Below are 72,089 nucleotides of genomic sequence, written 5' to 3'. Positions count from 1 at the left end.
GAATCATAGGAGTTCTTCATTAATCATTTTAAATGATTATGCATTGAGAACCCACTATGCCTAATTTACAAGTTTTGCTGTGTGATTGGTCACCTGAGTAGCATGGTGGTGTCACATAAAAATAAAGCACAGAGATCATGAGCAAAGTGTTACTTATTGTCAGGGAAAAGATAAAAGGAAGCCCCTACCTCGGTAGAATTATTATGTTGCACCATTTCTTTGTCTCTGAGGCCAAGAAAAAATAATACTTGCCTGATTTGTTAGTTGTTGTGTATTTTTCTTCTTCATCTCCTTTAAAATTGTATTAAGGACAAATTCATAAGTATTTACAAGTGGGATCATAATAAGTACCAGAAGAGTTAAAAGAAGTGTTTTGGTACCAATACAGCTTATTTCACGTACCCTGATTGTATCATTCAATTTTAGATTTGAGGGAAGATATATAAATGGTGAAATGTGATCCAGTTTTACAAAGTCCAAATACAGCCCTTCACTTCACTATACTATATTTTGGTTCAGTTAAATTTCATAAATACACTAGCACCTAAAGATGCTTAGTAATTTCCTCATTACAGTGTTCAAAGTTTCATAAATAAAAAAAAATTTTCAGGACAAAATTTTACTTTTAGCCCTTTAGGGCTTTTACTACTGAGCATCACTGTTTGACTGTTTGTAACGCATACCTACCCACACACAAACACATGTAAAACGTGTATTAACTATTTAGAAAAAAATACTCCTTTTGTTGTTTCTTAATGGTTTATCAGTACTGTGATAATAATGAAAAACCATAAGAAAAAGTTGCACCGCATTTGAAGATAATTAGACTGTGGTTTATTTCTAGATAAATCACATTTCTAATTTTTTGAAAAATAATGTGGATTATAAACAAAAATTACTCACATTACATGACATTGTGAAAATATTGTCTATAGTAACACCAGAACACAGGCATAAAGACCAGTATTGGAAGAGTGTTTGCTCGTTAAAAAAGTATTAAAGTTGAAATTATATCTGAATTAAATAGAAGTTGAAAGACCATTAGGAAAAAGGGAACGTTTATCCTCCATAACACACTTAATGCAATATCAATATTGGATACAGTTAAAATGCAATGTTCCTTAATTAATAAGCAGAGAAGATGTTTACAAATTATAAACTGTTTTTCAGAGGACAATAAAAGTACACAGGATGCTAATGAAATCTTAATGGGTAGAGCGCCCAGCTCAGCATGGCAAGTAAAAATAGCTATAGTCTTCTCTTTCTATGGAGAAAGGGGAATTTACACAGAAAACTCTGAGGATATAGGCTCTGTTGCATCGTCCTACTGTTGCAGGGTAGAGGGAAGCAAAGAAAAGGCAGGAGCCAAAGCATGTTAAACATGGAAGTCTCACAACTAGATCTTCAAGCTTAATTTTATAGTAAAAATTAATTAATTTAAATACTTTAATCTAGTTACTTCATTGCCTTTTCTCAAGGATAAACAATCCCACTTGCATCAAAATCTCTTCCATTCTAGACATTTGATTTTTCAGTCCATCAATATGCTACTAGCTGAGCTATTCAAGCCAAGTGAAACCATGTGTGGAACCAGAAACAGACCCAGGTTTATCTGAAGGATTATTACTGAGGAAGCATGGCTAACGGCATTTCTGGAATGGTGTCATGATGATGTTAAACTATGGATCCAGATGGAATGGGATTCTTGACCATATATTAATCAGACTGTGGACCTGATCCAACACCCATTAAAATCAATAGGAGCCAACAGAATTACTGTAACATTTATTTATTAAATTAAATCAAATTTGAAAGGAAATACTAAAGGCCAAAGCAATCCTGACAAAAATGTATACTCATTAGTAGGCAAAATATTCACAACAAAAAAAATTCTAATTTTTCATCATGGATATAAATATTACTAATCAGCAATATTGTCTACTGGATGGAACACAGTGTTACTATTTTGGGACTTCCTGATTTCTATCTCTACCATTGACTTTTTTATGGCTGTGGGAAAATAGTTTAGGTTAAAATTTGTTGTATAAAGTTAGGCTCCCAAATAAAAATTTAGGCACCTTAAATAGATAATCTGATTTTCAAGAGTGCTAATCACTCGTACCTTTCTATTGACTTTGAGAGAAATCACGCAGGTCGCTGACCTCTCAGAGTTGAGGGCACTCATCATCTTGTGGGAACACATCAAAAGAAAAACAATGTTCTCACAGAAGTACTCAGCACTTTACAAGATTAGCTTCAGTATCATTTTCCCCATTTGCAAAAGGGGAAGAATAATAATAAAAACCACACTATGTATCTACCAAACTTCATAGGAATGTTGTGCAGTTTGTACAATACTTTAAAAGTGTAAGCTGGGATTTTCAAAAGAGCTCAGCTTTGGACTAGCTCTATTCCCCTTGAAATTAATAGAACATCTTCCATTGCTATATATTTTATTTTATTATGAAGATAACTTTTAGCAATTCTTCTCACACAGCTGCACGAAAGGTTTCCATGAGAAAAGAGCCCATTAGTAGCTTCAGAAATGTCTTACTAAGTTGCCAATTATTTGTCTTGGACAACTTCTTCAACTTGGAGATGTAGGAGTTGCATTAAACTTGCCCATTAACCTTGGCTCTTCAACATGTGACTCAAAGGAGATACTCTGTCTTTGATTAGCTAGGAGTACATCTGCAAACTGAGTTTACAATACACCACATAATCTCAGCTGCAGATCTCATTCTGTCATCTGGACCCTACAGTGTTAGTGTCAACAACAGCAGTAAACAATACAAGATACAGCTAACATAAACATTTCAGAAATCATAAGCTTAATTATTGTTCAGAAGTTGGACCAAGCTATGACTAAACTCTTCAGCACTCTAGACCCCTGGCTTACCGACTTTGAAATACTTCCAGCAAAAAGTGTGTCCAAAACCTGAACACTGAGATGAAAGAGAATTCATGAGGGATAACAATGATGTACAGTACATAGCAATAAATGGCTTTAGAGCTTGGTTAAACATGGAAGTGAAGTTGAGGTGCGTGTTGAACTGCAAACCTTGTTTATGGCAGGTGTCCTTTAGTGCTAAGAGTGTTATTGCTGTTACAGGGCAAGATTAGCTTTGTTTTTTATTCATCAATTCCAGTTCATTTTTGTCCTTTGTGAGGAGTTGGAATGGCTGTGCAGCTGTCTCCATTATACTTAGATTTTCTAGGGAAGCTGGCAAAGGGTGTGTGATTCCAGTGGGAAAAAAATAGAGTGGGGGTTGTGTTGAAAAAAATGAATCATTGGAGGAGTGGTCAGTGTAAAACAATTTTCAAAAAGTGGAGGCTAAAATGTGCCCGTAAAGCACAAGTGCTTGCTCATTTACATATGCAGAACATATAATTGAATGTTTAAGTGTGCATTTATATGAGTAAGTACCATTTGCATTTGCAAATGAGGGTTTTCGCATACCAGTACAAATGTGGCTCAGTGTCAATAAATGTTATTCAGTTTTGAGCACTAGAACTATGATTGCCTGTAAAACTTGTTTCTTTTCTTTTGGAATATATGATGAGTAAGCCAAAGACTTCTGAACCCCAGTGACACTTCAGGTCCAAGTTCTGTGACAAGGTTGTGATTGAGCACAGTGTTTTCTTGTAAGACACAAAATCAACTCCAGCCAAATATTTCAGTAGCCTTCTTCATCAGCCTGAGCAAGCACTGTTAGCAAAGATACCTTATCAGAGGTCATACATGAATTTCACAGCCCTGGTCAAGCTCCTCCTTTTGGACACTCACCGGGCTGCTGTGTTTGGATCCATGTGCTCCTAAGCTCCCCTTGGTCACTGGATAGTTCCAGCCATGATCTTTGGCTTCAGCCTCTTTAACACACTTCCTGGGCACAGACTCTCTATCTGATGCCCCCTCCTTGGAAGTGCAGCTTCCCGGCCCAACTGCCCTGGGCCCTCAGGACCAGTGCTGACCCCTCCCCCAGCCCAAGACATCCCCATAGCTGAAGCACACCTTTTTTCAGAGCGCCAGCCCTTGTGGGCACTCTGCTTTACGGTTTAAGCCTTCAGGGACATGTGATAGTGGCACGCACCAGACTTCTGTGAGGAGATCTAGCCACTGGACCCATGTGCTTTAAGCCTCAGGAGCCTGAACAGAGTCCAGGCATTACTCCTGGTTTGGGTTCCCCAGGCACACTCTCAAGGTGCAGCTCCCTTGTCACATACCCCCTCTTGAGAGCCTAGACTTTGTGGTCCAATTGCCTAGCCTTTATTACCAGTGCTGACCGCTCAGATTACCATAGCCTACACACACCCTCTCCCAGGACTCCAACCTTGGGGTTGTTCTTCATCTAAAGATGAACTCTTCAGGGGCACATGGTAGATGTTACACATAACACACAGACAGACAGACTTTGCACAAGATTCTAACACCATTGTCCTTTACTTAATTACATGAGAAATACATATATATATCTCATAACCCCCTACACATGCATTTTCTTGCCTCAGATTTCTCACCACTCCAGAGCACTCTTTGGGTTGAAGTCAGAGTTCTTTGGAGCCATCCAGGGTCCATCTGCTGCAGCACATGTCTTAACTTCTCAGTCATGGAGCCTTCATCTCTCCCTCTAAGTCAGCTTGCTTTCTCTGATGGTCACAAAACTAAATTGAACCCTACTTGCTACAAAAGCATACCCAACTCTTCTCTCCTCCTGCCCAAAGCTTCCTGCCTCTCTTTTCTGGTCCTGCAAGTTTATTTGTTCCACCACTAATACATGGTTCCTTCGTCCTGCTGCTGGTAGTTTTCCACTTTCCAAATGCCAACCATGTACAAGGAAGTAGGAGGGAACCAGCTCTCCTGGGCATCAATTAACCCATTGTCCCAAAATGCTTCTGCATGAATATAAGACCACTGAGTTCTAATGCCCCTCCACTGTACATAGCCTGGGAGCAATATGACACAGCCCTTCCTAGCCAACATTTGCATGGAGTCACTCAAATATGCAGCAGTTTCATAAGAACAATTTAATAGCATAACTACCCATCATAAGTTGTAAAAGGTAAATTCCCTATATCATCATATAGTGTTCCAGTGTTCCAGGTCTCTTCAGCTTGGCCACACTTCTCCGGCTGTAGGCTTCTCCTCCATATCATGGACTCCCTCTCTTACCTCTGCAATCAGCTTCCTTCAGCTTTGGCTGGTCCTGCAGTCAACAGGCTCCCTCTCACTCAGGAAACCTGTCCTTTTTCATTCTTCTCTGAGTCCCCCTGCATTTTCAAAAAGCTGTACCAATAACTCAGACTTGTTTGTTCCTCTCTTTGGGGATTTTTCACTCTTTCTCCCATCCCTGCAGACAAGCGGGGTCAAAAGGGATTATCTTAGGCTTCATTCATCCCACTATCCTAAGGTGCTCCAATCTGAATGGGAGCTATTCAGGTTAATGACTCTCCATTGTCCCTGGTCTGGGAGAGATGTGACACCAGCCGCCTGATAGCTGATTGCACATAGGCTGAGACATTCTGATACAGAAACTTCATAAAATCAACCAAATTCATAAGTTGTACTTAAATATTTGCCCCAAGTCATCACAATGAAATCATAGGCACTTGAGACAATATGGTCTAATATTCTTGATACTGGAACTTATTGGGAGTACTTGGTCTGTCAGATGCTTAGTAAGAAACAAAAACTCTTTGTAAGGGGGGGAAGAAACTCCATCTTTGAAGACAATAAGACAGTGATAAGCAGCTCTTCCATTAGGAATGGAACGATGACCATCCACATTTCAAATATAAGTATTATTGCTAGTTGAATGTGGCCTCAGGGAAAGGAAGTTTGTAACTGCTCACTGTGGGGAAAGAGGTGAAAGGGAAGAGGGCAAGAAAGGAGAAATAAAACAGACTGGACACCAATTTCTTTAAATATGCCAGCAATTTTTGCCTGTACTAAACACAAGAATCTTTTTACCAACCATAAACATTCTAGAGCTCCTCACGTCCTGTTCAGCTGCACTGGGCACAGGACCTGGATTGTGGAGGGAAAGGTGTGTGTCTAATCTGCTTTTCCATTACCCTGATCCTCAACCCATCAGAGGCCCAAACCATTTAGAGCATCCATGAGATGCCAGCTAGAGTGGCATTAACTGTTTCACCAGCCAGGGATCACACTGGGGAATCCCCAGCTGTTCTCTTTGTGCAGCTCTCTATCCCTTTTGAGCTACTGAAGCAACACAAAAGGGAGAAAGAAGAAGGACAAGATCTGGCACTCTATGTATAAAAAAAATCCATCATTTTTAAATATTCTGTACCCATTAAATGAATCATGAAATTATTTGCCACCCTCCATGGTCACTATGAAGGGAGGCTGGGTTGTTAAACTGCTGGTGTCATGCAAAAAAGGACCAGAAAGGATTGTTTCTTCCGCCAGTCCTTTCAACTGATACTTCTGTTGATCCTCTGTCATAATCTGCAGTTAAGAGATTGGCAACAGGAGTTACAAACTTTTGCTATTTTAAGGAGCTACTCGGTGAGCCATGTAATCAAGCAGATGCTATAAAGCGAACAATAAATGCTCTTTGTGGTGGTGAGGTTAGGGACATATGCACAGGGGCTCATTCAAGCCACCAGAGTATTGTATTAGCATTAGCCAAAGCAGAACTGCTATTTTATTCATAAATTATTACAAAATGGCTTAAAAGAAGAAAGTCGTTTACACTGGATATAGTCGAGGTAAATGCAATGACATGCTATACAGGTGCTATAAATAACTGACTAATTTTGCCTTTGACCACATTTCACTCCAAAGCATACCTTAGATTGCAAAGTTTGCATGTTTTAACAGGCTAAGCAAGACAAAGGAGAAAGGATAAGTGCTTATCACACTTGACCCTGTCAATGGCTTTAATATGTGATCTTGCTGGTTCAGAGAAAGAGAGAGCCAGAGAGAGAGCTTAAGACACATAAATTGCTTGTTAATCAAGTAAAGTAACTTGACTTTGACTCATGTGCTTGATATAGGGTTGGAAGGGGAGCCCAAGGTTGTAATCATGGAACGTGATTTTAACTTGCTCTACAGTATTACAAGGAACGGAAGCCAGACTTCAGAATGTGATGAATATATACTCCTCGGAAAAGATCCCCCTTGGGCACTGTGCCGAGGGACTGGTGGCTTTTTATGTATTATTTATTTATTAGGGCTGTCAATTTATTGCAGTTAACTCATGCAATTAACTCAAAAAATTAATCTTAAATTTAAAAGATTAATCGCAGCTTTAATCACACTGTTAAACAATAGAATACCAATTGAAATGTATTTAATATTTTGGATGTTTTTCTACATTTTCATATACATTGTATTCTGTGTTGTAATTGAAATCAAAGTGTATATTTTTTATTACAAATATTTGCACTGTAAAAATAATAGTATTTTTCAATTCATCTCATGCAAGTACTGTAGTGCAAGCTCTTTGTCTTGAAAGTATAACTTACAAATCTAGATTTTTTTTTGGTTACATAACTGCACTCAAAAACAAAACAATGTAAAACTTCAGCTCCTACAAGTCCACTCAGTCCAACTTCTTGTTCAGCCAATCGCTAAGACAAACAAGTTTGTTTACATTTAGAGGAGATAATGCTGCCCTCTTCTTATTTACAATGTCAGCAGAAAGTGAAGTGATGAACCAATTAATAAATTTGCACTGCTCATCTTGCACACAACTTCCTTTCATATCCATGAAAGTCAGGAAAAGGACTGCATACAGATGACAGGATTTTAGGTAAAGAGACTATCACGCATGTTTCTTATTGTCAATTCTGTTATCAAAGAATCTAACCCCTCTAGACAGTGGCTGATGTAGAAGTGGTTCTGAAATTTTCAGATTGTGTGTGCTGCATCTTCAACAGCTCATAAGGCTAGATGATTTCCAGACACACTGATTATGTCAAGAAATTTCATTTGCAATGAGAGTTGCGTGTCTACTGTAGTTCAACTCCTTTGTTGTGAATTTTTCTTGCATAGATCTGGACATAGAAGAGAAGCAGATGGCTGCACAGATAGTCTGTCACCATAGCCACTTGTTTCACAAACAACATTGAGTTCCTGCTCATGTCTGTTTTTGGGAAAATACTTGACAGTATTCAATACATTACAGTCCTGCCTTGGCAGAGAAGATCCACAAAGTGACCTAATATTCTTAAGGAAAATTCCCAGGGAATTTAATGGGGATTAAATAATTAGGTGGTGCAGAAATTAGGGTTCTATAGAAATTACTTGAAGTATCTATAGAGAATTATTTTCTTTTATAGGTTTCTATAGAGTTCACTGTACCCCAATTTGCTGATGTCATAAACTGTATCTAAAAGGTGGCATGCAATACACAATTGGAAGACTAATAACTCACTGATCATTAATATTCTTATGTGATGTATGTATGGGGTGTGTACTAAGAGTTATGGATATATGCTGGAATTATGACTAAAATATGTTTAAGCCAGGCATGTCAGGAGGAGTTGAAAACAGGTCTACCCTAGACTAAGCAATGTGTTTGCTTCTCTGACCAACCCAGTGATCAGGCAGAGACAATGAAGGTCCTTTTGCATATTAAGTTAACAAAGTATGAAGCTAACAAGAAGGGCAGGAGACAGCTTCCAGCAGGGAACAGAAACTTTATCTGGGCTATAAAGACAGGAGGTCTGAGCCTCAAGTGATCAGCAATTGAATATATACAATATTAATGTCTGATCAAAGTTTATCAAGCGAAGTGTCAATGAAAGCCTATTATACACTGATGATTATTACCATCACAAAATGTATGTATTAACATTATATAAGGAATTGTGGATATTCATTACTATTAGGCTTTTACAGTCTGTGTCCAAACAAAGGGAGAAAGAGGTCTCTTCCAAACAGGAGGGGATGTCATGGCTATTTACCTGTTCCCTATGTAAATTAAGCATGGTAGAATCAAAACAATAGAAGCCACATTTACCTACAAGGGAATGGGAAACCCACAGGAAGGGATGAACAGCATGAGGTCACCCTGCCTCTTGAACCAAGATCATTGAACTCTGGAAGACACAAGCAAAGACAGAAACCATCATTGGCATCCATCATGAGACAGACACAAGGGAATAGAACTCTTGCATGCTGAGAAAGATGTGTCCTTCAACCAATAGGGTGAAGGTTTAAATCTCTGGAAACTGAATATAGGTGAGAAACCTGCTTAGGCAATGTTGTTTCACCCGGGGAAACAAGAGAAACTTGTGCTTCTGTGGATAGTCCTGACTTAAGATTGGTACGAAGTCTTCCTTGAACAAAGAATGTCACTTAAGTCTTAGCCACAAGAAAACATATTTTGTTTTGTTTTACTTGTAATTCTTTCTATCTTCATTCTTATACTTGAACTCACTTAATCCTGCAAAGAATCCTGTGGCACCTTATAGACTAACAGACGTTTTGCAGCATGAGCTTTCGTGGGTGAATACCCACTTCTTCGGATGCAAGTCTTGCATCCGAAGAAGTGGGTATTCACCCACGAAAGCTCATGCTGCAAAACGTCTGTTAGTCTATAAGGTGCCACAGGATTCTTTGCTGCTTTTACAGAACCAGACTAACACGACTACCCCTCTGATACTTGTCACTTAATCCTATATATGTTTAATTAATAAATTAGTTTTATTTTTACTTTAAATCAACTCAGTGTTGTTTCTGTGAGGCAGAGTGTATTTACCCCAGTTAAATTAATCAGCTGCAATGTGTTTTTAAAGAAGCAACAAACTTTATTATTGCTTTGAGAGTGTGTGGCACACTTTATTATTTCTGTGAGTGGTCCGGGCTAGACTCTTCAGGCTACAAGGTTTGGGGGAAATTCAGAACTGGGCATGTGTTGGGATCACCTGGCTGATTGTAACCAAGGCTGGTGGAAGCCAGAGTGAGGCTGTAGACAGGCTGGTGAGGTCAGAGCTGCTGAACCAAGGCTGACTAGCACATAGACAGAGTGTGACTTGCATGATTTGAGGCTGGCTGGGAGCTTTCCAGACTAGGAGCTACAGCAGCAAAACACTGTCAGGCCCCCAGAATTTCAGAGCAATTGGTGACGCAACCCCTTCCTGGTCTGAATTGCACCGCAAAGTGAGACAGGTACATAAGTCCCAAAACTGAGAAGCCCTCACAGATAACACCCTGCCAACATTTCTCTTTCCTTTATACTAAAGAGACTCCAGCATGACCATCTCTGCTGATTGTACCTGTGCTGATATGTCCTGGGGACAGAGACACAATCTCTCAAGTACCAAGGTCCCAAACTATTACATCCTATGGGACAGTTCAAAAACTCTATAGAAAGGTTAGCATTTGCCATTAGAGTCTAAAGAGTTTTCCCAAAAAGCACAGAAATAATAAACCATGGGCAAAAAAAGAAAGAATTTTTGAAAATATAAGAGAGCGCAGCTCCAACAGCAATTCTTCTTTGTTCCATATGGAAACTTTTCCTTTATGCTAATTAGCTTTTACCATCCCACTGCTTTTTACAACATAAATACCAGGTCTAAACTGCTCTTAATGTCAACCAGTTTTTCCTTTGCTAATGGTTGAGGGAACATTAGGAAATATAGTACATACTTTCCTTGCCTGGATTTCTGTTTGTCAGCTTATGCGTGCAGGCAGAATGAATACACTGAAAAAGAAAGAGTGGAGGTGGAACTAACAGACAGCAAGAGAAAGCAGGTTACTAGCAGGGAAGTAACCAACCAGGGCAGGTTTGTTCCACTTACTGGACTTCGTTCTAAAACTGGTGAAACATTAGAAAGTAAATATTTCAATTTCCTAGTTGGAGTTTACTATGGTAAACTTTGGTTTTGGGTCAAGATGTGTTTTGGGCTTTGGCTACACTTGCATTTCAAAGCGCTGCCGCGGCAGCGCTTTGAAGCGCTAAGTGTAGTCAAAGCGCCAGCGCTGGGAGAAAACTCTCCCAGCGCTGTCCGTACTCCACCTTTTCAATAGAAAAACCCTTCATTTAAGTTGATTGAGATAAAAGGGCTATACAAGAATGAGCTTATTAATTAGTTATTAATTATTCGTGTTCAAATGACCTGAGTAATCACCCTACATGAGAAACTACATCCCAGCATATAAGATGCTTTTGCTGGATGTGTCACCATCAGCCTTATTCTTGAACCTTGGAGAACAGAAGTCCACCTTCCCACATTGATACAGGAAGCCAGACAAAGTATAAAAAAACTGCATTCAAAAATAAAACAATGTAAAACTTGTGCTGGGTCATCACTTATAACATGTCATGTATGGCATGCTATAACATGAAATATATGGCAAAATGTGGGCAAAAAAAACAGGAAACATACTTCTCCCCCAAGAAGTTCAGTCACAAATTTAATTAGCACTTTTTTTTTTTTAACATAGAAGCATGTCCTCTGAAATGGTGGCCAAATCACTTTCAGGTGACATTGTAAATAAGAAGCAAGCAACATTATCTCCCGTAAATGTAAACAATCTTGTTTCTCTTAGTGATTGGCTGAACAAGAAGTAGGACTGAGTAGCCTTTTAAGCTCTAAAGTTTTACTTTGTTTTGTTTTTGAGTGCAGTTATGTAACAAAAAAAATCTACATTAGTAAATTGCACTTTTAGAATTCACACTACAGTACTTTTATGAAGTGAGTTGAAAAATATTTCTTTTGTTTATCATTTTTAGAGTGCAAATATTTGTAATAAAAAATAATAAAATATAGTGAGCACAGTACACTTTAAATTCTGTGTTGTAATTGAAATCAAAATATTTGAAAATGTAGAAAAACATCCAAAAATATTTAATAAATTTCAGTTGGTATTCTATTGTTTAACAGTGTGATTAATCGCAATTAATTTTTTTAATTGTGATTAATTTTTTGAGTTAATAGCATGATTTAACTGCAATTAATCAACAGCCCTAATAGAAATATAATTTATGTGACAAGACACACCCTATTTCATTCTTTGAAGAAATTACAAGTTTGGTTGATAAAGACAACTATGTAGATGTAATGAACTTTTGTAAGTCATTTGACTTAGTACCACATGACATACTGATACAAAAATTAACAGTAGACAACATCAATAAAGCATATGGTAAATGGAGAAAAAATGGGTAACAGATCTCAAAAATAGTCATCAGTGGGGCATCACTATCAAATCAGGGTGTACTGGGTTCACAGGGATCAGTAGTAGGCCTGACACTATTCAACATTTTCATGTATGATCTGGAAGTAAATATGAAATTGCTTCTGACAAAATTTGTGAATGACACAAAGATTGAGGGAGTAGTGAATAATGATGAGGAGAGGGCAGTTATACAGATTGATCTGGATCATTTGGTAACCTGGGCCTATTCAAGCAAAATACATTTTAATACAAACCAAATGCAAAGTTATACATCCTGGAACAATGAATACAAGCCCTACCTACAAAGTGTGGGATTGTATCCTGGAAAGCAGTGACTCTGAAAAGGATTTAAGGGACATAGTGGCTAAGCAACTGAATATGAGCTCCTGTGGCAAAAAGGGCTAATGCTATCTTTGGATATATAAACAAAGGAGCAGTGAATAGGAGGAGGGAGAAGTGATTTTACGCACTGGTGAGACCAATACTGGAATACTATGTACAGTTCTGGTTGTCCACATTTTTAGAAGTATGTTGAAAAATTGGAGAGGGCACAGAAGAGGGCTGTGAGTTACGCTTTCATCAAACACAACTTAGTGGCCTCAATACAGGGGTAACTGGGTGAAATGTAATGGCCTGTCACATATGGGAGGTCAGACTAGATGGTCCCTTCAACTCTTAAGCAAAAGATTTATGGACCAAATTCAGTCCAGGTGTAAGTGAGCACAGCTCAGTTGCCCTGAATTTCTTCCTTGTTTTGTGTTAAAATGAAGTTGTGAGCTGAAAAGCAAGTCTGCAGAATGGCACATTCTAACTCAATGTGCCTGCTCCCTACGTGTCTTTGAGAACTAGCTTCTGCCTTTCCTGACAAAAGGAATGTTTCACTTCTGTTAGCACTGCAGAGACAAAATAGCCGTGGAAAAGGAAGCTGGTTGCTAGTCTGTCTTGTGCATTAACAACATTGTCACCTACTTTGCGCAAACAGAACATTTATTACTGGTGAGGATGTACGAAGCAGCCTGATTTTCAGATCCCAGTTTGAATGTGCAGGGCTGGCAGTTAGGAAAAATGTTTTTAAAAAAATGAATAAATTTGCACTGAATGTGGTTGACAGAGAAGCCCCATCTATATCTATTTTGGTAGCAATAATATATTACACACCTAGAATGTTGCATTTTCTTTTACCCATGTGTGACCCAGGTGACCCAGATGTCTTCTACATTTTCAAATATATTGATTTCAGTTGTAACACAGAATTCAAAGTGTACATTGTTCACTTTATATTTATTTTTATTACAAATATTTGCACTGTAAAAAACAAAAGAAATAGTATTTTCAATTCCCCCATTACAAGTACTGTAGTGCAACCTACTTACAAATGTAGAATTATGTACAAAAAAAACTGCATTCAAAAATAAAAATATGTAAAACTTTAGAGCCTACAAGTCCACTCAATCCTACTTCATGTTCAGCCAATTGCTCAGACAAACAAGTTTGTTTACATTTGCAGGAGATAGTGCTGCCTGTTTCTTGTTTACAATGTCACCTGAAAGTGAGAACAGGCGTTCGTATGGTACATTGTTGTAGCTGGCATCGCAAGATATTTACGTGCCAGATGCACTAAAGATTCATATGTCCCTTCATGCTTTAACTACCATTCTAGAGGACATGTGGACTCTGAGGGCTAATCATCCCCATAGAGTTAGCCTGTGCTCCCATAGGGATCCTAAGATCTGGGGTGTGCAAATTGCTAGCCTGGAGAGGGAAATAGTGGGGCTAGAAGAGCTCAAAGTGGGGCACTTGTGTTGCTAGCAGTCAGTAGTTCTGGGTGAGTTTCCCCCAGTAGGCCCAAACAAAGCTCCCTCCTGGTGTAAGCAGGCAGTAGTGATTCACCCTGTATCTCTTGGGCAACCCTGAAAGTATCATACTATGTACTTGGTTTGAGGATTCTCTCCAGCTTTGATTAATTAAAAAATAACAATTGTCACCCTTTCAATACTATATGTTCCCAAAACTCTTGTGTGCAGCTCTGTTTATAAACAGAAAGTAGATTCAGCCTTAGAAAAAATACAGGGAGAAAGACATGTTGGGAAGAGGGAATTACAAAAAAGGGGGAAAGTCAAAGGAAATGTGTAAATGTATGAGTGTTGATTGTATTCATTGAAAACTAATGTTCTTACCTACTTGAAATATGAACACCCATATGAAAATGCTAAACATTGATCAGTATGTTCATGCTTATTTTCCCTTAATGCTGTGCTTGTGTGTAAATAACGGACATTTAAGAGACTTCTGGATTTAGACCACTACACCACTAAATGCCATGTTCCTGTTACTCGTCTTTTTTCTCTTTAAACATGTAAATAAGTAGTTTGCAGACTGTTAGATTTGTCAGGAGAGAGTCTCCATGGTGTTTACGCAGAGACAATGAAGCTCAGTCTGTGTGCTTTCGTACTGTGATTAGTTCCGATAAACCCATACCTTTGGGCTCACAGTCAACCAAGAAATATTTTACTTTTGGGGCCAGATTCTCTCAGGCACCCAGCTGTGCTCAGCAGAGGAAGGGGGATAGGATGGCAAGCAGGGGTGCATCAAGGAACTGTAAGCAGCTCTCTGATTCTCCAGATATCCTGGATGTGGTTCCTAAGGGATCATTTCAGCTGAGGATTGGCAAAGCAGCACAGAACTGTGTAGGCATAACATTGGCTCAAATGCAGCGAGGAAAGGATGACATGAGAAACCAGGAATGTGAAGATCAAAATTAGAAACAATTTTTAGATTTGATTTTTAATGGTATTTGCTGGAGAGGGGGAGGTTTTATCTTTTCTCTAGCCCCTTCTCATACAGGGCCCAAACCTGTAAGATACTCTAGCCGAGCTGCTCAGCACCTTGCAGGATTGTATCCAAAACCAGCTAAGTGAAGCCTTTGGAGGAGGAAGTCTTTTTCCACCACACAGATATCCTCTCCCCACAAAAATAGAGAAGATGTTTCTGAAAAATCATTCTGTTAAAGGTTTTATATACTCTGCTGCATATTTTTAAGATTTCCCTCTGTGCATGTGTGGGGCTGCAATACACTAGCAATAAACGTTACCCTGTCTCCTGAGCAGAAAGAAATGGAGACAGCCTCCCCTCCTGGCATGTTGCCTTGGGGAACAATTGCAGGAAGGAACCAGCCAGAAGAAGCTGCTTCAGAAAGAGCCAAAGCAGGGCCCTTCGGACATTCAGAGAACTTTACGCTGGACTTTCTCTGCCCCGTGCTGATAGACTACACCAATCCTCTTCCTCCCACTCCCTCAGTCTCTTCTCTTCAGCGTCACTCCATATCTGCCCTTCTTACTCTCTTCTCCTCTGCCACGTCCCGCTCACTCCTTCTCTTCAGTGTCTCTTCTCCTTTTACTGTTCTTTCCATTCAGTTTATTGCCTCCTAACTAACCACAAAAATATATATAAGTAAAGTAAATAAATCATGGGACTAACAAGAAGTTTGCTGCCATCACATTTTCTTGTTTTGTTGCTTTTTCTTCAGACTTTATCCCCTGTCCTCCCTCAATCACTATACTTCCCTCTTCCTTTCTTCCATTCACTTTTTTTCCACTCTCTCCTTTTATTTTTTAGTTCACTTTATATTTTGACACCACCCACCATCAGTGAGAGCATGCCCTTAGATTTGGTAGTCACTGAAGTGTTGAGTTCACTCCCACTTGACATCTATCCCAGCTAGGGTTGCCAGCCCTCCAGGATTGTCCTGAAGTCTCCAGGAATTAAAGATTAATCTTTAATTAAGGATTATGTCATGTGATGAAACCTCCAGGAATACATCCAGCCAAAATTGACAACCCTAATCCCAGCCCACCCAGTTTCACTGCTTTTAAACACCACCTCTGGTAAAATCTCAGTGTTTAATTGTGGTTCCTGCCCACTTACTTCCCATCCACATGCATAGGACATGGGTAACAACTCCATGGAGGATGCCTTATTCCCCATGCTGCCACACTAAGTGCAGATAGCCCCTACAAGGGAATCACCATATCTAAGGCAGCTCACATCTGAGCCTCTTTTTATCCATGGTTGCTTTCCATTATAATCACGGCTCCCCTTAGTCTTCAAATCTTTTCCTTCTAAGATTCTCCCCTGTGCATAGCTTAATTTTATGAGGGTATTTTATGAGGGTATTGTTTTTATAAAGTTTTATATGACATTTATTTTATTATTAAATTAGTACACTGTTTCTTAAGCACTTTGGCAGGCAAATGCTTTATATATAAAATTATTAGCCTCAGTTTTTCCACTATTTTGGTGTAATTTCTATTATTTTACTTCATCTATTTCTATATTTTGTTTTACTTCCACGTTTCCTCTCTTGCCTTTGGTGCATTTTTCACTCTTCTTTCTTCCCTTCTTTCCCCGCTTCATTGATTCATCTATTTTCTCTCTACTTCTTTTCTGCTCTCCCCATTTCTGTCCAGCTCCCATCGCATATCTCAGTTTGTGTAAGGATCATATTAGCTCACTAATGACTTATCACCTTTAAGTGTCTCAATAACATTTCACAGGATGGAAGACCCCAAGACCCCTTTTTATGAGATTTTTCATTGCAGAACTTTAAGCTGAGTGTAGTCCTCAGCAGTGTATTTGAAGCCTAGAGTTAGAAATCATGAATCTGTACATATATGCTACTGGCTACAGGTTGTCCTGTGACCAGATGTCCTTGTGACAAAATGGCTGTGGTGAAAGCTCTGCAGTGCAAGGTCCATTACAAGGTAGTATGGCCCACATTTCAAAAGAGGTCTGAACCCACAATCTGGGCCATTTTCTTAAAAGAGCTCAGATCCTAATTAGACACCAAGATTAGCAGCGGAAATTTTCTGCAACTCAGCCCTGAATTCTTTTGAAGCATCACAATGGGAGCTGCTGTGGGCCAAGCTGTTTTGAAAATCTGGTACCATAATTTTTTCACTGAAGCTCCCTATCCCTGATCCTCGTAGATCTCAGCTTTTGTTTTCTTCTGTTAGCCAGCTGTCATTTCAAATTTTGAAGTTCTTGAAAAATGATATGAGAACCTCTAATCCCATTAGCAAGATGTTCAGCTCCACCAAGGATGCGAAAGCCAAGGTGAAGAAAGCATGCTCTTTTGGAGGGATGAGGAAACTGAGGTCCTACTAAAAATGATAAAGAAAATAAGGTACAAAAAGAAGTTCCCATGTAATACGCAGCTGCTAGAAAAAAAATACCCCTCTGAGAAACAGAATAGGAGGCTTTCAGTGCTGCTTAATCCACATAGGAACCACAACAGAAAATAAAATCCAAGGGAGAAAGTACAAAAAAGAATATAACTTATGTGCATAATATACTTTAGCTAGGATTTATTGAAACCACATCTCCAAGGGTAAAATCCCAGATAACTGTCTAGCCAAGGGAGCTGTTTTTGTTTTGAAATATGTAAGGTTCCTGTATTCAGGACATTTGGTTTCAGTAAATCCTAGACGGAGCATGTATGGCTCACGAGCGATCTACTTTTTTGTTTTTTATTATTTGTACTATGTCCAACAGTGTCATAGGCATTAAAAATAAAAACGACAAGAGAGCCTCTAGCCACTTACAATCTAGAATTGAGTTCATGCTTCCAGACCAGAAATCCAAGTTCAAAGTCTCCAACACCCCCTTCACCCCAAAGCAGTTGCAACGAATTGCTTGTTTGGTAATCTGCATAGCAGAGCATCTACATGTTCATTTTCTATGCATAATGTACATTCTTTCCATCAAAACTGTATTTGCTTTATTGCCGTACTCTTAGCCAGATTTACAAGAGGGTTCTGTTAAATACACAATTAACCAAGCTCTTCTTATTCAATTGAAAACAAAATGTGAGACCTTTGCATTATGCATACTCAGCTGCCCATATTGCTCCAGATCATGATCCTAGTCTTTTTTGGCATGCAGTACTCCTGGTGGAATTGTACTTTCATCATCCAAGTAGTAGTGGTTGGTCGGTGTCGTCCAGAAATCTGTCGTCTGCTCATTCTCAGAAGGACATAGAAGAAAATGTAAGAAGACAAAGCAAGGCTAATACATAGCAGTCACTTATATAGGTTGTGGCAAGATGGTTAAAAAATTGCTTCTGTACTTCGTATGCTCAATTATCTTAAACTGGCCTTCATATGTGATTCATCATGAGGTCTAACTTCACTATACTTCTGGCAGTGACTTAAATTTGCAATCTGATTTAAAGAAAGAACTCCCAATTTATGCTTGGACTAGCAAAAAATGGATTGTTTATCTTCTTTTGGTTTTTTAGGTAGACATGTGCCATGGTGCTACTCTTTAGATTCTCTGAAATGACAAATTACTTCCTTCCCCAATAGCATTCACCTTTCCTGAGTTCTCCATAAATTGAAAATGACAGTGAATATTTCATCCATTCCCATGCCCTACCTTGCAAATTTACAATAGTTGGTGTAAAAACTGGGACAATGCATGCACACACACACACACACACAAACTGTGCATGCACAATGGAGAGACAAATGCTAATTGTAGGTGCTGGAACTTCTAGAACTCCAGATTGGCACATTTTAACATGAATACACTAAAGAGGCGGTTTATACCTTCATGAATTAAAGAGGAAGAGGCTGCACTTTTTGGCCTTGCTAAACAAGATGGAGAGGCAGAATGGGTAGGCATCAGGAATGAAGAGATGTGGAAAAACATAACTCTGTACAGATTTTTTCCCTCTATGCCAGAAAATTCTAGTGTGATCCATATAGCTGCTGAGTGTTTTATTACAAAATAGGGGACCTTTAATTGCCAGTGTTTCAAATCAAATCAGTTGTTCCGTTTATTGTTACTTTGTTTTTTCCTCTGTCTCAAAACATCCTGGGACAAATTCTACCCTCACTTTCATCCCATTGAATTTGGAGCATGGCAGAATGTGATCCAGAGTTTCTTTAATCATTTTAGGAAACTGGCAAAGTGTTAATGTTCTTTGAAAAGCATGAAAGATTTAGGCACACATTTCAGGATTCTGAATTTCATCTGACTAGCACTGGTAGATTATTAAACCTCTGAAATGTATAATTCAGCTGGTTAATTGAAGGGAGGGGGAAGGCTTCCCTTGGGTTTCAAAAGAGGCAGAGGCATCATCCAGAAATGAGTGACTAATGGATGATCTTGTACTAGTAATAAAATGCATCTGTAAGAGCAAAAATAGGTGACAAACACATACAGATGTTATTTGTATAAAGAGAGAAGAATGGGCAAGATTGGCTGTGTACCGGGATCAAGCCAGGAGAATTCCTCCCACTTTCAGGGAGAGTATTGTTTTTATCCCACTCTACAAAAGGAGCAACAGAAGGGATGCCATTTGGCTGTGGCAGGAGCACCCAGAGGCAGCTGTCCACCCTTGATTTTTGGTAACCATAGCATCTGCAAATTCATTCATTTACTCTAGCGCTCTTTCAGAGGAGGATTGTTTCCTATTGCACTTCTACTAGCATGTTATCCAGTCTAGCTTTCAACATCCCAGATGCTGGAGCTTCTGCCCCTCCCCTGGGGAGATTACTCCACTGGCTAATAGCTCTCACAGTCAGGAAACATCCATTTCTTAATTTCCTCCCACTGCTCTTAGCTATGTCTCCTGGCACTATTCTATTCTAAAGAATTCCTCGACCTCCTTGGGGTTTGCATGTTTTAAACCCATGTAAGGCTGCCCCTTCATCAAACTACTCCCATGTAACATTTTAAAACTTTTCTCTGCATTAGATCTCTTCATTCCCCTTACACAGTTGAGTTGCTGTTTGCTAAATTCCCTCTGAGTCATACAGCTTTTATGTATTGTAGTGTGCTCAGAACAAATCCTGTTTCAGGTGCAGTTCCTCCAAGCTGTATGGAGAGGGACTATTAGCTCCCTGCTTTGTGACAGGATGCCTCTGTACACAACCCAAATTTGCATTCACTTGTTTTGATGCCATACTCTGTAGTGTACAAGAGTAAATAGTTTGTGACTGCTGCAGTGGTACTCACTGTGTTCTATGTTTGAGAAGCCCCCAGAAAACAGAGCAGCAATAGGTAGCAAGGCTTTGCATGTTTGTAAACATGATTATTTGGGACCCAACTGTGTGGTTTCTTCATTTGGTTATTGTTGTGTAAAGAACAAACGGCACAATATTCCACTGGAAACTCCTATCTAATTTTCTGCCTACTCTCACCCCAAAGTCTCTTTCAGCATTAGCCTCCCAGATTTCTCCTTTTCATTTAACTTTCCCCAGATTATGTTAGTTTACATTTTTCCCAATCAAAAGCTCATTTTTCTGCCAGTGATTCTAAACTCTCTAGGCCTTTTTGTAGTATTTCTCTAGCCTCACCTCTGTTCATAGCTCCACATTTAGCATCATTTACAAATGTGGATAACATACTGTTTACTCAATCTCCTAGATCATTAATGATGATACTAAGCAAAACCAGGCCTAATACATGTCTCTGACTACCCCACTAAGACATGTCTTCCCAGCTTGATACTTTGCCATGAGGCATAAGAAGACAGTAGGATAGAAAGAATGTCATCAGAGATGACAACTATCCATTACCTGAACTGAGTAATTTGCTGAAGGAAAAATGATGGGGGGGGGGAGGGGGAAGAGAATACAGAACTTGAAAGGAAAAAGTATGTGCCATTGGTGCAGTCTTGTGTATTCCAAAGACAAAAGTTTGCTCTCCAGAAGTCTCTTCACTGGCTAGAGGCAGAATTTATCCCTAGCAGAGATGTATTTTACTTTTAGCAGTATCAGAGAGAAGAATGAACTGCCCTAGAGGCAGGGGAATACATTGTGATGGAGCAATCCAGCACCAAGGTAGAAGAGCCCAAAGAGTGGGCTACACAAGAGTTAATAGAAAAGGAATTCTCCTTTCTTTAAAAATCCTTCACTGAAACTAATACCTAGCTCCAAGGTTAATTTAAACAGAGGAACCAATAGCAGAGTCCACATCACAATACTGGTTTCCTCCTTTCACCAATCCTTATGTTATAAAACACAGAGACCTGGCCACTATTGCCTCTAGGAAGCATTTTCACCTATTCTGAATTTTCTCTAGAGCCAGGTGAAATCATTAGTACTTGTAAGCTGAGGCCATTTTAGAGCCTAGGAGAGGGCTTATGAGTGCTGATATTTATACCTTTGTATGGCACCACATGATGGTAGGAATGCAGCACTGCAGCTGCTCATTGAGGAATGAGAAACTGCCAGGTATTAGTCTGTTGTTGATTTGCTTAACCTGATTGTCTGTGAACTGGATTCTCCATTTGGGGCTGGGGGACTGTTTATTTCTACCTGATCAGGGAAAGCTAGGATGAAACATTTTTCTTAATAGATAAAAGAAAAAAGAAAAGCCCTGGTAGGGGCTGATTGGTTGAAATAAAAGGGAGGTGGAGCCAAGGAACTATAAAGCTGGCCTCTTGGGCTTGTTAGCTCATGTTACTCTAGAGTGCAGAGTAGGAGGTTGCTGTTAGTTGAGAGACTGGCTGGTTTGGTGGTTAGGGTGCTAGTCTTAGACTTAGGACATCTGTGTATGAGTTCCTGCTTTGCAACTGGCCTTCTGAGTGACCCTGGGCAGGTCACTTAGCATTTCCCTGTTTTACAGGGGTGTTGATGCTAGATACATATATGGCTTCTGAGGTGCTCAGTTACTATGGGAATAGGGACCATACAAGCAACATAGATAAACACATGTTTCTTAAGAAAGGCTGACCCTTTACAAGCCTGTACTTTAATATTCTAGGCTATGGCTGTAGTGACATATGTGCACATACAACTTCCTGTAACTTAAACACTGGAGTTACCAGCTTTGATAGCCTGCTGGAAGTGTCTGGTATTCTAATAGCAATGCCTCTTAAATATGTTACACTATTTTTCTGTGATTCAACACATAAGGAACCAACTGATGTTCATGAGCCACTAGCCTGATTTGATTTTACTTTTATCAGAACAAACCAAAAATGTTAGTAGCACTTTTTTCCTTAAAGTAAGACTCGGATAGTACACCACTTTCTCACTGTCAGGGTGAAATATCTCATAGGGCACAAGGGGACTCAGAGGTATCATTTACACTTTGCTGTACCAGCACGAGTGATTCTGATGCAGAATATTCATAAAACACTATGAAGCTGGAGATCAAAAAGGAATGTTCCTTCCCCCTTAAAGTACAGACATGTGGAATCATTGGCAATTCACTGGCTGGAAGTGAAAAATGTTAATTGTGGACTATAAAAAACAGTAGATGCAGCAATATCCATAAATAGGTATAAAAGGACAGTAGATTATTTTAACTTTTAAAGCATCTTTTTAGTAGGAATTTGGAAATATTAAAAATATAAGAAAATTGTATATAAATATGAGGTGGGATGGTCTAGTGGGTAAAGCCCTGGAGGGAGAGTCAGGATACCTGGATTCTCTGTTCCTGGCTCTGTCACTAACTTGTGTGTGACCCTGGAGAAGTTACTTCAGCTCTCTTTTCTGCCTCAGATCCTTTATCTATTTAGATTATAAACTCTTCAAGGCAAGGACTGTCAATTGCTATAATAAGGGGATATACAGCTTGCTCCACTCCTGAAAGTTGATTGAGTTTAGCTTAATAGAGGCTTATCCTAGCCCTTAAAGACTCACTTCAGCCTGGGAGCTCAGTTTAGGCTGAGGCCTGTGCCAGCTGTGAAATATTTACTCCACCCTCTGACCTTGCGTTAGGCCTTATATGATTTACAGTGTTCTGAAGGCTGCCAAATTCAGATGCCAGCGACCCACCAAGCTCAACACATTCCAGAAGCCAGACACTCTAGTGAGAAAGCGCTACTGCTGATCCTGGAGAGTTCAAGTCCAAAACAGACAAGCACCCAAGGTAATGTAATTGGGATATAAAGTGACAGGAGATCTCTCAGCTGGCTGGGTCCCAGACCATTCATGGTTTTATAGATTATTAGCATCATGTGAGGTTTGAGCACTGATGTTATGTGCCTATAACTACTCACCTAGTTTAAAGGGTGGCCAGCTGTATTCTGGTTCAGGCTTCTAGGTAGTCTCCAGTGGTCATCCTAAATAGAGTGCAGTACAGTAGTCTAGCCCAGAGGCAACAAAGGTTTGGCTGAGTATTTCAATTCTCTAGTAAAGGAAGGCTGCACATTTTTGTTCCACCATAGATAGAGAGCCAGTAGAGACCACTGCTCCTACTTTTAAATTCATTTTAACAAACATTAGAAAAACACTAAGGAATCAGACAACATCTCTGCCAACATCCAACCATTTCGCATCATTTGGTTTGCTTTCATCCACATCCTGATCTCAGTCAAACACTAGGAAAGAAATGAGACTCTCTCCTTTCCACAGAATACAGTTTCTGCATCAAGACTGTGTAACCTTGATATGTTGATGACACTGAAGCCTGAACTCTCTCGTGGACTCCTCACAGATTTAATATCTCAGGATTTACTTTACTCAGAATGTTGTTATGGCCTAGTGGATACAGCACTGGACTGACTCAGGTGACCTGTGTTCTATTCCTGGGTCTGCCACTGGCCTGCTAGGTGACCTGGGGCAAGTCACTTCACTGTTATGTGCCTCAGTTTCCCCATCTGTAAAATGGGAATATGATACTGACCTTGAATTGCTTTGAGAACTACTAGTGAAGAGCTAGGTATTATATATTTTATTATTCTATTATTAAAATAACTATAGCACTGTAGGTGTGGAAGGTATTATGAAAGAGTATGGAAACTAATGGTTATGTGTTGTTTTAATTGCATCATAGTAAGACATATTTTGGAAATGCATCATCAACACACTGAAGCAATGTTGGGAATTTGAGAGTGAAGTAACTGAAAATGATGTCCTTTAACCAAATTACAATATTGTGCATGCAAGTTTTTTAGTCCAGTGAATTGGGGAAAAGGAAACAGGAATTAACTTGTTTGAAAATCCAGCTATCTTTTAGCAGTAACAAATCTTTCTGTGGCCTCAGTCCAGACAACTAGGGAAATTTCTGGTGCAGTTTCATAATTTTAACAAAACTGAAAATCTTTTGGGCTTTCAGTTTTGATAAATCAAGAAGGCATAATTATGCTTTCAGAACCCCTTCAGTTTAAAGATATGCCAGTGAAGCATATATTGTAAATAGAAAGCCAAGGCATGTGAGATAAGCTAAGGCAAGAATAATTAAAATCACTTTCTCTGTGATTTTTGGGAGACCTTGACTGCACCTACCAAAAGCAGATTGCCAAATACAGTCTATAAATGTCATCCTTGTAGAATAAGTGACTCCAGACTTCTCCAGCCTCAATTGTTTCTCTGTTATGGTTAATATTTTTTCCCCCAAGACAAAATGCTGTAAGAGTTTTGTACAAAGAAACACTTTGTTAAAGCCTCTCAATGTTTAAAGCCCTGTGTGTGCAGCAAAATGCAGCAGAGATGGACAACCACCCCCATTGGGTGCTGAAAATCAGAATTAACAGGACACTAACATGGAGCAGGAGCAATATCACAGTGTACATGTGCAAACACACACCCAGGGATGCTGACATCTTGCACCCATTACTACTATTCCTTTGATACAGCCATAATCTAGTTAAAATGGAAATGTATTAAGAAAGTCAAACAATTAATTGATCCAAGAAAGGTTGTTTCATGTGTTGTGTAAATCAAAGCTAAAAATTCATTTAAGGGACGCTGCTGTATTGTAGACTAAACACAGTTTGGCATGAGCATGAGGCTTGGTGTGGGTGTTAAAGTTGTTCTGCACTACACATTGTCAGTAATCCTCAGCAGAAATGTTAACTCAATTTGTCAGTATTATCTTTATGTCAACAGTAATGCTTAAATATTTACAATAGGCATAGTACTCTGAGGGTTAGTAACGCAAGATAAATTGGAAAAATGCTAACAAAATGGATGGTACTAATACAAGCCTTTGGCACTTTGTACTCTTCAATTTTATATACAAGAGGGTTTGCCTGAAAGTTGGATTTTATTAGGTTTTATGTTTTGTTTGCTGCCCCAAAGGTTTTGCTAAATAAAGCGGAGTTTCATATAATTATTGGAACAATGAAAACATAAGGACTGTATTCACAAGAGAGAGGCAGAGACCATTACATAGATGCTCGAGGTCAAATTCAGTCCTGGCATAAGTGGGTGCAAATACCATTGACCTCAGTGGGAACTACACCTGCTTATGCTCAGGCTGAATTTGGCCTTCTGACTTTCAAGGGGTTATAAAACATGCAATACACCTTTATTTTTATAACATCTTATATACAGACCATCCCCCAAAAGCCTTTGCTGAGTTAAATAATTGCACATTTCAAGACAAGCCGAGAGAGAGAGAAATGAAGAGGTATAGGCAAGGGAGATGTTTTCAGATGAAAGTTAAACTATAAAGTCTTCCCCAAACAAACTTTCCCTCCTCATTCTCCCTCTTCAGTGCTAGCTGCACAGCTCCTTATGTGGAATCTGAGCACCTTTTGTTTGCCTCCACCATCCATTGCATCCGTCTTGACCTTGAACTTCACTTCTCCTCTGACTGTAAATCTGCCCTTCACCCTGCCTGGGGTCCCAGGTGCTCACTGCCTCTACTCCACCTCTGCTCAAATCCCCATCAAGGTATTTATCTCCTCTCATCTTCACAAAGAGCTTCCCAATGTTCTCCCCAAGTCCTTGATCTCCAGATTTCAATATGTTCAGAATGCCACTGACATACTGACAAAGGAGCATAACCATCTCTGTCCCATCGTCAAACAACTCCCCAAGTACTACAATGAACTTTTCAGCATTGGCCTCCTTATTTTCAGACTACTCTATTCACTTGCTCTGCCTTGCATCATGATAATATTCTATCTTAATTTCTCCCAACCCCCTGGTCCCATCACTTTGTAATACTGGCCTCTTATCAGTCATCCCATGAAATCTTGCCACTGCTCATGCAAAAATCTTATTCTGTGCAGCTTCTGCCACCTTGAACAGCCTATCTATATCTCTCTACCTCACTGACTCCTTTTTTTCAACTCACACATGAAAACATCTCACTTCTGTATTGCTTGTATCCCTTAATTTCTCTCCCTGTCTCATTATTTACTATTACTTTGAACTCTTAAGGTTTTTTTAATAGTTTTGGTGGCATGAAGGATGCTATATATAATAAAGTTTTATTGTTCATAGAGTTTTATGGGATGAGGGGATATATGACTATGTATCACAAAACACTACACCACACAAACTAAATCGTAACCATTCTACTGGAACGACAGTCTTGCTTCATAGATGATGCCATGCTGTACCAGTATAGTGGGCATAAGTATGTTTCTTATAAATATAGTTATTTTCCTGTTCTGATTGGCTGCCACTGTCATTGGACGTGAGCATTGCCTGGGAAATTGAACAATAGTTCGGAAATCAGGCCCTAGAACACAAAAAACCCACTTCAACTTGAAAACACAAAATGGCCAGTGAAAAACACACCTCTTCATCAAGGAAGATTTAAACCACTTTTATTTTAATAAAAATACAAACTTATAATAGACAAAAAATAATAATTTTGAGCAACATATGTGTAAAATAGGCCCTCCTAAACAAGACACTATTTAGAACAGTACAGCTACTCTTACCTCCACCACTATTATCGTTCATCAGAAAGGAATAAAGCAGAAACACAGAAGTACAGGACAGGAGTTCCCCGCTAGTCAGTGCTCCAAGTTTGTTAAACTTGGAAAACCTGGGGGAGGACCACAAGTACCTGCCCAGAGCTCAATCCTGCAAGGTACTGAGCACTCCCTCTTATATACTGAGCATTCTGAACTCCCAGTGAAAGTGATGGGACTTGTGTGGGCACCTAGAAACTCACAGGATTGAGCCCCAAATGAATAACCACTTCATACTGAACATCTATACATAGGGCTCTACCAAATTCATGGCCATGAAAAACACATCACGGACCGTGACATCTGGTCTCCGCTCCCCATGAAATCTGGTCTTTTGAGTGCTTTTTACCCTATACTATACAGATTTCACAGGGGAGACCAATGTTTCTCAAACTGGGGATGGCAGTACCATACCATGCCACCCTTACTTCTGCGCTGCTGCCTTCAAAGCTGGGCAGCTGGAGAGTAGTGCCTGCTGACCAAGGATCCAGCTCTAAAGGCAGCATTGCAAAGTAAGAGTGGCAAACCATACCAGGCCATCCTTACTTCTGTGCTGCTGCTGGCAGCAGCTCTGCCTTCAGAGCTGAGTTTCTGGCTAGCAGCCACCACTGTCTGGCTGCCCAGCTCTGAAGGCAGCACCGCTGCCAGCAGCAGCGCAGAAGTAAGGTTAGCAGTACCATTATCCCCCTACAATAACCTTGAGACCCTCCCCCACACACAGCTCCTTTTGAGGTCAGGACCCTACAATTACAACACTGTGAAATTTCAGATTTAAATATCGGAAAACTTGACATTTATGATTTTTAAAATCCAATGACCATGAAACCGACCAAAGTGGACCATGAATTTGGTAGGGCCCTACCTATATTTACATATGCTGAGAAGAGTCAGGTTTTATACTCACTGAGACCTGCCCAATGCTAGAATACCGAGGGGAAACAACAGAAGAAAACACACTGCAAGTTTCCTTTATTAAACTAAACTACCAGGCAGGAGTATTTATATTATCAGTTTTCAAGACCGCAAACTGCTGTTTTCACACATACCCCAGAATAATTTCTGTGACACTCAGGGAAACAAACTATTAGGTTTCAATATAATATATGTTTACATCCCTAAAGATTCACATAGTTTTCAATAGATCTGATCACAGTGAGAAAAAGTTAAATACGATCCACCACCCTGCTGCCTACACACACACATACACGTCATATGTAGAATGTTCGCTGTTCTTTAATTAGGGGAAACCAGCTGGGATTTGAAAATTTCTTTGAAGGAAGCACAGAAGAAATGTTTAGAAAATGTATGAAATCCCATCTTGTCTTTGAGCTGTCACTCAGGCTTTGAGTCTTTTGCCCCATATTCTATTAGCCATTCTTATTCTGGACCTGTGATACCTGATTCCCGTTTCTGTAATTTCCATCTTTTGTTCACAAGTCTTTTCTCTTTACAATAACACCATTCAGATAAGGTATGTCTTTGAGTTGTCAGCTACTACTTTTTTTTTCCTTGTAAAGCTACCATTAGTGCTTCAGGACACTGTGATAGAAATGTACAAAGCGAGGGCCCTTCGCTGAAATACATTAGCTCACTTTTCAGAGCTGCCTCAGAGAGCATTAGCAGGGAGTTTTTATAGTTTACCTTGAAAATGATGGAAACCACTCCTTGTTAAACAAAAGAATGAAGGGAGCACAGCAAGAGATATATTTATAGTACGTATCTTGTGGGTTGTGGTGTCCTGGCACTGTAGGAAAAATGCAAGAGGATTATACTTAGATAAGGCACCTTGCAAATATAACACATGCATGTTGTGACACTTTGCCCGTATAACCCTCATTCAGTTCAAAATGGTATGCTTTAAAGGTTTATAAAATAAAAATATCAGAGTAAGGGCCTTGAACTGCATGGCAAAAAAGATATGCTTCCACAGCATATCTTTATTAACCTACCGAGAGCAGGCACTGTCTTTTTGTTATGTTTGTATAGTGCCTAACTGAATGGGGCTGAGGTCTCTAAGCCAAAAATAAATCATGTGGGAGTTCTGAATAATTTGCATTGGGCAATATAACAATATTAGTACTCTGGGGTGCTTTGATCGAAATAGATACAGCAAGGTACACCAGGAGAGTGGGAGTTAGGACACAAGGCTTTGCTACTCACTTGCTGTGTAACTTTTGAGCAGGTCATTTAATCTGCCTATGCATCATTTTTTCCCATCTGTAAAATGAGGATAAAGCTGTCTGCCTGCCTGAGATGCATGTTCTAAGACTTACTTCATGATTGTAAAGCATTTTGAAATTCTTGTTTGAAAAGTGTTATTTACATCTCAAGTATAGGTATACATGTTGTACAACTGCACAATAATGAAATTACGATGCACATGAGGTTTGATATGCTTAATTTGTTTGATAAAATTTACAGCAGCATAAAACCAATGGCATTAGTGACTTGAAAATAACATTATTAATCGCTATACCATGTAATTTCAGACAATTCCCAAAGTTATTTGATAATGTTTTTGTGTTAAGAAAATTTCTACTAGCCATAAATACAGCCACTCAGCAACTGTTCAGCACTTACACAACAGTTTAGGACACAAAGTGAAAAAATATGATTTCCAACCATAGCTGCATGAAGAATTCATATAAACAAAATGGTGCTAATTTTAAATTATATTTGTAAAACATGCCACCAGGGCAATCTCATCAGAACTGTTCTTTAAAAAGTCAATTTGTGTTGGGTTTTTTTCATATTTTTCATTTACAAAGAAATAAAATAAGGACGGTAATACCTGTTTCTATGAGTAAGTTTTATTAAATGTCCTGAAGCACCAAAAGTTCGTTCCTAAAAAAATATTTAGGACCATATTTTTCAGACATTGGCTTCTTCAAACTCCCAGGCACAGATAACTACTGGCATAAGTTAATTCTCACAGTTTAGGCCACTTACTGTAGACAGCTAAGTCTCTATATGTGCATGGAATCAGAGACTTCAAACAAAACTACCTAAATTCCACACATGAATAATTATGGGTGCAAAATTACACATGTAGGACCCAGTTCAGCAAAGCATTTATATATGTACATAATTCCTCTGAATTCAATCAATGAGAATTAATTAACATTAAATATGTGCTTAGGTGCTTTGCCAAACTGGGGGCATGACCATTTGTGCTACCAAGTATGGAAGTCTAGTTAAGGCTGGGTCAAAAAATTGGCTCTAAACATATTTTTTGCTAACAATGAACACAAATGAGTATACAATGGAACAGTGAGGAATTATTTCCTTCAGCTTCCTTGAGCCACCCATTTTGGCTCTCTTCAGTATTACTGATCTCAGAGTTAGCACTACCAAGATACAAAACAGATGACTTATATTTGCTAGTCATGGCACCTACACCCTGGCAAACTCCTTTGGCAATTGTTGTCTGTAGCTTTAGCTTTATCTAAGGATGTGTCACGTATTTAGGCTGTTATATGATCTGTCTTTGCTGCTTTGCTCTCCTAAAAGCTTTCTCCAATCTCTGAGCTTCAACACATTTTTAACCTTTGTGTATTAGGTGCCATATACCTCCCTCATGAAGTCATGGTACAGGCTATTTTATGATTACAAAAGTGAGAAAGTGGGCTTTCTTCACACCCACTTATGTTCTGCTTGGAAATATAAAGATTGGTCCTCCTGCAGTGAGTCTCCCAGTACAGTAGGTACGAAGACGATCTATAAACTTTAAGATATGAGATCATATGTGCAAGTGCAACCTCTTGCTTTCTCTTTCAAATCATGCCTTTACTGGTAACCAGGGACAGTGTAAGGATGTTTTGCACCCTAGGCACATTTCACATGAATCAGTTAGCTGACCACCTTGATTATAGACCTGTAAAGCCTGTTGAAGTCAAACAATCCATTAGATTTCAGTAGACTTGAATCAAGCCCCAAATGCTTAATTAACTATTTTTTGCACAAAACATTGAAAATGATAAGTATACTAAATAATGTAAAAAAATGTAAATCATAAAGAAAATTTAATAATGAAACAAATCTGTGATTCACCTACACCAGTGGTTCCCAAACTGTGGTTCGCTAACACTTGGGGGTTTGTGAAATGTTACAGGGGGTTCTGGGAAAAATTCCATAATGGCGGAAGAAAAAGTGTTTGCACGCCAAACCGGAACCAAGGTCATTGTAGTCAATGTAGCATCAGTAACATCCCTCAGTTAGTCGATACTCTATCATTCTCTGTGGTATTCTGTTTTGCTTCAGTGAGATGTGAGTGAATCTTCTCATGTACTAGTTTGTTAGTGTCCTCAGTGTTATTTTTATTTGAACTGTTGTACACCCAATAATGGACAAGTGGCTGAAAACGGAAAGTGTAAAGACACGAGAAAATGAACGTTTGCCATCAGCTAGTGTTTTGTCAAGTCCAAAGTGTGGAAAATCTAAGTCAAATGATCATGGTGGTCCTGGAAAGTTGCTTATGAAAATATGATGATTATATAAAATATGGCTTTTCATGAATTGGTGATCAAGAGTGTCCAAAACCACAGTGCATAATTTGTGGTGATGCTCTAGCAAACAGCAGCCTCAAACCTTCTCTGCTTCAGCACTACTTAGAAACTAGGCACCCCGCACAACTCGACGAGCCTGTTGATTTTTGTAAGCAAAAGTTAGCCAAGTGGAAAAGTGACATTACCAGTTTTGTATCCAAAACAAGTACTAATAAAGAAAAATGCACTTAAAGTGTTGTACCAAGTGAGCTACCAAGTATCAAAAGCATCAGAAGCCCATACCAGAGCAGAGCGCTTGATTGATCCAATAAAAGACGTAGTTCATTGCATGCTCAGAGAAAAGGCTGCAAAAAGGATTGACATAGTACCTTTGTCCGATACGTTGTGAAGAATTAATGACATGTCAAATTATGTAGAGACCACAATTGTACATAGAGTTAAAAATAGTCCATACAGTTGTATGAATCAACTGATGTTGCTAATCTCTCTATTTTGCTAGTGTTTGTACAATTAAGTTATGTGAATGAAGGTCTTGCTGAAGAAGACTTGTTGTTTTGCCAACCATTGAAAGAATGTACAATTGGAGAAGATATCTTCAGTCTGACTAATGCATACTTTCAAAAAAAGAAAATAGATTGGTCTTGTTGCCTATGCATTTGCATTGATGGGGCCACATCAATGATGGGGAAGTATACCGGATTTGTAGCTCGAACAAAAAAGGCTTCATCAAATGTCTCTTGGACTCATTACAATATCCATAGACAAGCCCTCACGGCAAAACGCATGCCTGAGGGACTGAAGGAAGTGCTGAACAATGCAGTAAAAATGGTGAATTTTCATAAAATCAGGGCCAACAAATTCCAGAATATTTCTTGTACTTTGTGAAGAAATGGGTAGAGTACACAACTGTCTATTGACCCATACCAAAGTTAGATGTCTTTCATGGGGCCAGGCCGACCCCAGCTTTTTTGGTGCCCCAAGCAGCTAAGAAAAAAAAAAGAAAGGAAAAAAAAGAAAAAGCCACAATCGGTGGCAGCTCTACCATGCCGCTTCATTCTTCAGTGGCAATTCGGAGGCCAGTCCTTCCTCCCCACCCCCGAGAGGGACTGAGGGACTCGCCACCAAATTGCCGCCAAAAACCCAGATGTGCCACCCCTTTCCATTGGCCGCCCCAAGCACCTGCTTCCTGCGCTGGTGCCTGGAGCCGGCCCTGCATGGGGCAAAATCCTTGTGCGCTTGTTTGAGCTTAGAACAGAAATCCTAGGGTTTTTTTCAACAGCCACCCTTTCCACCTCGCCAGCTGTATAGACAATCATGTCTGGCTCCAGAGCCTAGCTTATTTAGCAGACATTTTCTCAAGGATTAATTATCTAAATTTCTCTTCAAAGCCTCAATATAACAGTTTTCAACGTGCAAGACCGAGTTGAATAATAACCATGATAAAGAAGTTGCAGTTCTGGGAAAGGTGTTTGGAAAACAAACTGACTGTTTCAGTACCCTTCATGACTTCCTGGCAGAACATAAACTTCAGTTGGATCAATGCACTAAAAGCAATATAACTGCACACCTAAAAGGACTTTGCACAATGTTCAGGGAATACTTTCCAGCTATGTCAGGCGATAATGACTGGATTCACAACCCCTTTGATGATGCCAGATTCTCAATGCAGATACTGAGCACTGAGGAAAAAGAGAAATTGATTGAGATCTACTGTGATTGCGAACTGAAAAGGAGTTTCAGAAGTCTCTCACTGATCAACTTTTGGCTGAGTTTAAGAAACAAGTACCCCCTGTTGGCAGAAAAAGCTACTAAAGTTTTGTTACTGTTTTCAACAACATTCTTATGCAAGAAAGCATTTTCCTCGTATGCACATCTGAAAACCAAATACAGAAGCAGACTCAATACCAAACCAGACCTGAGACTTTATCTTTCTCTAATGGTTCCAGACTTCCAAGAGCTATGCAGATCAAAGCAAGTGCATCCATCACACTGGGGAGATTTAAACTTTAAGACTCATGAGAAATGGAAAGGGAGGTGGATATTTTTTGCTGTTTTTAAAATTAAATAGTCTGCTAGTGTTTTTTTAAATTATTATGAAGAACAAGTTTAAGCTTTGTTGTAGTCGTGTGTTGTTTACCTGGACTGCTCAAGACCCAAATGCTTGTGGTAGGAGAAACTCTTTATTTGAGTTGGCTTCTTAAATTCCTTCATGCTGTTTCACATCTGATACTCCTTGATGAAACATGTAGGAGCCTTGTCCTATAACAGGCTTAATCAAAGTGATACAAGCTACGAAAGTGAAATCTTGGAAGAGTGTTGCCATTTTCATAATGTAATAAAATTAATAATGTAATGATAAATAATAATGTAATAATAAATAGTGTGTAATAGGTGTGTCAAAAAAACAACAAATTTAATATTTCCAAGATCACTGCTTTTATAATTTATGCTCAAGTAAGGGAGAAAATCCCTGGAAATGTTCATTTTTAGGAGGGGGTTCACGAGATTTGACATTTTCATGAAAGGGGTTCGCCGGTTGTTAAAGTTTGGGAAACACTGACCTATACCAAAGGCCTTGTTCAGCCTGGCTGGAATTGGATCACAAGTAAAAATAAGTGATTTATTTGCTAAGAATAAATAATTTGGTAATTTCTCTGCTTTATAGTGTATCCATGAACAGATCAGTTTCCTTGAACTGACTTGTCATTAATTAATCCCATTTAAATACATTTTTAGATTCTGGGTTGACTGCAACTATTTGAGCTATATGCTTAGTTGTGATTGGTCGGATGAGTCAGAAGGTACTGTTTCTGTTCTCTGACAAACTTTCAGCACAAATATTTCTGTGTAAATTTAAATGTTTTTTTCCCAGCAAAATTCAAAATCATTGAAATGTTCACAGGAGGCACATACAATAATAGGTGTACAAGAATGGCTGAAGTGAAATTATGTACAATTTCAAACCAACATGTACGGAACAATTTTGGATTATTAACTCAGCTCTAATCATAATAAACTGCAACCTAGTGGAAGTAAAATCTGCTTTTAATAGCAAAAAAATATACTAGGTAGTCCAATCCAGAGAAAGAGGGAGCTGCTAGTCTCATATCAGCATATGAAGAGGAGTATGCCAAATCAAACAGTAGACTGGGAATTTTGTGTTCATTTAACATAAATAGGCTGCTGAGAGGGTATTCATATATTTCTGGATGTTTTAAAAATCCCTACTGCAGGTAATTTATTTGCTATATTTAGCACTGAATACAGAAGATAAGGGAAGGGACACAAGGAGTTTCACTCCTAGGGTTTGAGATGACTTATAAGAAATGAAGAAGACATTTTTAATTCCTTATGATATCAGCTAAATGCAAAATTGCTTGGTTTTTTTTTCTTTCTTGCATAGTTGATGATAAAAGCAATGTTCAGAAAAGTGCTGTGAATATGGTATAATATAAAGTACTGCATAGTCACCTTATGTACACCTCCTCTTTCCCACAATGCACTTAAGAGAAACACTATGAAGAAAAGGCTGCTCTCTTGGGATGGGAGAGAATAAAAGAGAATGCCTCTGTAAAGGCAAGAATTTATGAAGGGACCAGGATTAATGTTAAAGATTACCATTGCACAAGGAAGATCAAGGCTAATTCTGGAGCTCATGTCACCCGCCATAAGTAGACCTCTATGCAAGCAAAGCACAAAAAATCAAACTCCACAAGTCCAAATTCAGAGTTTAAGTGATATCTTTCTCCACAAGCGGAAGAGACAATGGCTGCATGAAAAGGGATCTGTGAAGATAAGGGATCCACTCACTTCTCAGATGCCAACCTGACAGAGTGCTCTCCCTTCTACCTTTAGAAATCCAAGGAGGCCTAGTAGTCTTCAGGTATTATATATAAAATGGGCTGAACTGTCAAGCATTTGGCTCACACAAATGTTCACAGACTGAACCTTGTAGTTTGATTTGCAAGTTAGTGGCCATAAACTAACCCCTTCAGATGGCTTGCATATAAAATTTAAGTTCTGTACTATGTAGGTCAGTGTTTCTCAAACTGGGGTCGCCACTTGTGTAGGGAAAGCCCCTGGCGGGCTGGGCCAGTTTGTTTACCTGCCTCGTCCGCAGGTCCGACCGATCGCAGCTCCCACTGGCCGCAGTTCGCTGCTCCAGGCCAATGGGAGCTGCTGGAAGTGGTGCAGGCCGAAGGACTTACTGGCCGCCGCTTCCAGCAGCCCCCGTTGGCCTACAGCGGCGAACAGCGGCCAGTGGGAGTCACAATCGGCTGGACCTGCGGATGTGGCAGGTAAACAAACTGGCCCGGCCTGCCAGGGGCTTTTCCCTACACAAGCAGAGACCCCAGTTTGAGAAATACTAATGTAGGTTCTTACATTGCCCTCATCACCATAGTATCTGAACACCTTGCAGCAGTGCGTTAAGCGACATGACTAATATCATGTTGCTCAATCATGTCCAAGCACTCCCACCACCTTTTGCACACACTGTGTGCCTTCCATTTTGTATATCCAAGAGTTTCCAAGTCACTCTTGGTAACCTACTTACAGGTTCTCTTTAACCCATTTTGTAATTTGTTTTGTCAGAAATATCTGAAATGTGTAACATCTGGTTTTCTGTGGTCTTGATGAAAGACCTCTTGCAAGAGGGGGGCTTTCAAGGCTACCTATTGAGTGCTCCTTCTGTAATTGAAGGTTCTGGGCTGTTGAGTCTTTAACAGTGACATCATTCCATCCTTTTCAGTAGGGGTGTAGTAGCTCCACAGAGGGACTTACTTTATGTCAAGCACTGGAGTGAAGTAGCCTCAGCCAAGTGGTTGTTTCCCTGCCTCGTATGCTATGGAAATACAGTCCTCTACTTAGACTGGGCACTACAGTGGATTCAGTTCTATAGGGCACATGGGAATAAAGTAGTTAGAAATAAAATATCAATCATATATTTCTGGGGAAAAAACTCTTGTGAGGTCACCTTGTTATAAAATGGATTTTGTTGTTGCATGAGAACTGAATAGGAACACATTTTGAGGGACAGTCCATGGGTAACAGCTTGCAGGTGGCTAGACTGGAAAGCCTACAGGAGTTATTCCCTGCTGATATCCTAAATAATTCCACTTGCAGTATTCTGCATCTGTGAACATTGCACAAGAAAATGTTACATCAGAAGCTGATAAAAACCACAAAATTCCCCATTCATCCAAAGTTTTGTTTTAAGAGCTTGACTATGCCATTATTGAGCCTTTACTGCTGTTGGCTTATGGGTCTCCTTGGAGGCTACTCCACCTACCACCCATTGGCATGGCTTCCATTTCCGAAGGGGAAACTTCCCCTTTGCTGCAGCTGCCCAGAATGTTTCTGGAGGAAAAGAAGTATTGTATGTGATGATTGTCTTTGGCATCATAATCTTGTCCTTTGTCTAATGTTTGTGGAGTTCCTTTTTTTCCCTCTTCTCGTATTTGCTCACCAGTTCCTCTCGCCCTTCCATTTAGCACTCCACCCCTCCTACAGATCAGTGGTGCTTTACATGAAAACTGTGATGCATCAGAAATGGAATGGCCATGTAAGGCTGACAGCTAATGAGTGTAGATATTTCATTTTTGTGGCTTCCATAAAAAATTTACTTTCATTGTTGGGCAACAAGACTTACACAGCAACATATCAGTGGAAAATTAAAGTGAGGAGTTGTTTGCGGAGATGAAAATACAGTAGCCTTTGTAGTGACAGCAGGGAACATTCTCAGTTATTACGTACAACATGGAAAGATATTGTGGATGGCACTTTGGGCCAAAACTTGATCCTGCTGGAGTCAATATCAGAATTTCCTCTCAGTGGGACCAGCCACTAGCATTTCAGCGCAAGAGAGGATGTTGAGACTCCAAACAGCCAGTGCTCAAGAGTACAGTATGGATGATGTTGTAATAAGTTCTCATTGTGCTAGTGTCTGTGCACATTGACAACACAACCATCATGTGATGCTCTGTTTTTAATAATAAGAGATCAGTGCTTTAAAAATATGGCTCCTATCATCAACTGATTGGAATGAAAGAAAGTTCAGCATAAAAGAGTCATTTAGACCAATATATGAAGGCAAAACCTAGAATATTTCTCTCCCACTGGCCAAAAAACACAAAAATCCACCAAGCACAATGACAACAACAAACAAACAGCTACATAGTACAAGGTCAAATTGCTCTCAGACAGCTAGAATGTATGTGACAGCAGATAAGCCACGCAGACACTGCTCTTAGCGGCTGTACTGGGCCAATATTTGCATAAGGGGATAAACTGTTCTGAACATCTTTTGTTAGTTTTAATACTTTCTTTGAGAATTAGGCATGCATTTCATCAGGAGCTGCAGGGGCCAGAGCAGAGTGCCAGTTTAGAGCCTTTAATTATCTTTGCAATGAGACAGGCCCCTGGACTTCTCTATTCCTCCTCTAACAATGTCAGTCTCAATGCCCTGTGCAGCTCCTTCCTCCACTTCTGGCTTTGTGCTTGGTCCCATGGGCAGGGCCGGCTCCAGGCACCAGCACAGCAAGCAGGTGCTTGGGGAGGCCAAGGGGAAGGGGCAGCACATCCCGCTCTTTGGCAGCAATTCGGCAGCGGGTCCCTCCGAAGTGCCGCCGAAGAAGAAAGTGGCGCGGTGGAACTGCCGCCGAAGTGCCGCCGATTGCGGCTTTTTTTTTTTTCCCCTGCCGCTTGGGGCGGCAAAAACCCTGGAGCCAGCCCTGCCCAAGGGATGTGTTCCCTCTTTTCTCCTTAGTACCACCACCCTTCAATCAGCTCTTAAAATGCCATTTTCCCCCAAAGCCTCCAAGAAAAACTAGACCAACCAAGAGGGGAAAAAAATCCATATTAAATTACTGTCTAATCTGATTTTCACAGTGTGCCCTGTCTTCTGTGTGCCTGAATTTCAGACTGTAAACTTCTTGGGGCAGGAACTGGCTATATTTTGCTACATTCTATAGCACCAAGCACTGTTGTCACTAAACAACCAACCAACGGGTATGCAAAGGAGTAAACTAATTCACCAACCTCCAGCTATTATTTTTTCTTTTTCTTTCAATCTGGAGAAAGGGATATCAGCCAATATCCAAACACTCCTAATATTAGGCCAGATTCTGCCACTTGTACTCATGAGTATTTTACTCCTTGAGTAGTCCCCTTGCTCTTAATTGGATTGCTCATGAAGTAAAGTACAGTACTATTCGGTGCGATTAAGTGAGCATCAGATTGACTCTGAAGATTAATAATGGCATATAGCCTTTCACCATGAGGTAACAGGTTCTGGAAAACGCCCAGTACACTAGTGTGACTAAAATTGTTTTCATATGATGATATATGTGAAAAAAGTTTGCTACAAACTGGATTGACACCAAGCAAGTGTCTCACCACAAAAAGAAGGGCCAGAAGAGTTTGCCCTAATTGGTGCAGTTTATTGGCCACCTGAGCAAGGCCAAGAACCAAATGGAAATGGAAACAAAACTCGTTCTCATTCCTACATTTTTCCCTTCCAGACAGAGAGGAAGCATATTTGAAGTGTATCAATGGAGGGATATTTGCACTGTCACAGCCTATCTTGTACTTGTTCTGTGGATAAACAGAGTGCTTCAGTCTCTAGGACCATAGAAAAACAGAGAGTGACTATAGGGTGATGGCAGTCTTTAAACCTTGATATTGGTCATTAGAATTTCCTAGCAAGACTCCCACTGCTGATGATAGACTAGCAGTGCAAAATGGTTCAAAACTTGTACAGCTTCATCTTCAAATTTCACCAAATTGCAACAAAGCTGTATTTTTGATTTGCCCTAAATTGTACTGTACCTTGATAAGTAATTGACAGGTGTTAGTGATTTGTAGACATCCTGGAAGAGGTGTGTTTCAAGAAAGGATTTAAAAGAGGATGAGGTGGTGGTTTTCCACCCTTTCCTCACACACAGGGTGCAGTTTGGGAGAAACCATGAAAGTGCTTGAGGGAGAATCAGTGATTGCCCTTGCGGTAAAAAATTAGAGCTGAGATGGGGCTACATGGCACTCAAAGGTGAAGCAAGGTTTGTGCTTGATGATCTTCAAATGCTTATGTCAAAACAAGCTACAAACTGGAAATGGGTTTAAAGAAATCATTCCCAATTGCCCATTTTGGAACTTTTTTTTAAATCTTACAGTCAATCAAAAATGGTGGTGATGCTTCGCATTTGCGCCTTGCATTATGGATAGCAACATGAAATATACAGCCAGCATTTGATTCTTCTATTCAGTCCTCTGAATTTAAGGGCTCAGTTCTCTGGCATTGAAAGCTAGGATTTGTAAAGGAGTTGAAGAGTGTTAGGCAACCACCTCCTGTTGAATTTAAGCAGGAGTCGGGCACCTAAGACTGGTAGGCCAAAGTGAACAGGGGCAGGATTAGGCCCTGGAAGCCTTAGAAAACCAGCCACAATTACATCACAAACTAAATGCACCACTCGGATTATCTGTTGTTTAAACGAGATGTCTTAAGTATGTTATCTATGTGCATAAAAGCATAAACATTTCAGCTATCAACTCATCAGAACTGCTTGAGCAAGCATAAAATATCATCTTGGCACAGGTAATTACCCCACCCCCACCCCAAATAGAGAGAGAAATCTAACTTACTCTTCAGCTGCATGATAATGGGTCCCTCTTAAGATACTAACGTGATGCATGTTTTTAATACCACTAACAGCTTTCCTTGCGTTGGTGAGAGCTGCAGATTTTTAGCTGACAATACAATTTTAGGACTATATGTCTATATTGTACATATTTGTTTAAAAAACATGAAGTGAATAAGAATTCTGAACCACAAATGACACTACATGGATGAATAAACTGAACCCAGAAAGAGTTAGCCCACTTTAGTGTTGCGAATGCAAGTGAAGCAGGGTCCCTTCCAGTTCTAGGAGATTGGTATATCTCCAATTATTACCTAGGGTGCATAATATAACAAAAACCCAGTTCTTACTCAACTGATTATTAAATATCCTTTATTCTCTCCTGTATTTTCAGTATTTGTACTATTCTTCTCCCTTGGCAGCGTAAACTGGAGCTGCTATCCTATGTCTATATTTTTGTCTTTTCATACGATCCGTTGGGTTTTGATATATAGCTGTGTACTGGGCTGGGTCACGCGATGCTTCCAAAGCTGAAGCTGTAGGGTGAGACCCTGGATGACCCCTTGAAACCCCACAAGTTGAAAGTCTAGCATGCTGTTCACTGCTAATGATCAAGTGCCGCATGGCAGAGAGCTCGAACTACTTCCTGCTAACAGACTTCATGGCGATAGAGCCTAGACCATCCCGTGAAATCACTGTCTCCCCTAGTCCTGGTTGGGACCTATCAATATAGGTTTCCCCTATTCCCACCACTAAAAATCCACCATTTCCTAACTCCCTATACTGGCCCAGCTCTGAATTCTGTGTACTGAATTGTTTGTACATCACCCCATACACACACTCTCTTCCCTTAGCTGGAGGGCAAAGGAATTTGGGGCATGTGAGAGAAGAAAATTGCACATTAAATCTTGGGCATTGCAGCGGGCAGGAGGGGGTTAATAATGCTTTGGCAGGGGGCCCCACCTTGGCTTGACCTGCCTCTATTTGTGGAGCACGACATCTGATCACAGTTTTATTTTCAACTCAGTCAGCACCTAACTAGCTAAGGACTTCACTAATTTCAAGTCCTACTTTCACACTGTAAAGGACCATTAACTTCGTCTTTATTACCGTGGGTGCCATACCATAGAAGATCAGTGAGAAATATAAGAGAAAGCCGTACCTATTCTAGGTTACTTTGGTGAGATAATTCCTTCTGGATTTGTATCAAATTCCATTTAATGCCATGCATTTCTGAGGTCTCTCCTTCCCCTCCCACAGAAGTCTTCTCAGCTGTCCCACTGACAAGTCGGCCTTTTTCTGATGTCCCTAAGTGCCTGCACTGACATGGTATCAGATAAGCAGGGGGATGAGTGACTAGGTTAACTGATAAAATTGCTAATTAAAGCCCTGTTTTCAACACTCCTGAAAGATTAACTGGGCCAAAATTTAGAACACAGAGGAAGTTTTACTTTTAACAATGAACTCTGTTTGGTAAATAAAAGGCTCTAACAATTTCAAAGAAGGTCATGCCAAGAAGCTTGCAAAAACATTTTCCCCCTTGGAGAATTATACAAATGGTACAATTCACTTTAAAGCTTTGTAGGTTTAACTTTGCAAGCCTCTTGTTTGCCAGTTAAGTAAACATTGAGGCTAATTCACTGAATAGCTGCAGTGCTGAAAGCACAGTCATCCTCTGATCTGAACCACTCGTTCTGATGACTTATTCCTAACATTTCAAACTGGCCTAAAATCAAAATTGCTGTAAAATTGGAAGGGGGTGAGGTGGATAGAAATAATTTCTTTATCTTGCCCACCGTAAGTCTAGCTATAATGTTACTAGTCTGACTATACAAAAGAGATAATAAGGTATTAATATGGCAGTGACTATGACCTAGATTCCAAAAGTACTTCAGCACTTAAACCCCCTGATTTAGGCACCTAAATCCCAGTTTTGGACTCCACTGCAATTCACAAAGCTCCTGTAAAACCTTTAAGTGCCTAAACTCACTCGGAGCCTAAGTTTTTGCAGTAAAAAGTTCCATAAGCACCTACATTTCTGCTTCTGAGTATGCACACGGCTGCCTCCCTCTAAGCATCTGTCTGCCTAAGCCCCAGAGTAACGCACAAACCAGGGGAAGATAGATGTTTGGCTGCCTAAGTTGCATGTAGGGCCTGACCTGGCAGGCATGTTCCTCAGGGGCAGCTCTAGATATTTCGCCGCCCCAAGCAGGGCGGCATGCCATGGGGGACGCTCTGCCGGTCGCTGGGAGGGCGGCAGGCGGCACCGGCTCCGGTAAAGCCGCGGGACCAGCGGACCCTCTGCAGGCACGCCTGCGGGAGGTCCACTGGAGCCGCCTGCTGCCCTCCCGGCGACCGGCAGAGCGCCCCCTGCGGCATGCCGCCCCAAGCATGCACTTGGCGTGCTGGGGCCTGGAGCCGCCGCTGATGCTCCTGAAGCCATCTACTGGTTTGAGACACTCAGGCGTGTTTACACAAAGCAGCCCAGGGGAAGGACATCTTCATAACTCATTGCCTAGTGGTTGGGATAACTCACCTGGGATGTGGGAGATGTCCAGTTCAAGTCCCCTCCACCTCAGGAAGGGAACAGGAATCTACCACCTCTCAGGAGAGAGTTGTAACCATTGTGTTATTCTGATGTGGAGTTTCATCAGTCTCTCCTGTTGAAGCTGTTGAACCCTGGATAAATAATTAGTCATTGGAACAGAGGGATTGGATCCTGAGTGAGTGCTCTAACCACCAGGCTATAGAGTCATTCTCATGCTTGTTCTCACCCAAATGACTATTTATCCAGAATGGAACAGCTGTGGCAAGAGAGAATGAGGCAGCCTCTCATCAGAACCACTCTCTGTTGTAGCAAATATTACTGAAGGTCCAACCAGCTTCATCAGAAACATTGTTAGTGTTACAAATTTTCTGTAATGCCACCAAAATGGATTTGCACACCTGTTTGTTACTTGCATAATTACCAGTTTATAATATTCCCATATGATAGATGAGGAGCAGAGGAAAAGACCTATTTTTAACACTTCACAATGCTCCTGGGAGAACACTGCTCAGGAAACAGTGTGAGGCACTAACTTGAATGCTGTCTTCTAAAGAGCATGAAAGATTCCCAGCCTGTGTTCAATTTAAATGCTGTGATACTGATTATTTATTGTAAAGCTAATTGAAGAAACGGTGAATGCTTAGTTCAGTGATATTTACTGGTTGTGTTTGCAGCAGATTATACCTTTTACTGGTGTTGAGGTAACAATGCTACATTGCACTTTTGGTGCTTGCTTCCATTTGTAGTGAATTAACACTGGGAAGTTGATAGCTAAGTGGAAAAGGGTTAGTACTGAAGGATTCCACTTATGCCTGCAGCCATACCACCTTGTGCTGCGGTCTGCTCAGATCTCATAATAAGCTAAATTGGGTCAAGCCAGGTCAGTATTTAGGTAGGAGACCTCCCAGGAATGATTAGCTGCTGCAAAAAGTAGCATTCCCTTTGAATTGATACTAAGTCAATAAACTAGTACAGCTGGAGAGAGCAAAATCTGGGTCCAGGTCTCCACCTGACCCCGCCCCCTAATGTTAGAGGCTGTCCACATCAGAATTTTTATTTTGGCCCTTTATAAGAAGGCTTGGTAAATTTGATTTTTTTTATAATTTCCACAGATAATACAGATTTTATTTTTAAGCATTTTTTAAATTTTGTATCAATTTAAACCTCCACAGTGGAGTGGGGAGTCAGACAAAGGGAGGACAGATGGATTATTGAATGACAATTGACATCGAGATGAGCTTTATGACTGTTAAAACACCAACTGTCAATATCCCATGTCAAAATATACAAATCAATACCCTTAAACTCTAAGTTCTCAAGCAGCATTTTTCTTATTATGCCTATCTGTAAATGTTGATTATTCTCAGTGGAAATAGTTTTCATCAGTTTGTATATTCATAGTGAAATCAACATTTACCAATAAAAATCTAATCATTCCAAGCCTAATTAAAAGGATCAGGTGTAGAATGTAAATCCACCCCCACCATCCCTGCTACATTCCAAATGTGTTTGAAATAGATCTGTGAGAATAGCAGGATGAACAGAAAAAATGGAAAAAATATTCATTTCGTCAACCCAAAACAATGTTTTCTACTTTTTCTGCAAACTGAAAAAGTAAAAAAAAAAAAAAAAATTCTTTTTGGGTTGAATAAAATGTTTTGTTTCCTGAGAAACAAAAAATTTATTGACTTTTTTAAAACATCTTTTTTAAAGAAAATTGAAGTAAAATTCAAAATGTCAAAATATTTAAGGTTGAAAATTCAAAACAAAACATTTGGTGGTGGTTGTTTTTTAAAAAAAAATCCAGATGAATCAATTTGGTAAATTCTAAACAAATTTGTGAAATGTTTGTTGACCCAAACATGTATAGGGTGGGGAAGAGGGATGAGTTTCAGCCAAAAAAATTTCACACAGCTCTAGTTTGGATCCCAAGTTTTTGTTTCAAACCCATCTTGAGTTCAGTGACACTGTGCTTCTGGAGGCACCATCACTGAAAAGAGATGGAAAATCAAAGTCTTGATATTTGGTCTTTGAGGTCATGTTTACACCAGAGAGTTAAGTTGACTTAAGTCGACAATCATAAATGGCTGTAATTACATCACTTGTGCATGTTCACACAATGCTCCTTGCTCTAGCACCGACAGAGAGAGCAGTGCACCAGGGGTAGCTAGCTCACTATGAAAATCACCACATTCTCCCACGAGGAATTCTGTGGATGGATTGCAGTTTATCATGAGGGTGGGATCACTGCCCCATGATGCACTTCTCTTCATCCCATAATTGCAAGGGCTTCCGATGGCATTTCACACCATTTTTCAACTGCCCTTGTAAACTTTGTGCCCGCCATCTCTGACTGAAAGCATGGATCCTGCACTACTCCCAGTCTTGTGATAAGCGTTATGAACACAACGCAGCTGATCCTGCAGTATTTCATGAGTTACGAATCTGAACAGAAATCTGTGGAAAGAAACAATTCAAGATTGATGCTGGCATTCGCAAAGCAGCTGCATATGGTGGACATAGCTATTGGGCTTGGGAAATAAGCACCAAGTGGTGGGATCGGATTGTGATGCAGGTTTGGGATGAAGAGCAATGGCTTCAGAACTCTTGTATACACAAAGCCACCTTCCTTGAACTCTGCGGAGCTAGCCCCAACCTGCAGTGTAAAGACACCAAAATGAGAGCTGCCCTAATGATGGAAAAGCAAGTGGCAGTTGCTGTGTGGAAGCTGGCAACTCCAGACTGTTACCGGTCAGTTGTGAATCAGTTTGGAGTTGGGAAGCCCACCGTGGGGGTTATAGTGATACAAGTGTGCAGGGCCATTAATAGCCTCCTGTTATGAAGGACTGTGACTCTGGCCAATGTGTATGAAATATTGGATGGCTTTGCAGCAATGGGATACCCTAACTGCAGCAGGGCGATGGATGTCACACACATCCCAATTTTGGCCCCAGACCATATTGTGACAGAGTACATCAGCAGTAAGAGCTACTTCTCTATGGTATTGTAGGTGACGGTGGATTACTGGGGTTGTTTCACTGATATCAACACAGGGTGGTCAGGGAAGGTGCATGACACACGCATCTTCAGAAACACTTGCCTGTATAGAAAGTTGCATGCAGGGACTTTCTTTCCAGACCAGAAGATTCCAATAGGGGATGTGGAAATGCTCATAGTGATCCTGGGAGACCCAGCCTACCCCTTACTCCCGTGGCTCATGAAGCCAGAAACCTTGACGGCAGCAAGGAGCACTTCAACAACAGGCTCAGTAGGTGCTGAATGACCATAGAATGAGTGTTTGGTAGATTACAGGTTTGCTGGCGCTGCCTATTTTGTGGGTTAGATCTCAATGAGGACAATATTACCATGGTCATAGTAGCCTGCTGTGCTCCGCATAACATTTTGGAAGTCAAGGGGGAAAAGTTTCCCCAGGGTGGAGCGTTCAGCTGGAGCACCTGGCGGCTGATTTTGAGCAGCCAGACACTAGGGATATTAGAGGGACTCAGCAGTAATATGTCTTTCTGTAATGAATTGAGCCAGGCATTGTTTGCTACCTTGAATGACCCCTGTAATGATTACTACCTGAGCATTAATTGTAGTCTGCAAATGTGCCAGTTGTCACTATGTATGAATTTCTGTTGCAACCACCCTGTGTAGGTCACAGTACTATTCAACATATTCATAAATGATCTGGAGAAAGGGGTAAACAGTGAGGTAGCAAAATTTGCAGATGATACAAAACTACTCAACTATACCTATAAAATGATGGGATCTAAATTAGCTGTTACCCCTCAAGAAAGAGATCTTGGAGTCTTAGTTCTTCTTAGTCTTGGAGTCTTAGTTCTCTGAAAACATCCACTCAATGTGCAGTGGCCGTCAAAAAAGTGAACAGAATGGTAGGAATCATTAAAAAAGGGACAGATAATAAGACAGAAAATATCATATTGCCCCTATATAAATCCATGGTACACCCACATCTTGAATACTGTGTGCAGTTCTGGTCAACCCATCCCAAAAAAAGATATATTGAATTGGAAAAGGTTCAGAAAAGGGTAACAAAAACTATTAAGGGTATGGAACAGCTTCCGAATGAGGAAAGATTAATAAGATTGGGACTTTTCAGCTTGGAAAAGAGATGACTAAGGGGGGGATATGATAGAGGTCTATAAAATCATGACTGATGTGGAGAAAGTAAATAAGGAAGTTTTATTTACTCCTTCTCATAACACAAGAACTAGAGGTCACCAAAAGAAATTAATAGGCAGCAGGTTTAAAACAAACAAAAGAAAATATTTCTTCACATGAAGCAGAGTCAACCTGTGGAACTCTTTGCCTGAGGATGTTGTGAAGGCCAAGACTATAACAGAATTCAAAAAAGAACTAGATAAGTTCATGGAGGATAGGTCCATCAATGGCTATTAGCCAGGATGGGCAGGGATAGTGTCCCTAGCCTCTGTTTGCAAAAAGCTGGGAATAGGGGACATGGATGGATCACTTGATGATTACCTGTTCTGTTCATTCCCTCTGGGGCACCTGGCATTGGCCACTGTCAGAAGACAGAATACTGGGCTAGATGGACCTTTGGTCTGACTCAGTTAGGCCAGTCTTACGTTCTAAAGAATCACTGTCTTTGTAAGACTAAATTTTTATTAAACAGCAATACACAGATTTACATTTCTTACAAGGATGACAGTGAGTAGCACCCTCTAAAGTGAAGCTCTCACAGGTGTGTGCAAGTCCAGCTGTCATTATGGAAAATGTCCTTAGGGGTGGACATGCCATCGAACGAGCAAGGGGTACTGCAATGGTCCAGGAACATAGAAGGAACATGTGTGGGGAGTTTGGGGCGGGCAAGGAAGGCAGTTCTGTATGGGCTGCTCTGGGAGTTGAGCATGCATGTGTTCTGCTTACAGTGCAATCAGGGACCTCAACATCTCTGTCTGATCCTCCATGAGCATTATTATCCACTCCTGACCCTGTATTATCCACTTCTGGCTCTGGCGCTGGCTCCTCTCCTGGCTGTCCACTTCTAATTTTTCGTTTGTCTCTCTCCATGTTCTGTGCTTGGTATGAGCCTGAGTTGATGATTGCAACACTTCGCAAAACATGTCCTCCTTACTCCTCCTTATTTGCTTCCTTATCTGTCAGGCGCTTCACCAGTGTGTAGGAGCTGGCCTTCAAGGGCACATCTGATGAAGCAAAAGAAATAATACACAGAGTCAGTATTGTGTGTGTATTCACAGTCTTGGATCATAAAAGTTACATACATCTCCTTCTCACTTTCCCTTGACAAGCACGCAACATGGCCAGAGCACTAAACATAGTGAATTTGTCCCAGGAGGGGGTGGTGCAAGATGGGACAAAGGGTCTGGGTGGGTTCAGAAGGGGATCAATACATACCCCTAGGGACAATATTCTGAATACTGGCCCGTTTTCCGGAATCAGGGGCGATTGAAGTTGAAATCACACTACTGAGGGTAACTGAAGATGCAAGGGTGCATCTCCTGCATGTGTGCAGCTTCAGACTGGGTCCATATGCTGCTCGCCTGTGTGTTGTTTTGGTTCTTTCAGAAGTAATTGACGATTGGCATAGCAAAGTTTCCTACAATGTGGGAAGAAACAGAGCAGCTCTGTCAAGGAACCTTTGGCAGAAGATTGCAGAGTATCTGCAGGAAAGTTTCCTAGAGATCTATATGGAGGATTCCTGGGAGATCTCAGTGGGCAATAAGAAACTTCTCTGCAAGGCTCTCACTGTTTAGCTACACAGGGGAATGCGAAGCAGATACAAACAGTATCTAGTGTTGTTAATTTCAATCCCTTCTCCCATATGCATCATGTAACAAAATAAAGGACACCTCTTCCTCATATCACTGGGCACTATCAAAGCAAAATGAGCTCCCCTCTTCTGCTTCAGGCATGCCAAAGCTGGATTGTTGGGACCAGCTGGACCCCTCTGGAGTGAAAAGAGGTTCTGGCTTGCCATGCCATCGAACGAGCCTGTCGCCTGTCCCACATCCTCCTCCAACTCTACCTCCTCATCCACCACTTCATCTTCAGGGTTAACTCCACTGGCCACTACCTCCAATCCTTCCCCCCACCCCCCGAAGTATCCACGGAGTTCTTGGCAGTGGAGGTGGGGTCACCAGCAAAGATGGCATGTAGATCCTTTTATTGGTGCCACACCAGAGTGATATTTGGCCTCTCTTGCCTTCTGGTACACCTGCCTCAGCTCCTTGATCTTAGCACAGCACCACTGCATGTCCCTTTCATGCCCCTTCTCATCCATGCCACAAGGAATCTGCTCTTAGGTGTCAAAGTTCCTACGGCCGGATCAGAGCTGAGACTGCACTGCATCCTTTTCCCACAGTCCCAACAGAGTCAGCAACTCCAGTGTACTCCAGGTGGGAGTGCGTTTGCTGCAGAAAGTCAGCATGGTCAGCTGGGATTCAATATGAGCTGTCCGTGCCCAGGAAACAGGAAGTGAAATTTCAAAAATTTCTGGAGCTTTAAAAGTGGAAGTGTGCATGCCCGTGTACCTGGCTGCAGGGCAGCCAAGTAGAAACTGCTTTCCAGAGCAGTCATGATGGGCATTGTGGGACACCTCCTGGAGGCCACTTAGGGTGACATAAGCAAGCGCTGTGTCTACACTCACACTGCGTTGCTCTACGTTTGTTGCAAAAAGCTCTATGCTGCTCATCGAGGTGGTTTTATTATATCAGCACAGCAGGAGAGTTAAATCAACAGGAGGAGCATTGTTGTGTGTCCACTCCTTTGTCAATGAAACCTGACTTTTGTTAATAAAACTGTGTAGTGCTGACAAGATCTCATGGTACTTTTCCTAGAAATTGGGTTGCTAACTCTGGTATTCTGATCAAATTCCAGCTCAATTAATTATACTCTGCCCATAGCAGAATGCAATAACAGTCACTTCCTGGCCTAATGAGTTTGGTGGACTAAGTCCAGAAACCACCACTACAGCTGGCACTAATTTGCACTCTGGTTGGTAATCTTGGCTGACAGACAAAAATGTGGAATTAGCCTTGTCTCATCCCTAGTGGTGGAGGCACCATTACAGTGGTGAATGAAGTGGTCCCACCCGAGAGGAAGATGAGTTAAGTTTGTAAAGGACAAAGGGCAGTATTCTGCAGTAAAGAGTAAGATACTATTCATTTCTTTAAAATATTTTAAAACATTTATAACTAGCGTGTGTGAAAGGTGCTCTCTTGACAGTTATGCGGGTGGGAATCTCATTTATCTACACTAGAACAGGTACAGCACAGGCAGCCTCAAGGCGAGTTCCCTTTCACTGCCTTGCCAACTTCCTCAGCTCTGACCCAACTTGAGAGGCAAACCTACCTTTGGCTGAGATACATGTAAACTTGTTTGCTACTCTATAGTTTTTACTAAGTCTGTGGCACCTGTAGGAGATCAGCATCTCTCAGTATCAGGACCTAAAATCATAATCTCCCTCTCCTTCTTGTCCTTCAGTTATGCATGATCATGTGCAATCTGGTTCCCAGCATGACTGACATGCAGTGATTAGGGTTTAATCACCAATACCCCATGTGGTTTTTGTTCTGCTAAATTGCTTAGAATATAATTGCATTAGACTGTTAGAGGTAAATGGCTTATGGAGCTTCACATTGGTCATTGGATCAGAAGATTCTTAAGAGAAGCACTAAGAAAAGCTAATGAGCATAAACTGGATTATTACTCTGTTATCCATGTATTACAAGTTTGTTCCAGCAGTTCTATATCTGAAAGAATGCCAGAGAATAGCCTGCCACGGAATCAGACTACAGCTGGGTGAAATTTTTCAGATTAAACTTTTTTACGGGAAAAAAAAGCAGATTCAGCAACACCAAAACATTTTAAGAATTCATATCCATGTCTCCAAATGGTGCCATTCCAAAAGATATTAAAATTCTGAAAAAGTCAAAATGCTTTGTTTCAACATTTTCTAAATGAAACATTTCAGCTTTTCAGTTTGAAACAATTTTGTTTAAAACTTTCCTTTTTTTATTTAAAAAATAATCAAACCTTTAAAAATGGTTGAAAGTGAAATAAAATATTTCAGGTCAAACAAAATATTTCATTTTTGATAAAATATCAGGTAGAAAGAAACAATTTATTCAACTCAAAGTAAAAAAGAAATCAACTCTTTCAATTAGCCAAAAATTGCCAATAAAAAAAAATATTTGGGGGTTGACCCAAAACAATTTTTTTAAATTTTGTGGAACTGCCCACAAACCAAAATATGCATTATTCACACAGCTCTCTCAAGGACCTAAAACCAGGCAAGCTGCAATAGGAAACTACCTATGAAGACATGAGCCAGAAGCTGGCACTGGTTGACAGGGGATGGATCACTCAATAATTGTCCTGTGCTATTCATTCCCTCTGAAGCATCTGGCACTGGCTGCTGTCAGAAGCCGTGATACTGGGCTAGATGGACCATTGGTCTGACCCAGCATGGCCATTCTTATGAGTCTGTCTCCCTTCCCCACTGCTATTAATTTTTCTTTCCCTACTAGGGTCCAATTCTGCTCCCACTGAAGTCAATAGAAACTCTGTTGCTGGCATCCTAGTCTATACTCTATTGCCCTCATCACTGTAGTGTCTGAGTGCCTTCCAGCAGTGCATTAAATGACATTACTATACATCTGTCATCTGTTGTTTGTTCTCTCTTCCTCTCCCCAGAGAGAGAAACATGTGTAGAGAAATGTCTTGTTTTGGTAGACTATCTGTTTTGTTTTGTTGTTAAATATACCTGTTGCTGTGTGCTTATGTTAGAGACGGTAAGGTCAAAGAAATATGCCAGGCACTTGGAGCAGAAAGTGGTAAGGTTTTTGATGGTCATTACTTCCTGGGGGAGTTCATTACACACAGTCTCAGCCCATCCCCAGAGAGAGTTCTGTCTCCTGCACAGATGAGCTTTACGCTTATTGTTGAGGGTTTCATTGTGGCAGAGGAGAGTAATTGTTAACTATGGTCTTCATCCTGGAGCAGTAGAAGGGCTTTTAGGTGTCCTAGGCCCATGCCATAGAGCACTTGGAAGATAAGGACTCAGACCTTAAATTTGATTAGATATTCTGTGGGAAACTAGGGTAAAGAATGGAGGACAGGGGTGGTGTGCTCACAGTAGCCTGTGTTGCCAAGAAAAAGAACTGCAGTGTTTTGTACTGCTTGGAGTTTCCTAAGTGCTGAAGGTTTCTGCCCAGGTATATCACATTGCTATAATCCAGCCAGAGGTGATGAAAACATGAATAACTGAGGCCAGGTCTTTGTCTGCCAGGATGGGATGGAGTCTCTTAGCCAGCCAGTGATGACAGAAAGCATTACTCATGGTCATTCTGATGTGAGAGCTCAGAATCAGTGGGAAAGCCAAGAGGCCTCTGAACTGACCAGTTGTGGGTATGTGCCTTCAATCACAAGGGATTGCACCATGGCTGCAAATTCCTCAAAATACTTTCCTCTGCCACCAGCATCAACTTTGTTTTGCTCAGGTTCAGCTTTAGCTAGCTGTTCCTCATCCCCATGAGCTGATATCATCTAAGCCATCTTCGTGTAGTGGTGTACTTGTGTGTGGTGAAGGATAGGTAGAGCTGTGTGTCATCTACATATTGCTGGCACATGAGTCCATCTCATCTGACTAGTTCAGCTAACGGGAGCATGTAGATGTTGAAAAGCACTGGGGAAATAATTGATTCTTGTGGAACCCCACAAGTGTAGGGTCTAGTGGTACAGGTGTAGTTTTCCCAACTACTTGTTGGGTGCATTCCTCCAGTATGGACTCAAACCATTTTAGAGCTTTACCTTGGACTCCTGAGACCTCTCTCAGGTGAGACAGCAGACTCTCATGGTTAAGTGTTGAAAGTTACAGAGAGGTCAGGAGGTTTGAGAAGGAATGTTTGTCCTCTGCCTATTGACAGAAGGAGGTCATCCATCAGTCCCACTAAAGCAGTTTTAGTTCCATGTCCTGGCCTGAATCCAGAGTGCGCTGGGTCTAAAATGCTGGCTACAATTAGATGAGCTTTTAGTTGGCCTTTTGCTAGCTTCTGTATGCGCTTGCTCAGAAATAACAGATCTGATATAGCAGGTGAGTTGGCTAGGAATGAAGTATCTAGGGTGGGTTTCCTCAGACTATTGCATCTTTGAAAGAGGAAGGGAAGATCCCTTCTCTGAATGAGGCTTTGGCTATTTCAGTCAGGAGTACCACCAGTTGTTCATGACTCTCCTTCACAAGCCAGGGAGGGCATGAGACAGGACTTGGGTCACAAGACTTGGATCGGGACTCGTTTAGGGTTCCCATATGTATAACATGTTGTAATGTGTTGAGTAAATGATACTGAAAACAGAGAAAAATATATGGTGGAATGGAAAATACATTCCCTGGCTTGAAAATTATTGAGTGTAGAGAATAGAAGTAAGGAGAAAGTTCACTGGCTTCATTCCCTTAACAAATAAATCAGTGATGAGAAGGGTTGGGATTTGTAAATGGCATAAAATAAATGTGAGAGACTTGGAACCAATTTGTTTTTAGAAAGATTCCAAAAATGGAAGAATTCAGCAAAATCCCTTTTTTTCCACTTCATATTTTTAGTTGACACTTTGTTGATTTTAAAATGTTGCACAGCATCTTTTAGAGCTGGCAATAGCAAAGACAGCAAAGAGTCTTGTGGCACCTTATAGACTAACAGACGTTTGGGAGCATGAGCTTTCGTGGGTGAATACCCACTTCATTGGATGCATGTGACGAACAAAGACGTACTCTTAATTGGCAAAGATTCCCCAAAGTAGTCTATTGGGTCTGACTTGGTTCTTTTCTTCTGGTTTCTGCTACAAATGCCTTTCCTGAAAGGGAGATTTTCTTTTTCTCTCACCCCCTTGCCACTGAGGCCTGGTCTACACTAGGCGTTTAAACCGGTTTTAGGAGCGTAAAACCGATTTAACGCCACACCCGTCCACACTGAGAGGCCCTTTATATCGGTATAAAGGGCTCTTTAAACCGGTTTCTGTACTCCTCCATAACAAGAGGAGTAGCGCTAATATTGGTATTACCATATCGGATTAGGGTTAGTGTGGCCGCAGATCGACGGTATTGGCCTCCGGGCGGTATCCCACAGTGCACCACTCACCGCTCTGGACAGCAATCTGAACTCGGATGCAGTGGCCAGGTAGACAGGAAAAGCCCCGCGAACTTTTGAATATTTCCTGTTTGCCCAGCGTGGAGCTCCGATCAGCACGTGTGGCGATGCAGTTAAAAATCAAAATAAAGAAAGAGCTCCCGCATGGACCATGCGGATGTGATCGCTGTAAGGGCAGGCAAATCTGTTCTATCAGCGCTCCGTTACAGAAGACGAAATTCAAAATCATTTTTAAAAAATCTCCAGACAGACACCATAGCAGGGGCTCAGCGCACTGCTGCGTGACAAGCGTAACGGAAAGCCAAAGAATCAAATGGACGCTCATGGACTGGAGGACTCAAGCTATCCCACAGTTCCTGCAGTCTCCGAAAAGTATTTGCATTCTTGGCTGAGCTCCAAATGCTTCTAGGGTCAAACACAGTGTCCGCGGTGGGTCAGGGCATAGCTCGGCAATTTACGCACCCCCCCACCCACCCTCAGAAGTGAAAGGGAAAAAATCCTCTCTAGACTCTTTAACATGTCACCCTATCTTTACTGAATGCTGCAGATAGATGCGATGCTGCAGCACTCAACACCAACATCCTTGCTCCGCCCCCCCCCCGCCATGGGTGGCTGATGGTGCAATATGACTGGTACCCGTCCTCATCATCAGCCTATTGCCACATGGGGCAGTGCAAAAGGACTGGTAACCATGCCGACTAGCATCAGTTAGGTCAGGTAGATGGTGGCTGGGGAAGAATGGAATCAACAGGTGGGATACAGCTCATAATTTCAGCAGGATCTGACACAGAGCAGCTGTGCTCTCTCTATGATACAGTGGTTCTTGGTGCAGTGCAAAAGGACTGGTAACCATGATCATCTTATTACCAATTTATGGTATGGTAGATGGTACAGTATGGCTGGTAACCATCTCTGCTGTCATGCAAAAGCAAAAGCATGCTGCTGTGTAGCGCTGCTGAATCGCCTCTGTCAGCGGCATCTAGTACACATACGGTGACAGGCACAAAAGGCAAAACAGGCTCCATGGTTGCCATGCTATGGTATCTGCCAGGGCAATCCAGGGGAAAAAGGCGTGAAATGCTTGTCTGCCGTTGCTTTCCCAGAGGAAGGAGTGACTGATGACATTTACCCAGAACCACCCGCGACAATGATTTTTGCCCCATCAGGCACTGGGATCTCAACCCGGAAATTCCAAGGGGCGGGGGAGGCTGCGGGAACTATGGGATAGCTACGGAATAGCTACCCACAGTGCAACGCTCCAGAAATCGACGCTAGCCTCGGACCGTGGACGCACACCACCGATTTAATGTGTTTAGTGTGGCCGCGCACACTCGATTTTATAAAATCTGTTTTGCTAAACCGGTTTATGTAAAATCGGAATAATCCCGTAGTGTAGACGTGAACCATAGCTAGTGGACGACAGCACTAGAAATTGCAACAAGCATAAGTAAGTAGCATAGGCAAGTGCTGGTGGTAGCAACCAGAAGGAAATGCCATACCCAAATAACAACAGAAGACTCAGCCAAATGGACAGCATTGGAACAGAGACAAAAATCCTGGCAGTATAAAGAGGAAATTAAGAGACTAGAAGCACAGTACCTTTGATATCACACACAGATTTGGAGTGAATTCTGGAAAAGTTGTCACTCTCTCTTGTAACCTTCATCCCCACACTCCTGCCTTGTGAGTAACCTGATCCAGATCATATGGCTGGGAACAGAAAATACAGATGGATCTCCTGCCATGACTCTAGACCCAGGGAATTTCTGGAATCCTTATGAGTCCTGGTGCCCTCTGCCAGTTGGCACCAAGAGGTCTCTGGAACACATTGGATAATGCAAGGCCTCAGCTTTATTAATTGTGGGGTTTTTTTTCTTTTTCAGAGAAGGAAGCTTGTTAGCTTTTATTTCCCCCCCTCCTTAGAGCCCCAACCAGGGTTATTCTATCTACTACCCAAGATCCACAAACCCGGAAATCCTGGACGCCCCATCATCTCGGGCATTGGCACTGTCACTGAAGGACTGTCTGGATATGTGCACTCTCTACTCAGACCCTATGCCACCAGCACTCCCAGCTATCTCCGTGACACCACTGATTTCCTGAGAAAACTACAATGCATTGGTGACCTTCCAGAAAACACCATCCTAGCCACCATGAATGTAGAGGCTCTCTACACAAACATCCCACACACAGATGGAATACAAGCTGTCAGGAACAGTATCCCTGATGATGCCACAGCACAACTGGTTGCTGAGCTCTGTGCCTTTATCCTCACACACAACTATTTCAAATTTGATGACAATATATATCTCCAGATCAGTGGCACCGCTATGGGCACCCGCATGGCCCCACAATATGCCAACATTTTTATGGCTGACCTGGAACAACGCTTCCTCAGCTCTCGTCCACTCACGCCTCTTCTCTACCTACGCTACATTGATGACATCTTCATCATCTGGACCCATGGGAAGGAGACTCTGGAAAAATTCCACCATGATTTCAACAGCTTCCACCCCACCATCAACCTCAGCCTGGACCAATCTACACGGGAGGTCCACTTCCTAGACATCACAGTGCAAGTAAGTGATGGTCACATTAACACCACCCTATACCGAAAACCTATCGACCGCTATGCCTACCTTCATGCCTCCAGCTTCCATCCCGGGCACACCACATGATCCATTGTCTACAGCCAAGCACTGAGGTACAACCGCATCTGCTCCAACCCCTCAGACAGACCAACACCTACAAAATCTCCACCAAGCATTCTCAAAACTACAATACCCGCACGAGGAAATAAGGAAACAGATCAACAGAGCCAGACGTGTACCCAGAAGCCTCCTACTGCAAGACAAACCCAAGAAAGAAACCAACAGGACTCCACTGGCTATCACATACAGTCCCCAGCTAAAACCCCTCCAATGCATCATCAGGGATCTACAACCCATCCTGGACAATGATCTCTCACTTTCACAGGCCTTGGGTGGCAGGCCAGTCCTCGCCCACAGACAACCTGCCAACCTGAAGCATATTCTCACCAGTAACTGCACACCGCTCCATAGTAACTCTAACTCAGGAACCAATCCATGCAACAAACCTCGATGCCAACCCTGCCCACATATCTACACCAGCGACACCATCACAGGACTAACCAGATCAGCCACACCATCACTGGTTCATTCACCTGCACGTCCACAAATGTAATATATGCCATCATATGCCAGCAATGCCCCTCTGCTATGTACATCGGCCAAACTGGATAGTCTCTAAGGAAAAGGATAAATGGACACAAATCAGATATTAGGAATGGCAATATACAAAAACCTGTAGGAGAACACTTCAACCTCCCTGGCCACACAATAGCAAATCTTAAGGTAGCCATCCTGCATCAAAAAAAACTACAGGACCAGACTTCAAAGAGAAACTGCTGAGCTTCAGTTCATCTGCAAATTTGACACCATCAGCTCAGGATTAAACAAAGACTGTGAATGGCTTGCCAACTACAAAACCAGTTTCTCTTCCCTTGGTTTTCACACCTCAACTGCTAGAAGAGGGCCTCATCGTCCCTGATTTAACTAACCTCATTATCTCTAGCCTGCTTCTTGCTTGCATATATATATACCTGCCCCTGGAAATTTCCACTACATGCATCCGATGAAGTGGGTATTCACCCACGAAAGCTCATGCTCCAAAACGTCTGTTAGTCTATAAGGTGCCACAGGACTCTTTGCTGCTTTTACAACACACTGAAGTTTCTTATCAACTCTCCTCATTTTATAATGCAAACATTATTAAAGCCCAGATTTTCTGACTTTACCCATGCTGAGTACTCTTATTTCACAGATTTCAGAGTAGCAGCCGTGTTAGTCTGTATCCGCAAAAAAAACAGGAGTACTTGTGGCACCTTAAAGACTAACAAATTTATTTTAGCATGAGCTTTCGTGAGCTGCAGCTCACTTCTTCGGATGCATAGAATGGAACACACAGACAGGGGATATTTATACATACAGAGAACATGAAAAGGTGGAAGTATGCATACCAACAGGCAGAGTGTAATCATCTAGTCCATTCCCCTGCACTCATGGCAGGACTAAGTATTACCCACACCATCGTATACCATGGTACAAGTTTGACACTGTCTTACACTCCACATAAGTCAAGGGTTGCAGGAGATGTAAATCAGGACAGAGTATTTCCTGTAAAAAAACACCCAAAGTATTTAAAGTAATTCTTAATATGACAGGGTGGTTATTCTCCAAATAATAATAGACAGAATCGGTAGTGTAGAAAGCTGAATTTCAGATAATTCTTATGTGTGTAATGTGATCAACTCTGTTTCGATACTGCTGCTATTAAAAAGTTATCCATTTTAGCTTTCATCATAGAAAATTAACAAGTTCAGGGGCTAGTCATGAATGAGACAGTCATTTTAATAGGTACACGAAATAACTGAAAAAGAATTTACAATATATGCTGTTTTCCAAAATATGCTCTCCCCCTCACCCCACCCATACACACGTCTCCCCCATTCACTAGACATTTTGATCTAAAATATTTCAGGACGGGACATGCTGTTAAAATTAAACTCAGCAGCATGTATGGAAACAGGAAAAAACTCAATTGTTTGCAAAATATGGAAACTTCCCCAAAATGCAGTAACTAATTTTTCTACCAGGCATGACAGAATACTGGGGCATTTTCATCAACTCCATATGAAACAGCAGTGCTTTTTGAGTGTTGAAACAATGTAACATTCAGATAATTCCTACATTCATTCCAGCAGGCGCCACTCACCAAAATTCTGATAACTAAATCTGGCAAAATGTTTTTTTGAATTTTTTTTAATAGGATGCAATCAGAGTCTCAAGCTTCTTTCCAGATTTTCTTTCTAAAACGGCATCAGTAAAGCATAAAATAGCCCACATGTAAACTCTCACAATAAATCCAGCATTTTTCATGCAAAGCCACATGTTCACATATCACACTTCCTTCATTTCATATGGACCCTGGTCAGCAATGACTTTGGATCTTCATTTATCTCAGACAGTGACAGAGTTTGGTCACTGTGTTTTAATTTAGCAGGATTAACATCAGGAACTAGAATAGATAATAAATAGAAACATGAATTATTACCTGTAAAGAGATTTTTAGGAAGTGACCCCTAGGAAAAAAATTATGTCATTGGTCCAAAACACTATTGCAAAATGTAGCGTTTGGGACCAAGCAGTAAAATATTGTAGTGGGGTTTTTATGAGAAAATTGAGAGAATATTTTAGTTGATATTTTAAAAATGTAGTTAATCTGCTGCTTGTAAATGGTGCCAGATTGATAGCCTTAGATAAAGTCCTCTATCTGCTACATAGAGACCAAATCCAAGGGGAGGTAAGAGGATAGTTCAGTCTCCAGGCCCAGTTAATCCTCTTTCCTCAGTCTGCCAGCATGGTCCAAACCAAAGCCAAATCTGGTAGCAGTGGTTTGTGTGAGGTGAACACATCTGGACTGAAACAACCAAACTGATTTCACGTCAGCCACAGAATTAGTATCTCCATTCTGCAACTTTATCTCCTCACAGTGGGAAGCAAGAGATAAAACGGGGAAGGACTCTAGATTTAATCCTGAGTGGAGCGCAGGAGCTGGTCCAAGAGGTAACTATAGCAGGACCGCTTGGAAATAGTGACCATAATACAATAGCATTCAACATCCCTGTGGTGGGAAGAACACAACTGCCCAGCACTGTGGCATTTAATTTCAAAAGGGGGAACTATACAAAAATGAGGGGGTTAGTTAGACAAAAGTTAAAAGGTACAGAGACTAAAGTGAAATCCCTGCAAGTTGCATGGGCCCTTTTTAAAGACACCATAATAGAGGCCCAACTTCAATGTATACCCCAAATTAAGAAAAACAGTAAAAGAACTAAAAAAGAGCCACCATGGCTTAACAACCATGTAAAAGAAGCAGTGAGAGATAAAAAGACTTCCTTTAAAAAGTGGAAATCAAATCCTAGTGAGGCAAATAGAAAGGAGCACAAACACTGCCAACTTAAGTGCAAGAGTGTAATAAGAAAAGCCAAAGAGGAGTTTGAAGAACGGCTAGCCAAAAACTCCAAAGGTAATAACAAAATGTTTTTTAAGTACATCAGAAGCAGGAAGCCTGCTAAACAACCAGTGGGGCCCCTTGATGATCAGAATACAAAAGGAGCGCTTAAAGACGATAAAGTCATTGCGGAGAAACTAAATGGATTCTTTGCTTCAGTCTTCACGGCTGAGGATGTTAGGGAGATTCCCAAACCTGAGCTGGCTTTTGTAGGTGACAAATCTGAGGAACTGTCACAGATTGAAGTGTCACTAGAGGAGGTTTTGGAATTAATTGATAAACTCAACATTAACAAGTCACCGGGACCAGATGGCATTCACCCAAGAGTTCTGAAAGAACTCAAATGTGAAGTTGCGGAACTATTAACTAAGGTTTGTAACCTGTCCTTTAAATCGGCTTCGGTACCCAATGACTGGAAGTTAGCTAATGTAACGCCAATATTTAAAAAGGGCTCTAGGGGTGATCCCGGCAATTACAGACCGGTAAGTCTAACGTCGGTACTGGGCAAATTAGTTGAAACAATAGTAAAGAATAAAATTGTCAGACACATAGAAAAACATAAACTCTTGAGCAATAGTCAACATGGTTTCTGTAAAGGGAAATCGTGTCTTACTAATCTATTAGAGTTCTTTGAAGGGGTCAACAAACGTGGACAAGGGGGATCCGGTGGACATAGTGTACTTGGATTTCCAGAAAGCCTTTGACAAGGTCCCTCACCAAAGGCTCTTACGTAAATTAAGCTGTCATGGGATAAAAGGGAAGGTCCTTTCATGGATTGAGAACTGGTTAAAGGACAGGGAACAAAGGGTAGGAATTAATGGTAAATTCTCAGAATGGAGAGGGGTAACTAGTGGTGTTCCCCAAGGGTCAGTCCTCGGACCAATCCTATTCAATTTATTCATAAATGATCTGGAGAAAGGGGTAAACAGTGAGGTGGCCAAGTTTGCAGATGATACTAAACTTCTCAAGATAGTTAAGACCAAAGCAGATTGTGAAGAACTGCAAAAAGATCTCACAAAACTAAGTGATTTGGGCAACAAAATGGCAAATGAAATTTAATGTGGATAAATGTAAAGTAATGCACATTGGAAAAAATAACCCCAACTATACATACAACATGATGGGGGCTAATTTAGCTACAACGAGTCAGGAAAAAGATCTTGGCGTCATCATGGATAGTTCTCTGAAGATGTCCACGCAGTGTGCAGAGGCGGTCAAAAAAGCAAACAGGATGTTAGGAATCATTAAAAAGGGGATAGAGAATAAGACTGAGAATATATTATTGCCCTTATATAAATCCATGGTACGCCCACATCTCGAATACTGTGTACAGATGTGGTCTCCTCACCTCAAAAAAGATATTCTAGCACTAGAAAAGGTTCAGAAAAGAGCAACTAAAATTATTAGGGGTTTAGAGAGGGTCCCATATGAGGAAAGATTAAAGAGGCTAGGACTCTTCAGCTTGGAAAAGAGAAGACTAAGGGGGGACATGATAGAGGTATATAAAATCATGAGTGATGTTGAGAAAGTGGATAAGGAAAAGTTATTTACTTATTCCAATAATACAAGAACTAGGGGTCACCAAATGAAATTAATAGGCAGCAGGTTTAAAACAAATAAAAGGAAGTTCTTCTTCACGCAGCGCACAGTCAACTTGTGGAACTCCTTACCTGAGGAGGTTGTGAAGGCTAGGACTATAACAATGTTTAAAAGGGGACTGGATAAATTCATGGTGGCTAAGTCCATAAATGGCTATTAGCCAGGATGGGTAAGAATGGTGTCCCTAGCCTCTGTTCGTCAGAGGATGGAGATGGATGGCAGGAGAGAGATCACTTGATCATTGCCTGTTAGGTTCACTCCCTCTGGGACACCTGGCATTGGCCACTGTCAGTAGACAGATACTGGGCTAGATGGACCTTTGGTCTGACCCGGTACGGCCTTTCTTATGTTCTTATGACTGCAATGCACAATCCAGGTGTGATCGGTAAAGTTCTGAAGAACAGGAGCGCTTCTCAGCATTCTGGTTTCTCAGAAAGAGCCAGTGTCCTCAGGAAGAGGTTCATAGCTGACTAACACAAAGCAACTTGCAAATACACTAGCAAGCTGTGATTTTTGTGAGCTCCCTTTTGGGGGGTTGCGGAGGGTGGAGCAGATGGGTTGTATGGGTGAAAGTTTGCGCTGGTAAAATTATATTTGGAGCAATAAATTCCTCTTTATTTAATATGCAGACTAGATAAAGTGGGCATCTGTACTGTATTCTTCCCCAGTGTCAGATGAGTGTCCCTAGCCTTGGTTTTTCCAGAAGCTGGGAATGGGTGACAGGGAGAGTATCACTTGATAATTACCTGTTCTGTTCATGCCCTCTAATGCAGCTGGCATTGGCCAATGTCAGAAGACAAGGTACTGGGGTAGATGGACATTTGGTCTGATCCAATATGGCCATTCTTATGTTATGTTCTTATGTAATATAACCCCTTTGGGGGAGGAAGGTGTCTTATTCTGTTTTGTAAGTACAATTTATGGATATTATAGAATCATAGAACTGGAAGGGACCTCGAGAAGTCATCTAGTCCAGTCCCCTGCACTCATGACAAGACTAAGTATTACCTAGACCATCCCTGACAGGTAAAAACAAAAAAACAACAAGGAATCTGGTGGCACCTTAAAGACAAACAGATTTATTTGGGCATAAGCTTTCGTGGGTAAAAAAACCCTTCTTCAGATGTCTGACAGGTGTTTGTCTAACCTGCTTTTAAAAATCTCCAATGACAGAGATTCCACAACCTCCCTAGGCAATTTATTCCAGTGCTTAAATACCCTGACAGTTAGGAAATTTTTCCTAATGTCCACCCTAAACCAAACTTGCTGCAATATAAGCCCATTGTTTCTTGTCCTATCCTCAGAGGTTAAGGAGAATAATTTTTCTCCATCTTCCCTCTAACAAACTTTTATACTTGAAAGTGGTATTATGTCCCTTCTGTCTTCTCTTCTCCAGACTAAACAAACCCAATTTTTTCAATCTTCTTTTATAGGTCACGTTTTCTAGACCTTTAATAATTTTGTTGCTCTTATCTGGATTTTCTCCAGCTTGTTCACGTGTTTCCTGAAATGTGGCACCCAGAACTGGTCACAATACTCCGATTGAGATCTAATCAGCATGGAGTAGAGTAGAAGAATTACTTCTCATGCCTTGCTTACAACACTCCTGGTAATATATAAAATATGTTTGATTTTTTTTGCAACAGTGTTACACTGTTCACTTCTTTTTAGCCTGTGATCCACTATGACTCCCAGATCCCTTTCCACATTACTCGTTCCTAGGCAGTCATTTCCCATTTTGTGTGTGTGCAACTGATGTTCCTTCCTAAGTGGAGAACCTTGCACTTGTTTTTATTGAATTTCATTCTATTTACTTCAGAGAATTTCTCCAATTAGTCCAGATCTTTTTTAATTTTAATCCTATCATCCAAAGCACTTGCAACCCCTCTTGGTTATCATCTGCAAACTTTAAAAGTGTCCTCTGTGCCATTATCTAAATCATTTGTGAAGATATTGATGAGAAACAGACCCAGAACTGATCCCAGAGGGACCCCACTCGTTATGCTCTTCCATCTTGACTGTGAACCACTGATAACTTCTCTCTGGGAATGGTTTTCCAACCTGGTTGTGCACCCACCTTATAATAGCTCCATCTAGATTGTAATTCCCTAGTTTGTTTATGAGAAGGTCATGCAAGGCAGTATCAAATGCAAATTACAATTAGCTATGGCCAAAGTGCTCCATATTATCATTGATAAAAGCTTGAAGAAAAATTTCACAGGCTACCAAGATCTGAGGATCCTCCTCAGTTTTCTCCTATTCCATCTGCAAGATGATGCATCACATTCATACCAAGAATGACTAGATAGGTCTTCAAAGCCTACAGGTAACATTCACTCCTTACGTGGCTGGGAATGACTATGAGACACCCTATTCCACTACAAGCTAACTGTGATGCTTTCACAATATTCCCAACTAATGCTGCCCTAGGGAGCAATGAGAGACTAAGGACAAGAAGTAAACTGCACTGTGCCATGTGACAAATAACATTATCCCTGGGGTGCTGAGCTGTCTCCATAATTACATGTTTGACTATAAACTAGAAGAGAAAAGCTAAACATCTTACTCCCGACTAAGGCCTCAGGGTCACCAGTGGGGTAGAAGCATAAGCAATGGCAACAAGTGCTGCAAGCTGTTTTTTTCCAGCTGACTTCCTAAAAACATGAGGAAGCAGCACAAATACCTTGCTAATATGACAGATCTCGAGACAGAACATTCAGATGTATAAAGTGCATATGAGGACAGTCTGTATCAAAGAATGCAGTAGTTTACACATCATTAGGACCAGACCATGCGTGTAAGCACCTAAATAGGTGGATGAAACAACACAAAGGGATCACAGGAATATTAACTAATCCATATGAAGACAGCATTTTTTCCAGCTGTGCCTGGACTCTGTTGCATGCTAGAAGAATGCAAAGAGTATTTTTGTCCAATAGGAAGTGTATGTAAAGATCATCATGACTTATCTACTGCTGTACCCTATTCAACTGAAGGTAATCTTATGGTGCCATTGTAATCCTTTCACTATTAAACATAGGTGAGCTTTGTTTAAATTCATAACCCAGGCTATTGTACCAGTCTGAACTATTGCGGGGCTGCCACAAGGGACAATAACATACAAATATTGTATGAGCAATTATGTACATCGCAACATATAAAAAGAACAGGCTACAAATATTGGCATCTAACAGCAACATAAAAAAGGTGAAGACTTGCCATACATTTAAATCAAAGAGAAATTGGCTCCCTTGGGAAGTCAAAGCTAGGAAATAAACCCAATATTTTTAATAATAGGAGTCCAAAGGCAGGTTCACAAATCTATACTCAGTTGACTGCCTGGTTTTCAACCATTCTGAGTGCCCAGCTAGGCCTGTTGAGGACAATGGAGAGAGCAGAATTTTATGGAGAACCATTTTACACCTCCTCCCCAACCTTTATACAATGAGAACAGTGTAAGCAAGCTGCAGTGTGCAGCAGAACCCAGCCCATTGATTTCTATTTAATTTATCAATCCATAATAATCACTCATTATTATTTGTATTACAGTAGTCCATAGAGGCCGGTCAAGATCAGAGCTCCATTGTACTGGTCACTATAGGTACGTATAGGAATGGACATAGAGGCCAAAATGGGAAAGTCACATAGCAGGCCAGCAGCACAGCCAAGAATGGAACCCAGCTCTTCTGAGTTCCAGAGCACACTGTGCCTTTTAAGACTCATGGTGCTAAACCTTTGACATAAGAGAGCTCATTAAATCTAAAAAGTCTGCATAATTTTCCTATACTATGGTATGGTTGAGGCAGGTCAATTATAAAGGTGAATGAAATGCCATATATTTTAATACTGATATGACCATTTTGTGTACAAATGTAGAGATTAAAATCTTTAACAATGTTTTATTAATTTTTTAAATAAAAAGAAAGAATAATGAAATAGGAATTAAACTTTTTAACTCTGAAGATAAGAGAGATAAATTTCACAGATACCAAGTGTTAATGCAGCACCTTCCATAGGAAATTCTCAGCTTGAGGTGCAATAAACAAATTACACCCATTAAAATTCTGAATGTTTTTGAGTTCTATACACAATATTGCTAGAGGATATGTCTGTAAAGAGTTTCCATACTCTTGGTGCTATATAGATAGATAGATAATACAACTGCATTAAATTAAGCCAACAGGACACAATGCACTCCCTTGTGTAAACTTGAGCAGCCATGAACTACTCTGACTTTGTCCTGGCTGCCTATGGACCCAGGGTCCTGATGTGGCAGGCAAGAACAATGAAAGCTTGGTGGCACTTCAGCCAGAATCTAGACGTATTGGCAACCACCCCACTATGCTGATGTGCTGCCCCTATTCTACCTAGGGATTCCTCCAGCTCTAGAGGAATTCCCAATGAGGCAGTTTTGCCAGCTTTTCTCCTGTTTGCACCATATGTCAATGGCATCAAACAGAAATGGGGTCGAGAATTAGGTCCATTGATTTCAATGGAAAGTGTCAACAGTGTGAGTGAGGACAGTGTAGGGTATTTTTGCTATTCTGCATTTATTTCTCCCAGAAGCTTGCTGATTTTCATCTAAATGGCTGGTCTTCTTTCATGCTTCCTGACCTCTTTATGTTGCATATGCCTCTGTGCATCTCCAGTAACTGTGATTCAGTGGTCTGCAAATGGAAACATTTCTGGTATTTGCAATGTACAGTGTGCGCATTTCTCTCTCATCTCTGGGTATCTGAAGAAATTAAAACAGGTCAAACAACAGAGCATAATTATGGCCATTAATGTTTCAACTGTAGTGTGTGCATTTATGAACCTGTCACACTGAGATTAGACCAGACATGCTGCTTTCATCAGAGGCATCAAAGTCAAGTATGAATATAAATAATAAGTAAATAAAGCCTGAATACTCACCTGACTGTCCCAAAAAGGGATTTACCCACTCTCAAAACATTTGTGTCATTAATGTCTCTGTGGGAATCAACCAACTGGAGAGCCATCTCCTACAAAGCCTCATCAAGTGTAATTAGATGCCTTAGTAGTAACTCTAACTGCTCCAACATCAGATTCTCTAGTAAATTTCAACACGGTTAACATTGCCTGCTCTTAACACACTGACAAAGATAGTAAGGCGCCATTGGCATTTGTATTAGGACTGCTGAGAGTTTATTTTCAGTTCTAGTGATGGGCATTATAATGATTTAAAGCAGTGACCTGACAGATGGGCCTACTAGATTTTATTCTCAGCTCAGGCAATGACTTACTATATGCCTTTTGACAAGTCACTTAGTAGTTCAGTGATCTCTCTTTTAACATTGGTATATTTGTATTTGATATACCTACCTCACAGGGATTTGGGCAGGCTTAATTATTGTTGGTAAAGTGTTTCGGGATGTTCAGATGACAGGCCCTGTTGAAGTGCAAAGTGTTATCAGATGTGTTAATGTTGCTTCCATCTGTCTTATGCAATGTTTTCTGAGCTTCTCTTCAAAGTCATCATTTAAAGAAAATTCCAAATGACAGTAGCTGAGCTGAGAACACTTTGTAGGCAGATTTTTTTAACTTGCCAATAAGGCTAACATCAAATAAAGTACATCAAATAAACCATGTCAGTGTGGAGAGGCTTATGCTCAACGATCAGAATGGTTGTATCTGCAGTTTTTGAAGGGGTGAAAATTTGTTCCCTTTATTTGTCTTCCAGTTCATGGCTAAGCAAGTGGCATGGAAATTCCCTTTAACGTTTGGAGTGTCTTCTAAAAATTCAGCCTAAAATTGTAAAGTGGACCAACACATTCTTTTTTCAGAAACAAGGGTATAGGAACTTGTCTGGCTGCCCAGTGGAACCGCTATGTGCTACTATTATTGAAGTCCCAGGCAAGTTCCAGAGATGCATCTTTTGGCTGCTTGATATTCAGATATCAGCTATTGATCAGCTTAAGCTGGCTCTCTCTTGAGTAAGAGAACTCACCCAACACTCCCAGCTAGACAGAATTATGAATTTTGTGCTCATCAGAAGAGGGCAAAATAGAAGACTGGATGGTTCAGGAAGTTGGTAATGATACAGTGGTTGCCATTTTAAAAGCAACTTTTACCACTTTCCAGCAGTTTCCACTATCTCAGAAGCTGTGTTGTAGTATCATTTCTTATTCTAAAGGTCGAGAACTACTATTTAATAGAACCTAGGCCCTTGGCTTAAGTGTGACCCAGGTAGCTGGTGACTGAAAGCTGCTACTGTCTGATGGCTATTTGATAGTGGTCTCAGATGTCCACATCACAATGGAAATGACTGATTTGCTTCTTTGCCAGGATTGCCAGGAGTGTGCAAAAGAATTAGAGGTTGGAGCATAGATCATTCTCCATACCCATTAATTACGATTCAGATATTGATATGGCAATGTGGGGAAGCTTCCACTACTATCTGTGCCATAACTGTTCTACGGCTAGATGGTGCTGTCACTTATATGACCTTTCCCTAGCATTACATTCATGAGAGAGAAAGAGGTAGGAAAGGGTTTAGCAATGATGAAACTATATGGAGTTTGCCTCCAACTAAAGGCATCTCAGTTTGACTTTGTGCAGTCATAGAGACATTTCAGTGAAAAAGGAACAGCTGAAGACATACTGCACCCAACATTCTGCTGTGTTTATAATCCCATTCGCTGATAAGATCTCAAAGCACAGACTGATAAGAACAGAGTTACTGATGTAGAACTTGTCACTGTTTATCTGTAAAGGTGTGATGGGTTAATTGCACGTAGATGGGCCTGTGCCCATACAAATATCTCTGGGGGAGAGTCACACTTTTGTGAAGCATTTGGAAATCTTGGTTGATCTGGGGATTTATAATCCAACTGTTTCCATATCACAAAAGCACACCATGCCCTTTTGCAAATAAAATGGGAACTCAGAACACCGTTGGCTCCTGTACAACAAAATCATCAGCCTTTTCAGCCAACATCACAATACAGAAATTATAACTTCATGTCCAACCAATCACATTTACAAGAATGCTAAAATGGATTTTGTGAAACTTTTGATTTTTTTCCAGTGTGTTGATTTTCCACAGAAATTTCCTTGTGGAAATAATACATGAATTACACAATTACATTACCAGATAACAGTTCATAACACTAGTAGTTTCCAATCCAATAAAAAAAAATAAAGAGAACTAGTATGGCCTCAACTCTGGCTCCTACATGCTGTTCTAGTGGTATAAAGGAGATACTACCAGCCTAGGGATAATTCCTCTGGTGCAAGGCAATGTAGGATTTATATGAGTAGCCTGACATTGCCTCCTTTCCAGCCCCAAGTATAGGGTGTGCCCTGGTTTTAGGAGAGGGCACGTATACAGTGATCTGCATTACAAGGGGTTCTGGGCTTTAAAGCAGCCCATAGGCAGTCACAGTAATGCTGCCATAAATTAGACCAGCCCCTGGGGCTACAATGTGCATCGGGGCCACAGTGACCCCCACTCAGTCCAGGCAGAATCTAGATGGTATAAAAATACATTTGCCACACTCCCACCCTGCCTCCGAGCTATGCCGTTTTGGTAGGACTATCCCTGGAAATTTAGTACAGAATTGGCTTCAATATTTTTATAGGTACTTTCTAAATGTTAGTGAGCAACACATGAATGTGAAACCAGCTTTATATTACAGAATTGGAATAGGGTAGTCGTTTTTCTTTTGCGGTATAGACAATGCAAGCTGTGTCCTGCCATACTGAAATTAAGGTGATCAGTTTGATCTAATCCCACAAGCGTCAAAATCACCCTGGTGAAGGGGGCCCTCTGTATTATTCAGGACCTATGGCAGTGTTTCATGAGCAATGGAGACAGAGGATCAGCCACACAGGACATTCTCTGTACCCATTGCACACACCAGAGGCACTGAACTGAGGGCAGGCTGAGGGGCAGAGGGCCTTAGAACTGTAGTTGTGTGGAATTCAGGGCCCTAATGTGACCCTAACCAAAATCACTTTGTTAGTGTGTGACGGGGCATGCCTCACCACTGCAGCGCCTCCTGCTGGCTGTCCAGGGAATTAGCACTGCACCCTCTTCTGGTGAAAAAAAAACAGGAGTACTTGTGGCACCTTAAAGACTAACAAATTTATTTTAGCATGAGCTTTCGTGAGCTGCAGCTCACTTAAGCTCATGCTAAAATAAATTTGTTAGTCTTTAAGGTGCCACGAGTACTCCTGGTTTTTTTGCGGATACAGACTAACACGGCTGCTACTCTGAAACCTCTTCTGGTGGTGTCTCACCCACTATCACCTCTGTTCCTGGACCCATGTCACTCCCAGGACCGCGGCGTCCTCTTCAGTGACACTGCTCTCCAGCTGTGCCAAACTCTATGTTCCTCCGCTTCCGGGGGCACCTGCAGTCTACTGTCCAGCCACTTCCTTCAGTGGCAAACTGCAGTCCACGGTCTAGCCCAGGGGTAGGCAACCTATGGCACAGGTGCCAAAGGCGGCCCGCGAGCTGATTTTCAGTGGCACTCTCACTGCCCAGGTCCTGGCCACCACTCCGGGGGGCTCTGCATTTTAATTTAATTTTAAATGAAGATTCTGAAACATTTTTAAAACCTTATTTACTTTACATACAACAATAGTTTAGTTTATATATTATAGACTTATAGAAAGAGACCTTCTAAAAACATTAACATGTATTACTGGCACGCGAAACCTTAAATTAGAGTGAGTAAATGAAGACTCAGCACAGCACTTCTGAAAGGTTGCCGAACCCTAGTCTAGCCCCTTCCTTCAGTGGCCCTTGTATCAGGGTCTCAGTCTGCAGATCTCTGCAGCCTGCCAGGAGCTGCCTTTAGCTCCTTGGGTCTCTGCCTGCAGCACTGCTCTGCCCCTCTGTGACTGGCTGCCTCCTGCGCAGCCTCCCGAGGGCTGCTTTTAACCCCTTTTCTGCCAATGTGGGGCAGACGCCCCTTCACACTGTGTTAAAGTTATGTGTTCGTGAGTAGCGTTGTCAACTCTTGAGATTTTTATCATGAGTCTGGCAATATTTGGCAAGTTTCAGAAAGCCCCAGCTTTTGGAGTCAAGTGATTAAATGAGAATCTCAGCTTTCTTTTTTTTTTTTAAATGTAAGATTCTAGCAAAGAAAAGCTTGAAAATATGACCTCAGTGCACTGTGAAGGCCCAAAACCAGGAGGTAAAGAACCCAACAGTTTTTTTTTTTAATTTCATGATTTCAAAGCCAATCTCACAGATTTTTTTAGGGCTCACTCAGTTCTTGAAATCATGCGATGCCATGTCCTTGAAGTAAAATAGAACCTGTAGCTTTCAGGGAAGCTTAGGGAGATGACTTCTCACCACAGAAGGTATGAGTATGAAAGTCAAGCTACTTGAGAGGATTTGGGGGAACAGGGATGTGTTTGTGTGTACATGTATGCAGTTGTGTCCGTGTGTGCGTGCACTTCTGGCTTAGAAGCTGGGGTGGATCTCAGTGGTGTTTGGATAAACTGCAGTGGTTGACGTCTGTGGTTTGTGCTGTGTGAAGAAGCAAACTGTGGGTTAAACGTGAAGGAATTTTCTGCTATAACATCAGTGTTGATTATATAGACTGTTGTAAGGCTGCCATGTGGCTGAGCAAAGGTTCTGTTCTGTTTATTATGAGTGAGTGTGGGTGTGTACACATACACATACATGCACTTTTTTGGAAAATATATCGAAAAGACATTTTCTTTCTCTGTAGAATTTCAGTGACCATTGAACTCATAGGGGCAGCACAGAATATGCTCAGACATTCTTCTCAATTGAATTGAATTTATAGTAACTTAAAAACTAAATTGTAAATAAGACAGTGAGCTGGTGGATCTTGGCGGGAGAAGATACAGACTCAGGGGGGACCAAGGGAGGGGATCTGGGTGGGGCAGACTCATGGGGGAGATATTTGGGGGAGGTAACAGAGGATCAAGGCAGAGCCTTGTGCAGAAATTGGACTTGGGTACACAGGCAGAGGAGGCATCTTGGGAGAAAAGGGTGAGGTGTGATTGGAAGAGGGAAAGGCTATTTGTGGGAGAAGGGGGTCTGTGAGAAGAAGGAGAGGAAACTGAGGGGTAGGAGAGGCAATGCTTTTTGGGTGATGAGGAGAAACTGAAATAAAGGAGAAGTGAGGGCAGGGTGGTTGCGAGAGTGAGGAGTTTGTGACCTTATTGAGGTGGGAGGTAGAAGGGAAGAAGGAAACATACTGCTGGGGAAGGACCCTGGGGGTGCTCATGGTACTTTGTGAGTCTGTGTGAGTGTCCACTTCTGCCTTCCAATTTTCTTATTAAAGTTATTCGAGTGTCCTTTTTACACAAAACATGCCTAACTTATATTGCCCTTAATAATCTACACACACAGAGACAGTTTTTAAAATGACTCTACATGCTGAATTGAAATGCTTTTTGCTTAAATGCCTCAGTGATGGGCACACTAGAAATACCTGGATTATGGCTATATTAGGGCTTTCTGCCTATAGTAGTTTCAGTGTGAAATATTCTCTCATTCTTTTCTTTTCAGAGTATGAAGTCTTCCCACCAGAAGTCTTGGACATTGCAAAGAACTGCAGTGTTTAGAACAAAACTCATTGTGTGCTATGAGCCTTGGAAGGAATTTTGGAACACAATGTTTACTGGATGTTAGCAGCTACTTGAAATTGAACTTTTTCTATGTGTATACATTACCATCCTCGAATCCCACAGGAATTATACACAGATATACAGCTCTACTGATGGAAAACATAACAGGG

At 41.0% G+C, this 72,089-nt stretch overlaps 1 long non-coding RNA gene across 1 annotated transcript; it reads left to right on the top strand.

Annotated features, from left to right (window-relative positions):
* Positions 1–22,821: 22,821 nt before the first annotated feature.
* LOC120408401 lies at positions 22,822–71,878 on the top strand. The gene is made up of 3 exons (XR_005600672.1): positions 22,822–23,035; positions 64,894–64,945; positions 71,861–71,878. It is a non-coding gene; the product is annotated as an uncharacterized LOC120408401 (long non-coding RNA).
* The last annotated feature ends 211 nt before the right edge of the window (positions 71,879–72,089 follow it).

The sequence above is a fragment of the Mauremys reevesii genome, linkage group 6 (assembly GCF_016161935.1).
Source record: "Mauremys reevesii isolate NIE-2019 linkage group 6, ASM1616193v1, whole genome shotgun sequence".
NCBI classification, from domain to species: domain Eukaryota; kingdom Metazoa; phylum Chordata; order Testudines; family Geoemydidae; genus Mauremys; species Mauremys reevesii.
The sequence above is the reverse complement of the archived record's forward strand: the minus strand, read 5'-3'. Positions and strand labels throughout refer to the sequence as shown.